Genomic DNA, 72,089 nt, shown 5'->3' on the forward strand with positions numbered 1-72,089 from the left:
ACTTTTAAGTTTAAACTTAAGTGAGCAACACTGTATAAAATATGTGCAATTTTCATTTAAGGTTGTGGGGTTTTTTTTGTAAAACAGCTCCCAGCATGTCCAGTAACGGTGTGTGTAGAAAGATATGAAAGCAGTGAAACCTTTGTGCTACAGCTGGTGGTAATTTTTGAAGAGTGAGAAAAAAAAATCCCTGCCCTCAAAGCAGTACAGCGAGTCTTCCCATCATAGACACAAAGATCTCTATGACTCACTTCCTATCACAAGATTCTTCACCTTACAAAATACCCTATCTTACCATCTCATTTTTTTCCTCTCCATTTGTTAAAATCATGAGATAACAGAGCACACATAGGTTTTGCTGCAAAAAAGAAAACAGAAGTCTCTTTAGATATAAATGTTACTGTTTTAATAAGCAAATACATTGAAAAGGCAAAATTAAGATACAGTGACGTTAAACATACAACTATAATGAAGCAGGCAGGATTAACAGATTCAGTCATAGTTCGTATAAAACATGTTTATATAACTCAAGCGGTGCGTGTAGGCAACAAGGTCTCAAACAGCATCACCCTGAGCACGGGGGCTCCACAAGGCTGTGTGCTCAGTCCTCTGCTCTTCACCCTGTTGACACATGACTGCACACCAACCTACAGCTCCAACCACCTTGTGAAGTTTGCGGACGACACAACGCTGGTAGGGCTCATCACCAAGGGCGATGAGACCCACTACAGGAAAGAGGTTGAGCTCCTGACCACGTGGTGCAGAGACAACAACCTCCTGCTAAATGTCAGTAAGACCAAGGAGATTATTGTCAACTTCCAGAGAGGCCACACCTGTCACCCCCCATTGACCATCGACGGCGCTGCGGTGGAGAGGGTGAGCAGCACCAAGTTCCTGGGGGTGCACATCAGTGAGGACCTCTCTTGGACCACCAACACAGCATCACTGGCCAAGAAAGCACAACAGCGCCTCTACTTCCTGCGCAAACTCAAGCGGGCAAGTGCTCCACCACCCATCCTGACTACATTCTACAGAGAAACTATTGAAAGTATCCTCTCCAGCTGCATCACTGTGTGGGGCGGTAGCTGCACTGACTATAACAGAAAAGCTCTACAACGTATTGTGAGAACAGCTGAGAGGATAGTTGGTGTACCACTCCCCTCCCTGCAAGACATTTACACCACTCGCCTCACCCGCAAAGCCATCACAATTGTCAACGATGCAACCCACCCCGCGCACTGTCTGTTCAGCCTCCTGCCCTCTGGAAAGAGATACAGAAGTCTCCGCTCCCGCACTACCAGGCTCACCAACAGCTTCATCCACCAGGCTGTGAGACTGCTGAACTCTCTTCCCTCCCGGCTCCCAGCCAGCAGAATCACCAGATTGGCAGAAGTATAGTAGACAGATTGGACTCTACCCCCCCACACTCTCCAACAAGGAAACACTCTCTGAACCAAGAACTGAAAACATTCCTGACTTGCATTGCAATTGCACACACCTGCTGCTATATATATATTTTTAGTATTCTTGTAGCACTATTTATATTATTATATTACTATTTATTATCTTATTGTTAGGGCTGTTTTTGTTTTTGTTGTGCATCTGCACCTTATTGTTGTCAATGCCTACGCATTTTTTTGGGACAGTGTGAAACGTAATTTCAATTCCTTTGTATGGCAAGTACATTTGAAGAAATTGACAAATAAAAGTATTCTATTCTAACGTATCTTTAATAAAACAGAAGTACTAGTACTGTACACCAGGTACGGTATGATTTACATTTAAACAAAGGTTTCTCCAGAAACAAGTGCCAACACTAGAGTGGTATTAATGTTTTATAGTTTCATTTCACTGCAATTTTACTGTGATGTTAACATATCTTTAGAAATATATATAAACTGTCAATGTATAATAGATATATATATATATAATATATATATATATATATAATATATATATATATAATATATATATAATATATATATATATATATCTATATATATATATAAATGCACTTTGTTTATAAATAGCATCAAGTCACTCTGCTGTGTGTGTTGATCTCAGACTTAAATGCAAAAAGATCAGTTTCACTCTACTGTTGGAAAGCTACTGGAGAGAACTTTGTATGTATTAAAAAAGTATATAAATTATTTTAATTCATATTTGTAGATAGAAATATTTTTCTTAATGCTATGCATGTTTAACAAAGACATGGTTCAACACAGGGTTAACAAAAAGATTAAAGTTTAAAATCTACACAAAAGGGGTTTTTGTAATGCTATAGGCAGTAGGAAGTGAAAGTTCTCGTGCTTCGTTATGGCACAAACATTTCTGACAGCTTCAACTTTGAAAAGAGACGCTGGTTTTTTGACCGGACCAGGTTAAGCTGCTATGTTGCTGCTGGCTTTTGGTTTGAGGTTTCCACAACCTCAGGACTCCACTCTGAACCAAATAATTACATGACACTGGTGACTGTGAATGTGAATGCAAAGACTGAAACTAATTAAACACTGACTGTGCTTGGTTGGAAGAACAAATTGCTATTGAGATATAACGGAAATCAGACACATGCCTCAGTGTCTGAAAGGACCAAATGCCTGCCACAGGGAGGGATGGATATTGTTCTGATCTTATGAATATCAGAACATACTAAATCCTACAAATACTGTATTTAACCAGATGCTTCATTCTGGATGGCATTAACTTGGCCTCCAGTAACACTGTGAGGAATCTTTTTGACCAAGATGTGTCCTACGGAGCACAAATTAAACATATGTACAGTAGAACTGTTTTCTACCATTTGCATAATATCTCCAAAATTAGAAACAACCTGTGTCAGAGTGATACTGAAAAACCTGTCCATGCATGTACTATTTCCAGGCTGGACTGCTGTAATTCATTATTATCAGGATGTTCTTAAAACTCCCTGAAAAGCCTTCAGTTGATCCAAAACTCTGTGAGTACTGACAGGGAGTAGAAGGAGAGAGCAGATTTCTTATATGTTGGCTTCTCTTCAATCCAGAATCTAATTTTAAAACCCTGCTCCTCACATGGAAATGCTTCAATAATCAGGCCCAATCTTATCTTAATGACCTCATAGTACCGTATCACCCCATTAGAGCACTTCGCTCTCAGACTGCAGGCTTGCTTGTTGTTACTAGAGTATTTAAAAGTAGAATGGGAGGGAGAGCCTTCAGTTTTCAGGCCGCTCTTCTGTGGAACCAGCTCCCAGTTTGGATTTGGGAGACAGAGACGCTCGCTCTACTTTTAGGAGTAGGCAAAAAAAACTTTCCATTTTGATAAAGCTTATAGTTAGGGCTGGATAAGGTGAGCCTGAATCTTCCCAGTAGTGTCACTGCAATAGGTCTAAGCTGCTGGGGGATTCCCAAGATGCACAGGTGTTTCTTCTTTGGTCACCTTTTTTTACTCACTATGTGTTAATACACCTCTCTGCAAATATTAACTATTAATAATCTCTGGCTCCCCTCCACAGCATCTCTTTTGTTCTCTCTTCCTCCCTTCATACCCAACCAGTCACTGGTTGGGTGTTCCCCATTCCCTGATGGCCCCCTCTGTGTATTTAAGCCCTGTGTGTTCCTTTGTCTGTGTCACGATCTACCCTCATTCATGCTGTGTGTTCTGTCTGCCTGCCTGAGTTTATTCTTTGTATTTTGAAGTTTGTTACTTTTGAGTTCAGCATTGAAGCTGTTTTTTGAGTCCACGTTTTGTCTCCAGAGTCTGCACTTTGGGTCCTCCATTTCACTACTCCTGCCTGCACACAGCCTTCACATGACAATGGCTACTTTTGACACATTTACACACTCGCCAGTGATGTTGTAGGCCAAATGCATTACCATTTTGATTTGGATGTTTGTTTTTTAATAAAATAATAATGAATTCACAAGTGTTTAAAAGTGATGCCACTGTTCCGTGTAAAAAATACCTTTTCTAAAAACTAGATTAACACAGTTGCATTTTTAGTTGGGGGGAATCCTCTTATCGTCAGAACTGGGTGGCTACACGTAGGACCGGTTTTTCAGCAAAAGAGGAAGTGCAATGTTTACGTTTTAGCTTCAGGGGTGGACATATGATACCTTAAGTTCTGTCACACAGCGTCTAAACTAATTAAACTGCATATCTTATAATATATATACACAACTGCAGATAACACATGCATCCTCAAATCACAGCAATACACATGATTTTCCTGAAGTGACTGAACTCACAGAAAACATTAGTAATGTGTTAGGTGACATATAAAAGACTAAATAAAAATCGTATTTTCAAACTTTTTCTGCACTAACGGCATGTTTACAGAATTCGGTAGTAGAAATTATGTTATTTTCTCAGATTAACATAACTCCAAGATGAAAGCATATATATATATGGTATGAATGATGAATAGAACCTTTGTAATAGCTGAGTGTGGGGGGAGGGGACAAATGATTTTTCTGTGCTTTCCTGCATTATAGTGCCTCAATGTTATCCTTGATGGGTGGCCTGTTCCTCGTCAGCAAAGCACTGTAACAGAGCAATAACAAATCTTATTCATATATATAAAACATACTAGATGAGTCATAGCATCCAAACTTTCAGCTATTATTTTTTCCAGTGTCCATTTGTAATGATAATTTGTTGTAGCTGGTATGTGGCCATGTGTGACGGGGAGACGCAGAACTGAACTCAAACACGGAGACAAGACTGAGTAAATACAGAACATGCTATGGAGAACACACAGGGAGAAGACCAAGACAACCGAAAAGGGAACTGACTAAATAAAACAAGGAACTAAGAACTGGAAATATAGATAACAAAACTCAGGTACTAGAAAAATTAGACGCGAAACTACCTACTACACATCAATTATAACGGCAAGAAACTGAATCGTGAGTCTTTAACAAAAACTCAAAACACCAGGTCCAAAGCCAGGGATCCTAACAGTGGCACCTTATAGACCACCTGATATCATGTGTGTGCTTGTTACTAATAATTAGAGATAAAATAAATAAATGGCTAAAAAAAATAAGTAAAAAGTTGTTTTTTTAAGTTGTAGCTACTGTACATCATTCTAATACTCTGCAGAGTAGTCACAGATGGTAAAAGATTTTAATTATTCACAAATGTTTTTAATTAACAGGCTATCACGTTCATTAAGATCAATCTGGTTACAGAAGGTAAAAAGTCAAATCGTTTAATGTAGATAGTCTGAAAGAAATCACATTCTAATCCTTAAAGTTGCTGGCGTGGTGCTACACGTGTAAATGTCTGCTGAAGGCATTCACTAAAAGGTTTCAGTATAAAAGATGGACATAGCTAGCGTGACGTCATTTGTTGCTCAAAATCAATGCTTTCACTGTCGCCGTATTGTGACAAGGAGCGGTGGGTCTGATTGTGCCAAAACTTACTCATTACCAAATAGTCTGTGATTGACAGTCGTTAGCCAGTGAACAAGCTCAATATGCCATCCCTAATTTTCCTCTTTGAAACATGGTGTGACTGAGAATTAAAGAATATTTTTATTTGTTATTCAGATCATGAGGTCAGTAGCAAAGTGTTTTTAGTGACCTCGGAAAACACTCGTGAAAACTGCAACTGATCGTGCAGTTTTAAGGCGCTTCCACACTGACTTTTCTGGAAGTATAGGAGGAGCTTTCAGACTTCAATTTGAGATTTGTTAACGCAGCGTGAGGGCAGCACACCAAAGTTTTACAAGTGTGTGTTGTAAAACTTGTGTGTTGTAAAACGTTTGTAAATGTAGGGGTTCCAGAAACGTTTTACAACGTTTCTGGAACCCCTACGTTCCAGAAACGTAGGGGTTGGTAAGCCCTGAGAAGAGCCAAGAGATTGTTCTAATACTACTGTGTACACTAATGAAATACCTGCAAATGAAGCCCAGTAGAACCAGCAGGATGGAGAAACTGGTAATAGTATACCAGTAATGTCGAGGTATCCCTACAAGAGCAAAGAGAGTTTGACAATTAGTCTGCTGAACATTTTACTTTGCCTGAGATCTCCAAAGTACAATTTTTGCATTATTTAAACTGACAGGCAGCTGCGTATCCCTCATGAATTAGACTTCCAGTCAGTTAGAAAATATTCTTGTTGGGTTGTCTGTGACATGACTGATGCCACTTTTGAGTGAATTGAGTGATTTTTCATCCATCCAGGCATTCGTCTATTGGATGACAACAGTCTATTATTCTTCAAGCTGCTGCATGTTAGTAACTGACACAGTTTTGTACAGTTCCCTTTTAGCATCATTATATGTTCATGAACTAGTTCTGGACTAGCTGTGATATGTACTACAAAACTATAATATTTTTGCAACATCAAAACTTCTATTTTCAGACGTCTCAGAAGCAAATCAGTTTTTTTCTTTACACTAACTCACATTTCAACAGTGATTAGCCATAAGGTTCCAAACTTCCTCTCTGTATGAACACCCGACAACACTGCGTGACAATATCAACAATAATTGACTCACTGTGAAATTATATATTATCAATCCACAGATTCATATTGCAGTTTATTTACATAACTGAGCTGATGAGTGACTTGACGTCCCAGATACTAATTTGCACTGAGTGCAGCAGAATTCTATTTAAATTCTTGCACTGGGTCAAGTGTGATTTAACATTTTTAAATATCACACAGTGATTACTTGTTTATGAATGAAAACTGAAAAACCTACTTCCTCAGCAGCTCATTCATCAACAGGAAGTGGAGGCGTGTGACAACAACCCTTTTAGACTTCCTTTACTGCCATTCAGTTTTTATGACTCAGATGCTCATCTCTTTTTTGAGATGAGAATCTCAACTTTCCATACCTGTTTAAAGAGGTCATCCATTTCTAATTTTACATAGAAAATTTATTATTAAGATTTAATTGTCTAATATAATAAAAACTTAACATCAGTATAATTTCCTGCTTTGCTGTTTCCTACCTCCTCCAGGAGCACTGCAGTCAGCTGTAAAAAGAAGAAATCAAAAACATTATCTATAATTACCTCAGTGGAAAAAAACGTATCATCAAATATCCCTTAAAATAAAGCAAGCAGATACTCACTGTCACAACTTGCTCTGCGCTGTATTCCCTAAGATAGGCAGAGGAAATTACATTAATTAAATTAATGTCATTAATTATGTCTCTCTGCTTTAAATTATCATGTGTTACTCGGTGTGCAGTTAAAAGGTGAGGAGTGTAACACCTCAGAGATGCAGTCCCGAGTATAGTTGAGGTGGCTCAAACAGCTGGTAATCATAATACTCCTGTTACTGCTTATCAGTACTAGTTTATCCATTTTACCCTTCTGGTTTGCGAGGACATGACCCTGAAGGCAACAGATGAGAAAATCAGAGCAGTTTTACAAATTCATTCAGTAAGAGGGTTAAAATAGTGGCTCTGGAGCTATCATAACAATCTCATTAATCATATAAAGCCACATGGCCATGTGCCGATCAGACAATCAAACATTAAATTCATTCTTTTTAGCACTTTTTTCTGCTTTATCTGTCATGAGAAACACCTGTATATAATAGATTTATGCTTAAAAAAAAAAAAAAAAAAAAAAACCACACAGAGGCACAGGATACATCAGGAAATAAAACTTCCTTCCCAAACTAAGCAGGTGTTGAACTTACGCTTGCATTATCCCAGTGATAGTCACACGCCTGTGCCTGGAACTCTGGGACACTATAAATGATCCCTTGAGGGCTATGACTGACATTACATGGGACCTCCTGTGGATAGCAAAGATTCACGAACAAAGCTGGGGGGAAAGAGACCAGAAACATGATTTGACATTGTGTGCCAAAATGCAAAGTCGTGTATTGTGTTTAAAAGCAATGTAGCCAGTATTTGTTTAAACATTGATGGGGCAGATAACTTGGAAAAAAAATGTAATGGGATAGTTTGTCAAAAATAACATATTTATAACTTATAACTTTTTGTTTCTTTTTACTGTCAGCAGTGGTCGGATCTGTCATGCTACTGCAAGGTCAAGTTTAATATCTGTCCAGAAAAAGAAGGGAGTGGCACAAACACACGGTACAATGAAGAAGCAAGGAGGAAAGACAACACACTCTGCTCCAGCAGTGGAGTGGGCGGAGGATGGAGATCGAGTGCGCTGAGTGAGAGACTGAGTTTGACAAACTCAGATAGCCAGCAAAGTGCGTGGGGAGGCGGGGGCGCCACGTGCATTTACTGACTTCAAGTCTAACTTGGTGACTGGACAAACCTCCGTTTTAGGGTTGTGATGGTATCCCCCCGTGAAAAGCCAGCCAACAATTTCCACACTTACGCAGGCACAGATGAAACTTTCCAGTATCCCACCACGCCCCCAGTGCTACTGCAGGTGTCCCGAAGACCCATGGGCGTCAAAGAAATGATATAACTTTTAATAAACTCAAATAAACACGCGCTTAAATGTCTTAAGAAATCACCACTCTCCAAACAGAAGCGCAAACCGCGCTTTATTGATAACACCTGCTTTGTGGCGAACAACTAAGACTACAGGAGGCTAAAGTTAGATCATATTGATGCAAATCACCCCTGCAAGCGAATGCAAAAACACTTTAGCTATTTGACTTCAGTTATTCAGTAAAGGCTTAAATAAAGTGCACTTACCCACACTCAGAATGCGCAGAGTTTCCATAATCCTGAGAATTCCGATGAACTCCAGCGTTGGTTATTTTCAGGATTCCGCTTAAAAGGCTTAACGTTTCACAGGCGTCCAGCCCTTTCGTCTCCTGTGCGGTGACTGACACCTAAGCTTTTATCTTTAAAGACGTCTTGCAGCACTGTAATGGGCTACACGCCCTCTTCTCAGCTGCACGCTGACTACGCGCGTGGAGGAGTGACTTCCGTGAGCGGTGTGATCATCTGGCACCAACGCGATTTTGGTACACATACCAACACCCCGCTTTCACTGAGAATGGTTGGTCAGTCATTGGTTGAATATGTGCCCAGACCGGTATTTTGTTCCCTGAACTTGCAGAAACGGGTACATGATTAGTTTTAACCTGTGTGAGCAACATTTTACCGAACAGTTCATAAACACAGAGATGGAAAAAAATAGCCGAAGTTAGTGAGTGGCGAAAATTGATTTAAAGTTTGAGTGGGCGTGATGTCTCAGTCTCCTGGGTAATTGTTTGCGGGTCGTCTCTTTTGTCGCATCGTGGGACGCTCAGAAGTTCCCCGAGTATTTCCTCAGAAATCTTTAGTATCTAACTGGACACACGGTCGTGCTGGGAGACGGAAAGAACAGGAGGGTGTTTACACATTACTGTGAATGAACTGTGTGTTTGGGATCCCCAGCCTCTGCTTCTTTGTTATGTGCAGCATGATTTTCCCAAGATTTTCCCACCGTACTCCTAGTCCAACCCTAGTCGTATAGACTTCTTTCTCATTGCTTCTCCCTTCCCAAAGTGATAAATAAAATGCATTGATTCGGTTGCGCTATTCCAGGAATGTCCCACATGTCGGCTAGTCAGTGTACTTCTTATGCAGTAATCTGCTGGAGCACAAGACAGAAAACTCTTGAGGAAACTGTGGAGCTATGCACCCTGCAGCAGGGCAGAGTTCAGCATGTACACAGTCTCTAATATACAATGTAGTAAAACATAAATAAAACTGTTACTGCTGAAACGATTTTCCGCGTTTGTTGTGTGTTCTGGGAAGCATGGATAATAGACGCTACTGTAAGACTGTTAATCGGCATTGTGGAAGCTTGTTCTGCTAGAATGAAAATTTCTTTCTACATTCTTGCGCTAAGAATGAAAGCACTGTGCCCGTGCAGGTGAAGCTATCATGTGTGTGTGTGGGGGGGTGATCCTGAATCAAAAGCTCCCAGTTTTGATTCAGGATCAGGAGGCAGCGTGGTATTAGACCAGGTTCAAAACTTGCCTTGTTGAGAAAGCTTATAGTTGTGGCTGGATCAGGGGATTTTTGACTCCTGCCTAGTTATACTGCGATAGTGCTAGGCTACTAGAGCTTTCCCATGATGTGCTGCGTGTTTCTTCTTCACTTACCTTTTTCACTGACTGTGTATTAATACACTTTTCATTGAATAATTAGTCATTATTAATCTCTGGCTCTTTTTCACACTGTGTCTTTTGTCCTGTCTCCATCACACCTAACTGGTTACAGCAGATGCAAAAGTTAAGTGGGAGTTTTTCCTTCCCACTGTCACCAGTGTTTGCTTAAAGGAGGACTCAGAGGGGGAATTTGATTGTGGGGTTTTCTCTGTATTACTGTTAACGTCTTTACCTTACAATAAAAAGTGCCTTGATGCGACTGTGGTGGTTCTAAATATATAAACTGAAAAAAATGAAACAACCTGAAACAAACAATAAATTATGACAGAAAACAATCAATGTATTTTTGATTGCAAAATATTCCACAAAAACAGAAACAAAAACAACACATCCTTGCACATGCATTTCTTTAACCGTGTTTTATTGTTTGATCAAGAGCAACTAGAAACCATGTTGACTTGCCTGCATTGTAAAACTAACTCAAAAACAGTGTAGATGTAGCTGCTCCTCGTCTCCCTTTTTGCTGTGAGTTTTAAACACTTTGTCACACACTGAGAACACCTTTGTTACTGAGCAGAAGCTCTGGGCCACCCAGCTGTTGAGACAAGCAGATGTTGCAGCCGCTGGGGTCAGTGATAGGGGTCTCTCTCTCCTTCACCATCTCAATGGACAGCTGTATTTGCTTCTTCATTGGCTTGGAAGAAGGACTTCTTTGGGACCTGCAGGAGTCGAGAGAGGAGTCGGATTGGTGCATATCAAGCTCCAGGTCTGAGCTTTGATCACTTTGGCTCTCATTAGCTTCTCTTTCCATTTTGTAGGAGATTTTAGTGTGGGGATCATGGCTTGTGGTCATGGTGCCCTCTCTGTGTCTGTTGCCATAAATAGATGTGGGCATTGGCTTTGCCTTGAAGTTATGTCGCTCCACTCTCTCACCAAACTTTCCAAGCTCTGCCACAATCCTGGCCTCCTTCTTCCTCCTTTCTCTCTCCAAAAACTGAAAAGGCTGTGGTGAGAGTGCAGTAGAGGTCTGGGTGCTTGTAGCATCCATGTTCCTGTTATTGTTGGTGTTGCTTCTGCTTTGGTTTGACCGTTGACTATTGCGACGGCTGATAATTTCATAGAGAGGCAGGTGTATGTGTGCCGGAGCAGGTGACGCCCGGAACTTTTTCTGGCATTCTCGGAGCTCTTCCAACTCCTGCCTCAGCAGCGTGTTCTCCAGCTCAATCTCTGAACGTGTGCGCACTCTGTGCTTCTTCCTCTCCTCTTCTCTTAGCATCATCTGGAAAGGTTTGGGAACAGTGACTTTGGAGTTGGGCAGAATTCTGGCACCAGTTTGATCGGACACTCTTGCCTGCGGTTTCGGACAGGAGGTATTGGGCTGGAAGCGAAACCGGTTCTGGCTCGTCATCCTCTCTGGGCTCAGCAGCACGTCTCTGAGGGAAAATACAGGAGAATAAAATGTGATAGTGAGATCTGTTCATCGGTAATATTTTGATTGCATGGTGAGGGTATAAGTGAGAACACAAATATCTGCGATCACTCAGATCAGATCAGATAGCACAAACTATCTCTAATGCTTGATTAAGCCCATATGTAAATTTATTATGATTATGACTATTTTAAATTTCCTTGTGCTTTTTTATTGTTTGTGGGTTTTTCTTTCCCTCTTTATTCTTTTATTTGTATGAATATTTTTTAATTAGTGTATAGCATCAACTCAATTAAACCTCTGTGATTTGGTCACATAAGCAGCAGGTTTTATGTGATTTGGCTTTAATGAAATTAACAACAGGTGCACTAGTATCATGGTCTCCGAGTCATTGACCCAGGGTTTTGACTTTTATGTATTCACGGTGTATTCTTTTGGATTTGTGATGGTAATTGTGGTCAAGCCTGTCTATTTTGTGTCCTGTGTATTGTATTATTGGCGCTTCTTCATTTGTCATCTTGCCTTCCAGTTTTTAGTTTCTCTTCAGATGATAATTCCTTTCTGTGTCCGGTCCATCCAAGTCTTGTCTCTGTTTTGTCTTCTGTCTGTGTCTAGCTTGAGTATCTTTGTCTGGGTCTCAGTTTCAATCATGCCTCCATTTTTATCTCCTGTCCCTGTCAGTTCTCATGTCTTAGTCTGTCTCTCTTTGTTTCTTTACCTTTCTGTCTCAAAGTCAAGCCTGTGATTCAGTTCCAGTGTTCTGTTACTTCCTCTTCTATTTTGGTAGCTTAAGGGAAAACTGTTTTGCTTTCCTTGTCTCATTTGTCTGTGATTAGTATCAGTTGTATTCCCACTGGTGGCCAGTTCCCTCATCTCTCTCAAACTGTATGTGCTGTGTCCCATGGTCCCTCGTTAGAGCTTAGTCTGTGATTCCCTGGTAGTGATGGTGAGATGAAGCCCTGTGAATGTGTCGAATCTTTCCACCGCATTCAACAGCTCATTTGGAACAGCCCAGTCATTCCCCACTTGTTATAGACAACAGTGGTCAGCAGCATCAAGTTTGTTGGGTTAGAGATAACTGACAGCCTGGACTGGTCACTTAATACAGCATCACTAGGTAAACGGGCTCAGCAGCGTCTGCACTTCAGATGAGGAGAGCACATCTTCCTGAGGCACAGTTGAGAGCGCGCTGACCAGCTATATCTCCATCTGCTTTGGCAGCTACAGGGCCCCAGTGAAGAAATCGTTGTAGAAGGTGGTGAGGACTGCTGAGAAGATCATTGGGACATTTCTTCCATCTATCCAGGATGTCGTGCACAGACGCTGTCTCAGCAGAACCTGTAACATCATCAAAGACTCCGTCCGCGCCCATCACCCCATCCTTGCTCCCCTCTGGCAAGAGGTTTTGCAGCATCAGGTCTAGGACAGTCAGATTCTGCAACAGGTTCACTCCCAATGCCATCAGACTCTGGAACTCATAGCTACTCCTCTATGCTGTACCCCCACCCTCCTCCAGAATTACACATGATGCTCAAAGTACTCAGAGTTTCCCTGTATCTTTTTCCACTCTCTTCCAGTATCCAATGAAGACTCAGCAGTGCTGTGAATTAATACTTCATTACCAACCTCTCAAAAATTTGCTCCTGGCTGGGAGTCCAGTCCAGCTCCCCAATGCTGTCCTCTCCACAGAGCTCCGACTGGTCCGAGCCACTTGATGACTCCTGGAAGTCCAGCTCCTCCTGGGAATTGATCCTCTGGAGTCTCCTGGCAGGGCCACTAGGTCAGACATTAACATTCTCAGTCAAATTAACAATGAATGTATATGCCAAACACTTGTAAACTGTGAGTGAAGATTTCAGAAGAATGAGAAGTAAAGTGGTGGGTCAGTGGCAGCATTTGGGAAGAGAAATAACGGTGATGGGGTGTAAGAAACAAAAGCAAACAGGTTACAGGTGAGCAAATGCATGGCAGGAAGGCAGTGTTTGGGCATGTGGTCCCACTCCTGAGAATTAAATAAATTCCAATTTTTCACATATTCTCTAAAAAATAAAGCTCTTACATTATTAAATATTTGTAGCACAACACAAAGCACAACTCCCAGTAAGAAAAACAAACAATTTCCTATCCATTAAACATCCTTTAAGGGAATCTTTTTTCTTTTTCTTTTCACTTTAAAGGTCACAGTTCAAAAATGTGTGACTTTTGACATTTAAAGTTTGGAAACAGAGTTCTTGCTACTGCGTCAAAATTCTGTTTGAATTTCCTTTCAAAAGGTTCCTGACTCAACAGGAAACAGGAAAAATGAGAAAACGGATTACGTGTGTGAGTTTCTGATTTAGTCCACTAAGCCTTAATTATTTGAGTAATGTCTGTATCATCCTTCAGAGATATTATTATTGTTGTTGTTTTGTAATAAATGTTGCTTTTGAATAGTTATCGAATTCTTTTGGAAACAACATGTATATGAGAGCACGCTAGGCACTCATCTTTGTTCTTACTGTAGTGGCCCAGGATCCACTACAGTTCGCTTACAAGGGGGATGTTGGGGTGGAGGATGACATCCTGTACTTCCTACACAGAGCCCAATCACACCTGGACAAGGGAAAAGGCACGGTCAGGATCCTGTTTCTTGAATTTTCCAGTGCCTTCAATGCAATCCTGTCTGCTCCTGGAGAAACTAAACAGAATGCAGGTGGACCCCTGCCTGATTGCTTGGATCTCCGACTACCGTACGTCAGGCTGAAGGACATCACGTCTGATACTGTGGTCAGCAGCACAGGAGCACCACAGGGAACTGCGCTGTCCCCTCTTCTCTTCACCCTGTACACCTCTGACTTCTGCTATAACTCTGAATTATGCCATATTCAGAAGTTTGCAGATGACACGGCCATCATGGGGTGTATCTGGGATGACCAGGAAAAGGAGTACAGGAGTCTGGTGAGGAACTTTGTCACATGGAGTTACACAAACCACCTGCAACTCAACACCTCAAAGACCAAGGACTTCGGGAGGTCCAGACATCCTGTCCACTGCCAGTTCAGATAGAGGGAGAGGAGGTGGAGGTGGTCAACACATACAAGTACCTCGGGCTGTGGGTGGACAACAAACTGGACTGATCATGCAACACACAGCACCTGTATAAAAAAGGCCAAAGCGCCACGCCATCAGACTGTTTAACTCCTCACTGGAGGTGAGGGGGAGGGGAAACAGGGGGACAAGGGAGGGCGGGAACAACTGAGCTGTAGTGCTTTTTTACACTGTGCATTATTTGCAATATTTGTTTTTTTCTTACTCACTCAAATGTGCAATCCTGTTTATCCATGTTGTATATTCTGTATTTATACATGTGTATATATGGTGTATTTATGCTTATATCCTTACTCTCATTCCCCTTATTGTATCTGTAACATGCAACTTCTGTCGGTGCTGTGCAACTGGAAACTGAATTTCCCGGAGGAAACCACCCGAGGGATTAATAGTTTCATCTAATCTAATCTAATCTAATCTAATCTTATTTTAGGCAGATTTGATTTAACACCTGATGGCTGTTGACTTTATTAAAAAAAACTCAACCATACAATTATTTAAGCTATAGTTATTGGGGTCTTTATGTTTCCATTTCTCTATTATGTCAAGGTTTAAGTGTGAGTCATAGAGCGTATCCAACCTGAGGAGCTGCCTGGCCTCTTTGTTTCTTCCCAGACATGCGTCATCGCCCCCTCCATGCCTTTCCTTGCCTTGGCTGATGTACATCCTCTCCAACTCAGCCATGTTCCTCAGGTGATTGCTCTTCAGCTCCTCCAGCCTCCTGTAGTACTCCTGGTTGGAGAAGTAAACATGCTGCTCCCTCTGCAGACCAACGATTTCCAGTGACAGAGAGCTGCGAATGCCTCTCCCGTCTTTTCCTTCCTCACTGCACTCCGAGTCCAGGTCACATTCCTGACAGGTTAGAAGTTGCCAAGATTATGAAACATTGCGAATGAATTCAGTGCAATAGATTTACTTTTAGTGCTTTGGGTGAATGCACATTATTTTTTCAACCTTTTCTATATTGGCTTCTATTAAGAGGAACATTACATAAGCCATTAACAAGTCATTGCAGCACCAAAAGCAGGTTTAGTATGCAATGCACGTATACAACCTTCATCTACCTGTGGCTGAACTGCAAAGATCTTGCATTCATGGGGTTAGAGTGTGCATAAAAAATTAACTTCATAAGGGTATTTCCATTTTTCATTTTTAGACACCTTATGTAGTTGTTATCAGAAACAATAGCAACTGTCTGTTGCACTCAGGCTTCTTTCATCTAGCTGTGAAACCGCTGAAGTAGTGTATTTTAAACTAATGTTTTATGCTCTGCATGCAATGCCTCAAATAAAAGATTTTCAGTGCAACATTGAGGAAGGATGTGGGAACTAGTACAGTCAGGGGATTTCCTTCTGTTCACACATAACCATAAGTGCACAACTAAGTGCACAACTTCGTAATTCATAATTCTATCTAACTTTGAATGTACATATACATACACATATTGAAAACAGATTTAAACAGACTTTATTATCTTTAAACCTTTAGCTTCCTTACCTCACTGATACAGTCCTCATCCTTGTCAAAATAATGATCTCTTTCCCCTCCATACAGAGCCACTAATTCTTTGTTTCCCAGAGAGGGTGATCGGTACATAGCTGCCATCCTTTTCCTTATTTTATCCCAAAGTCACAGCCAGAAGCAAACCTTCTGCACGTCCTCTGTCACCTCACTCAGCACACTGACCTCCTAGGAAAATAGTTTTACTTCGAGTAGGAAGATTAACACATTGTTACCGCCTCGTTCTAACAGACGAACACAGACTGAGAGCCTTATCTTCTTACCATCAGGAGGAATCACGGCTTCATGGCCAGATGGTTCAGATGGCCCAGATGGTCCAGTGGCTTTTCACTTGAACACATGATTCATCGAAGTCCGATTGATGTGGACGCTCCCAATCTGATTTACAGATTAGCTTTCTTAAATACAGCGCAAGTGCTCCATCTGTTGTAGTGTGCAACAAGTCTGCAGGAGCAGACTTGTTGAATTGTTGATGATCAGCTGTATATATATATATATTATTATATTATTATATTATTATATATATTTACTGGTGACTGGGTTTGGGATATACCTACAGTGTCACACAGTAAATACTGTTGTGATAATTACAAAAACATTTAGGTTTATTTTTGGAGTAGATATATTTCTTTCTATTTTCTCCACTAATCTATAAATCAGCTTTGTTTGTTGCCTGTTTATCGCATTTACGTCACAACTTTGGTAAAAACGTTGCTCTTGTTTGTCAGAAGCACTTTCTTTCCCCAAACTAGTGGCTGTGGAGTAAAATGAGCATAAAGTTTGGAGAGAAGCTTAGACAAATATGTGATCCTAAAATTCATATTGCATCATAACAATGAATATTATTTTTAATATTTTAAATACAGAATAGGTTTGATGCTCTTTGTGAATGTACACAGCTGATTTCAACAACATGCAAGCAGATGTTTCATGAGTTGTCCTGGCTGATTATCGTCCGTGACAGGATACTGCCTAGACTGTCTTTATACTACAGATTATACAGTTGGTCTGAAGGTGGAATTCAGTGAATGAATCTAAGCATTGATGTAACCCAGCTCTGACCATGAGCACCAGAGTCACTGTGCACTAGTCCAACACGATGTTCCTGACTGTAAATCTGTCACAGTACAGCAACATGTTTACCCCGGACTAAACAACAAAAACGTTACTCCCTTTGTGCCTTTTCCTCTTATTTTCAACCAACCTTTAAATAATACAGTCATTATCTGGCTAAATAAACATTTGATTTTATCTATCTCAGTAGCATTCTACTCAAAATTAGTGCTTCGTGTTTATTGAGGACAAAGAATCGGTTTTTTTTGAGTGTATCAGGTGGATCAACTTACCCCTCACATGAGGCGTGAAGGCTAAGGTTGAGTATCACATTTCTTTAGCTACAGTTCATCTCACGTTAAATATAAAGCATCTCACCCCTACAGGAAAAACCAGTTCCTTGCTGTTAACTGTTGCTTATCTACAGTGCAGCAAAGCATAGACTATTATTCAGAGATACAAAAGTTAACACAGCTTGAAATGTGACTAATGCTCCATAATGATTCAAAGGGTGTAAACTATGAACTCCTTTATTATCCTGTGGCAGCTTGTGGATGAGACCATGGAGAGGTCTAGCACAGAAAATGTGGAATTAATCTTGGTTAGTGAATCTGAGAAAAATTATTTTCACCTCAAATACCACATACAAAAACTCAGAGTCTAATATCTACTAGTTTGGGACAAGTAAGGTGAAGGTTGACTTTGATTCGGTTCAGACTTTCAGGATTTGACAGGTGAAGCTGGAGGGGAAGGACACCTACCGCAGCCAACTGTGGTAATCCGTTTACTCAGGTTTCTCAGCGCTGTCGTTACAAGACTTCACCTCGTGCTACAAAAACTCTCCCCATCTGTCGCCTGTCTCTTTCCATTTCTTCCTCTGTTTGTTTACCTAACAACCACAGACAGAGCAGAGATGTGATGAAAACCACATGATGATAGTCGTGTCGTGAAAGTCTATATTTAATAGACAGTTTAGGGCAATCGTTTCCAACCTGTTTTTTTTCTTATCATGTCTTAAAATCAGCAAACTCTCCTTCCTCGCCCTACACACACTCTCTTTAGAGAAACAGTTTGCAGTGTTTTAACAAAGAAAAACATAATTTCTTTCTTTCCATAACATTTGTTGCCTTTGACTTTCAGTGCAGTTTTTGTGTAATCTGGCATACAAATCAACTCCATATGCCACATCACATGAGGCTTTCTTTTGATTCTCTTTCTTAAGAACACCCACTTCTTCTTTTGCCAACTAAAGAAATGTGAACAAATTGTGGGTGTTTTTTGCAACAGGCTGCTTGTGACAAAAGTGCATGAAGACTCAGTTTAGATCTGGTTCTTTGCTAAGCTGAGTTTAAAGTAAAACTTTGGGGTTATGAGTTTGGCAATTAGTTTTTGTGTTTTTTAAACGAATCTCTCATTTTGTCATGGAAAATATTAGATTCACTATTTGGTGGGGATTATTATGAAACTGGGCACTATGATGTTGCATTTCTTGCATTTCACTGGCCACTTAATTAAGTTTTAACCTTGGTGGTACCAAGTTGGATCCTTTTACATTTAGAACTTCCTCAATTCTTCATGGCATAGATTTAAGAAGGTGCTGGAAGCAGTCATCTGAGATTCTGGTCCATAATGACATCACACAGTTCCTGCAGACCTATCAGCTGCACATCCATCCTAAATGTGCTCTATGTTGGAGTGAGATCCAGTGACTATAGCAGCTATTTGGATCCCTCACTGAAGTGCTTCGTAAGGATTTTACATTTTTCAGCTCCTGTTGCTGTTGGGACATGATAGCGTCATGTGCTAATGGGTGAGCACAGAGTATCAAATGTAATATAAGAAAATATCTCTTCTTTTTTAACAGCAGATTACTAAAGTACTTACTGAAGATTACTAAAGGTGAACAAATTTACTACTCTCTCTCACTCGTTTTTCTGAACAACAGCATTCACAGCTTCAAGCTAAGCTACCAGAAAGTGAAGAGTTTGTGGAAATGCACAAAGCTCCAGATTCTTAGTCATCTATCTTACTCCCTCCATCGTGACTCAATCTCAGTCATCCAAGACAGCTCTTCAATAATATGGTGGGATAAAACATAGGTGCCAGCCAAATTACAAAGGTCCTATCTGCTCATAATTTCTTAGATAACTTTCCAGAAGCACTTTACCAAAAAAAATATTTTTAATTTTTAATTTTTTTTTTTTAAACCCTGCGTTTGTTTGTTTAAAATCACTATCCTTTCAGCCTGTTCATGGCCAAAAGTGTCCACCAACAGATTAGGTCTGTAATTTTTATTGTTTTGAAGTTTTCTTTCTATTTTTTCTGTATGATGTTTTTAACTAACATCAGTTCTTTTCTTAAATGTAAAATAGTCATAAATTTTTTTATATTTTTAAGCATTAAAACACCAGTTTGTTTGTACAGTGTACTTGTTGGAAGACAACAAGAAGACAACAAGAATAGAAGATTCCCACTCCTGTGAAGTGGTTTCCACAGGGCAAAGGCATTTAAACGGTTTCAATTGGCCAAAAGTGGCCAAGAGGAACAACTGGATGTATAGAGTATATTACTGATATATTTAAGGAGCTGAGGTTAAAAAATTTAAAAATCTGAAAACAAATTGAGACCCTTGGGAAGTTTCATTCCATATGCATTAACACAGCAAAAATGATCAAAGAAAAGAAAGTGAAGTGACCACAAATGGCCAGCATAGAGCCCAGAGAGTTATTAAATGTCAAATGATTGTTCGGGTCGTGTACTGTTGGCTCTTTCTGCTGCTTTTGACACCATTGATCATGGTATCTTGGGTGGGCATCGCTGGATCAGCTTTGGATTGTTTGGGTCTGGATCTGAGAGTTTGGTTCCCACGCTAATTGAGCATCTTCATCTTCAGTTCTCCCAAATGTGAAAAATCAGGCTGTAACTTTTGAGCAGGCATTCAGTTTTGATAAGCAGTCTTTTTTTTTAATCATCTGTGGAACTTTTCCCATCTTAAATATATACTGCCTCTGATAAGTACACATGCTTTTATTTCATCACACACTGAATATTGTATTTCATTATTCCGTTGCCCCCAAAAGGTTGATTCTGTTCATCTGGACGCAGTGGGAGGACGTTTTCAGTGGGAGATAGGTTTCGTCACTCATCCAACTGCCTGTTTCCCCACCCTTATAAAGGTTTATAAGGTTGAGGGAACCTGCAGCCAGCTCGTGCAATCAGACTTGTGATCTGAATGCGCTGTTGCACCTGCTTTTCCAGGATTACCTCTAAAATCTATAGTCTCCTCTTTATCAGAGTTTATGTCATGGCCCAGAGTCTAGTGGCTCCGTGTTTTGTTTTGTTTTTTTTATTATTAATATGCTTCATTTTAGTTAGTTAATGGTTATATACAGTGATTTGTAGTTCTTAGGTTTTGTTCCTGTGCCTCCCATGTTTAGTGTGTCATGTCTCCAGTGTAGGTTTCATTCTGTCTTCATGTTTATTCATCTGTTTCTGCTCCCTCTGTTCCTCATATCAGTGTCAAGTCTGTATCTTTGTGAATGACTCTTGGTTCCTGTTTTACTTCGACAGTCTGTTTTACTTTACTGTTTTGAGTTTTGATTCCCCTTTGTTTCGTCATGTCATATTAGGTTCAGCTGTGTCTCAGTCACCCTTGCCTTTTGTTTTGTAGTATTTTGTGCAGCCAAGAATAAAGGCTCGCTTTTTGTTAAACTTTTACCTCCATCTCTCAGTTGTCTGCATTTGGGCCCACCTCATTCTTTCCATGCGTTGTGCATATTGTGACAGTTTATCTGTTCATTTGTTCATATAAATTTGTGTTATTTGTGTTATTATATTACAAATGGTGAGTATATGTATATAGAAATGCACAGTGTATTTCCAAAGCCTGTAAGAAATCAAACATACAGCACCTGAAACACAAAATTTCAAAAATGCAAAGGTACATAAATCAACAATCTTCTTGTCTTGTTGTGTGTGTGTGTGTGTGTGTGTGTGTGTGTGTGTGTGTGTGTGTGTGTGTGTGTGTGTGTGTGTGTCAGTGAGAGAGAGATAGAAAAATGTACTTGAAATCGAGGGTGGGAAGCTGCAATAACGCTCCCCAGGATGGATCCAGGAGAACTGGGCCATGTTGTTTATTCCAAATTCTGATCCTACCATCTAGATATTGTGGCAGAAATAAAGACTCATCCGGTAACAATTTTCCAATATTCTGTTTTTCAATTTTGGTGAGACTGTGCGAACTGCAGCCTCAGTTTCCTGTTTGTAGCTGACAGGAGTGGCAGCTGGTGTGGTCTGTTGCTGTAGATATTCTGCTTCAAGGATTGTACATTCAGAGATGCATTTCAGCATTCATTGGTCATAACAAGTGGTTATTTGCATTACTGTTGCCTTCCTATCGAAACAATGTAGCCAACAATCTGACCTCTGACATCTACAAGCCATTTTCTGCTGCTCACTGGGTATGTTCTATTTTTCAGATTATTCTCACTACTTCAAAGTCTCTTAAATCCCCTTTCCTCACCATTAGGGGGAGTTTCCGCCATGTGTCTCATTAGAAATGAGTTGAACGAACGTACCTAACAAAGTGGACTGAGTGTAAATATTTTAGAAGCAAAGGAAACCTTACATCACGAGTGCCAAACTCCAGGCCTCGAGGGCCGGTGTCCGGCAAGTTTTAGATATCACCCTGGGTCAACACACCTGAATCAAATGATTAGTTCATTACCAGCCTCTGGAGAACTTCAAGACATGTTGAGGAGGTAATTTGGCCTTTTAAATCAGCTGTGTTGGATCAAGGACACACCTAAAACCTGCAGGACACCGGCCCTCGACGCCTAGTGCCTTACATCAAAGTCTGTGAGAGACAAAGACAAAGAAGCTGCACTGATGTCATTTGTCCACGAGGTGGCGGTGTTGCACTTTTTACTTTTGTTTCCATAGTCGTACACGTGACATGAAATGACGTTTTATAACTGAGCCGTTTTTACTAAAACAAAAACATGTTTTTGAACTGAAATACAGAACATATTTTTGGTGATTTGATATTTTTACTGCCACTTTTTCATTTTCTTTTTTTTACATTATTTTTATTATTATTTTACCCTCACATTGTGCTTACTAGTCTTACATTTTGTTTTTTGTTCCCTCCCGGAGTTCTTGGAAAAGTTTGCCCTCAAAGGTGTTTTCCACGAGTTTTCCTGTGAATGCTCTCAAGGTACAAACTGTCCTTTGTGTGAGAGAGGAAGGTGAGTCAAGACTGTTTATTTGTGTACCAGATTTTGGCATGACAAACACTGACCGGTGTGCTGCACAACGTCAGACACAAGTTACAGCATTAAAAAAGAAAAAGAATAAAGAGCGCTGAAGATTAATAGGTGTGATTAATATCATCCAGGAAAGATGGGCTTTAAATTGGAGATAACCTGAAATCTCCAATGAGATTCCAGCGCCAAAAGCTGCTGCTCACCTGACCTAAGCAGATGTGTAAGAGCGAAGTTAGTCCATTAAAGCATTCAGAACTAACAAAAAACCATATTACGCCTTATTACTTAAATAAGTTTCTGTTTTTCCTGTAACAAAGTTGTGAAAATTCACAGATTTCTCACATAATGGAGCATTTTTGTACGCCTGCTGTATATGTGTGTATATGTATGTGTGTGTCTGATTTTTCCAGTGCTGGCATGGGATGAATAGTGGCAGTGTTCACTCAGAGTGGGGCTGAGTAAACAGTCATCACAAGCTCTCTCCTCCGTCACACAGAGCAGAGTGGCTGTGCCACAATCCTACTCTGCATGGTTTACTGAAACACCTGACATCAGGCAGTTCTCCCAGGATTACATTTTGTAGCACTTCTGAAATGATGCAAAGGTTTAACCACATTATGACTTCTTTGAAAAAAGATTCTTTGTCATAATTTCACAAATTTGTCTGCAAGAACACACTGAAGAATAAATGTTAGTAAAATGAATATAACTAGTGTAAGGTTTTAGCAAATGTTGGATTATTTTTTTGTCAACACCAGCATTTTTTTTAAATCTTATAACCCTCCACCCCCATTTGTACCCATGTTTTTACACAGTTAATGCTTTCTTTTCTTTGTGACTGAACTCATAAAGAAGAGAAGACATAAGAGAGGTGAGTTAAGTGACTTTGATCAAAACATGACTGTTGGTGTCAGGTGGGCTGGTCTGGGTGGTCTGTTTATTACAACCAAAATATGTAGAAGAGCATCTCTGAATGCTCAACACTTCAAATTTTGAAGCAGAATATCACTCCAAGTGCCGTTCCTGACAACTAAGAACAGGAAACTGAGGCTACAGTCCACCAAAACTGGACAATAGAATATTGGTAAAACATCCCTGCATCTAGCAGCCAGCAAATCTGCAGCAGCTGCATGATGCTATCGTGTCAATATGGATCAAAAAAGACGCCCAAACTGCTACTAGCAAAGTGTATCTAATAAAGTGACCAGACTTTATATGATACGTGTTGTGGTTCATACAGCTGAAGTCTGAAGCTTTGTCAGGACTCAAAATGGGGATTTGAGGGTCATAAATCAAAACATAAAGTTAGAAAAAACAAGGGAAGAAAGCCTCTTACTCTTCATTTCTTCTTCTTCTTCTTCTTCTTCTTCTTGTTCGCTTTAGGGCTCACTACGGTAGATCATCTGTCTCCATCTCAGCCTATAACTAGCATCCTCTTCTGTCACACCTCCTCGTCTCCATATTCAGCGTCCTTTGTCCAATATGTCCATCAAGCCTCCTCTGCACATGTCCAAACCATTGCAGCCTCGACCCTTGCTCAAGTTGAGCTATCCCTCTGATGTACTCATTTTTGACCTTGTTCATCCTGGTCACTCTCACTCTCGATTAATATATGGACATCTTGAGCTCGTCCTCCTGCCTTTTTATCAGTGCCACTGGCTCTGAAGCCATTCATCACTACCTCTTACAAAGTTTCACTTTCACTTCTGGTGCAGTCTGTAGTCTGTCACAAATTAAGCATTTGATAAACAAAACTCTGGTGAATGAAACATAAATTCATTAAAACAAATCATTCTAATGCTTGTCATTTTCTTCTGGATCTGAATAAACCTCTTAGCTGTTCAAAATTCCTCTGTGCAGGAAAAAGTAAACCTTGTATGTGTGGGTTTACCAGTCTTTTTCAACGTTTTCTGAATTATCTAGATGTTCTTTTCATTTTCCTTTTTCAAACAGCTGCCATAGTTACAGCACCTATCATGCCTCTGACGATACTGAAGCTTAAAAATAAGGCCCTACTTGTTTGTTTTATAAATCTTGAGTCCCAAATACAGAACAAATTATGATCACACTAGCCATTTTCATTCAAAAATACTTTCTGAACCATTTCCAAATCCAAAACAAGGCCTCTTGGGAGTTTCCCTTTTCTTTTTTTCTGTGCACACATTTACGGTAAAGACCACCAGCCGAAGCTTTCATAGAGAAGCAGCACAACCGCAACCTATCTCACTGAGGTTTGTGTTTCCGAAGAAATCCACGCCCTCGCCTGAAATATGTCCCCCAACCCCCCACAGCTGGAGCAAAAATTTACATGTGATTACAGAGGTGCAAACACTCACTCGTGATGCCAGTACACCGTAAATCCTCATGAGTACAGACAGAACTATTTAAGTCCTCTACGGGAACAAAACTCACGTGGAGCGACACTCAGGACTGGAGTGTTTCTCTTGTCTGCTATGCTAACCTCCCACTTCCCTCTCCCCTGCAGCACTTTACGGCTTGTTTGTGTTTGAGAGGAACACTCCACCCTCTCAACAACAAGCCCTGCTCATTAACTTCCTTAAACAACTCACTGTGCTATGAAGCCCATGCATGCAGTGGGAGCCTGATTGCAGTCTAAATGGGAGATTCAGAAATAAATGGCTACAATGTTTAAAATAAGGTGAAAAGTCACAAAGTCTTTTTTCCTCTTGAAATCTTATGTGAACAAACAAGGGATGTATAATATTTTTTCAAGTTGAGATTTAAAAAAAATAGATAAAAATTCCTTTTCCCATGTGGTACGCAGTAGTGTGTGGGTGTAATGTTTGAAGTTCTACATAATTTTGCCTGCTTATTATACAACTATGTAGCATAATTGATGCCTATCTATCCATAACCACTTGTGTGGCTATAGTCTATCATAGCTAACATTTGGCTGGAGGTGAGGTATAGTGTCGTTACATATTATGCAAATGAGACACTTGAAGAACCAGAAAACCAGCTGGGAAGAATTTTTGAGTATACAGATGCTCTGTTGGGAGTTATGGGCTAGGGTTAGCAATATAATGAGCAACAAGACAATACAAAATATCAGAGAGAAGGTCTGACCTCTTCAAGGCCTTATCCCTCTGGCTTTCAGGGTCCTGAAATATTAATTCCAAATTTCCTCACAAATCTTGTAAAAACTGCACGACAGATCTCAAACAACAACCATAGCAAACTATGACCGGTTAATCCACATGTTTTAGCAAAGCTTTTCTGGCAGTTGTCTCAAAACTGTGGGACTAGTTCAGCACTAAAAATACAGACTTTTTTTCCTTTTGTCAGTGTGATTAAATTTGCAAATCTGCCTATTGTTCAAAGCTTCCACTATACAACAGCAGATACAAAACAGATTCATTAAGCTATGAGTCAGCCACCAAGAGGTACTTTATTTTTATTCATCTGGGATAAAACTTCTAAACACAGTACACCAAATACAGTAAGGAGTACAGAACACAATGACTGGGGATAAAAAATTTCTGGTATCTGTTTTCTTGTTGATTTTATTGATATTGACAGGCTCAGCTCAAAACTGGAGAAGCAAAAGAGAATGGATGACTGAGGGATGCTGGATCAAAAAAAGAGGGGGGGGGATAACATTTTTTCAAAAATCACAAGGGCAGTTAAGTGGACTTTGTTTTTCCTGTCACTTAGGTTACACTCAGTTAAGGTCATTATGATTCAAGAGGCTAAAAGTTAATCCAACATGAAAGCGCAAAAAACTGCAGTTCCTGTGGATGCCACTTAAGGCTCACTCCAAAAGCCAGTAAATCTCCACATTCGCCAGTATTAAAATTAGAGAGGGACCGATCCGATATTACGTATCGGTATCGGTCCGATACTGACCTAAATTACTGGATCGGATATCGGAGAGAAATAAAAAATGTAATCCGATCCATTAAATATCACGAAAGCAACTCACAAAACTTGCGACATGGCGTAACTCAGCTCATAACCTTAGCACGTCGGAGCAGTAGCCTATGCTTGCCTTGCGCTGTGGCAAGCAAGACCTGTAGGCAGTCTGGTTGAGCATTTGGAGCCTCACTACCAAACCGGCATTTCATCTCTGAGAAAGTTATTCCAGAGAGAAGTAAAGCAAGTGTGTAAGTTCATCTCTGAATGTTTGTAAAGCATTCCCACGTTAATCTTAACAACCCATATATGTAGCGACTGCTTCTTCTCTCTCCCTCCCTCTCCTGCTGCTACTTCAATCATGAAACTGATCAATGATCAGCTGATCGGCTTTTCTGTCGCGACTCCCGTCTCTCTTGTTAGTTTATCGCCCACTTTGCACCAGAAAGAGGAAACCAGCGGCTGAACAACAGCAGCACGTTTAAGCTTGATAAGCTGTTGTTAGAATGTATTTAATATTACTTTCTACACCAGGATCCTTTTCTACTTAGCTGACAGCTGGTAACTGTGCAGGGGCGGATCTAGCAAAGTTATAGCAAGGGGGGCCGATAGGGCATTAACAGGGAAAAGGGGGGATACAAAGAAATACTTTTCCTTCTTATTCTCATTTAAAATGTGTAGCTTTTATTAAATAATTATCTGAATCTTACACCCAAAGTTTTAATCTGATGTAAAATGTATATAAGTCCATTACTGTATATAGTAACTATTACGTCTAATGTACCCTAGTAAGCTATAGTACTTTTTCCTTTGGGGAAGGTACCATCTGTGCTGTCTGCAATTCTGTTGAAGAAAGATGTTGAATCTATTTAATTATTGTGGAAAAATAATTGATTTCTGTGCATTTTTTTTTTTACACGTGCATTAAATTAAAGTTGATTATGGTGATTAAGCATCACGAGGCAGAGGGTGGGGGGTGGTTATCTATTTTTTTCTGCTGGTAGTTGACAACCCTATTAGTTAGGTTGCTTAATATTTCCGCTAAGTACTCTTTAAAACACCAGAATAGGGAGGATGGTGTGGGTTTAAGTTTATTAGATTGATCAGTGTTGCTGAACTATGAAATATTTTGGGTGCAGTGTATTTTTTCGTATACAAATATAACAGAATAGCTTTAGTGTTTTGTTTTGTTTTTAAACTTTAGTATGAACTTATACAAAATGCAGCAAGATATTAAAAAAAGTTTTACTGATTAAAAAATACACTATATCGGATTCATATTGGTATCGATAGATATCCAAATTTATGATATCGGTATTGGGCATAAAAAAGTGGTATCGTGCTAGCTCTAATTAAAATAGCCCAAAAACGCACATTTGCATACTATTACCAAAACAAAACAAAAAAGAACTAGCTTTGGCCTTGGCCTCTGAGGATAGTTTTTCTTTTCATACCAACTCTACAACACAGCCAGTGTCAGTGGATGTCATCCGGTCTGATCTGAGTCACTGATCTGGAACTCTTTACTGTGTCTGTACTCTTTGTTGGAATACTCTTGTATAATGTCTACGTTTAACACACATGCAAAGTCTTTGTGAGGCTGGAGGTGTGGTAACGATGGCACACTTCCAAGGTCATTACCCAGGACATCTGGTTTACTTCCTGTTGGCATCTTAGTGTTTTGCACTTGGATTCTTTTTACTCTCTTGGTGTTTCTTTCGCTTCTACTTGCTTGTTAGGCTCAGTTCATAAAAACATGTGTAGATTTAGTACCTAACAACCAACTTAGTTAATATGTGAGTTATGTACTCAGACTAACCATCACTCTATTTTATGCTATCAAGCAGTGCATCACAGCACGCACACCAAAAAGCCACATTTTGCATAAATTAGCTAGCAGCTTTGAGAAAGTGGATCCGTTTGATGCATCCAGTGTTGCCAGCTGTGGCTGAGACAGCTTTCTGCTTCAGCAAGTCAGTTTTCTGGTGCGCAAAGTCAATCCCATCAGTCCATTTTTCTTTTAGTCTGGTGTGGAATCTGACCCGAGCATAATTGCCTAAATGTCTTTGAAGCAGCAACCCAAAAGGCATCTCCGATTATCATATTGTGTTCAGTTGTTAAGATGTGTTTATGTTTTAGCTCATACACATACACTCAGTGCTTTCATGGTTTTCAGTGTAGACACAGGGTCTCATGATATATCATGTTCGCCACAAATTTCCCACATGATTTGATGAAAGCGCCATCTGCGTTTTCTCTGCAGGCCAGATTCCAATCTTAATACTAATGCACAGACAGTAAGCGAAGCTGCACAGATGTCACGTGATGTAAATGCTGTTGTGAAAGTCTGTCCACCGAGATGAATACACGGATACAGGATCTGCATAACCTTTACAAGCCTAGTATCTCTTGTCTCGTCTCAGTGGAGTTTTTAGAGGTTGTAGAGAGTCACTAAAATTCAGTTTAGTACAATTGAGAGCGACCATTCACATGAAGTCACCCTGTCTGAGAGCAGCATAAAGAAACCCAGCCTCGTTGGTGTTTAAAGGGATTACAGAGTACATCCATTCTGTTTGCATGTTATCTGTTTTTTTCTCTGCAGGCACGGCTGTTTCCCACATTTTTCAGAATGCTGTTGAACAGACCTCAGAGAACAAATATGATCTCTCTTGAAACAGTGGTTGGTGGTTTCACATGAGAAACAGACAACAGTTAGTTTTAGGGGGTTTTAAAGCAAAAAGCAAAGTTTTGGTTGGCAGCACTTACAGAAAATGCTGCAAATTTAGTCTTCTTTACTCATCTCTACAATTTATTAATGTTGCACAGTTACTGCTAGGTTACCCTTAAAGATGTCGTGTAAAAAGTTGAAAAGAAGAAACAAAAATGACTTAAGACCACAGAGCAGAGACCATTAAAACCACAAAGCATACAAGACAGCAGATGCAGAAAGGCAAAATGACAACTGATATGGTAAAAGACTAAATGCAAGTGAAGAGAATCAGGAAGCCTTCTCACCCCTCTCATTTTTGTTTTTTCCTCTCTTCTGTATCGGTCACATTTAAATCGATTGCATTACATCATGCTTAAAGATTTCTCAATTCTTAAAATGCATCTGCAGGATGGAGAAGAGGGTTGTCTGATGGAGCTATAAATCAAGCATCCAAAACGGGAGAAAACAACTCATCTTTTGATTTCCCACGATGTTTCACTTATTATATTTGATCACCTATCCTATCCTATCCTATCCTATCAAACTAAGGGTCTGACAAATAAAGTCATCCCCGAAGTGGCCAAAACTTTACAGCAAATATGCAAAAACTGTTTTGACCTCTAATGAATAGTTTCCTCCCTTATAACAACCCTTAGTAGGTTGAAAGTTTGTAATTTATACATCTGGATCCGTAGTTAAGGGCGTGGCTGCTTTGGTGTCGCTACACAATCAGCTCGATCCAAACAGCATCGGCTCGAGTCACTCTGTGTGTGCTGTTGGAGCTTTTGGAGCATTTTAATTGATTGTCTGATAATGTTATGGCTTGCTGTTTCCAATAAAAACCGTGGTGGCAATCGAAACCCATGGGTGACTACAGTCTATGCTACTGGCTCCAAGGCAAGGATGTCTCAATTTATTAAAAGCTTCTTTCCTCCACTCCTCTTCGTCGCCTCCCCTGCTCGCATCCCTAGTGGGAGGAGGATGTGCAGACTGAGCGGGGTGGGGAGTGGGATTATGGACAACTAACTAATTTAATAACTGAAACCAAAACAAATCCACTGTAACATTACAGAAACAGAGAAGGGAATCACACCAAAGAGCATAAATGCCAAACATAAAAGACTAGAAAATAGGCTGAGGCATATTCCTCCCACTGCTATAAAACAGGCGGCCACAGAGTTGCGTGTGTGACTCAGAGTAGTAGCTTCTGACTGTAACTGAAACTGAAAAGTTTGGATGCACACAGTGACATTTTATGTTAGGACATACAAAAAATTGCTGGAGTGGCAGGGTGTACGTGTCCCACATGTTCACGAGCTAAAATAATTTCAGGACAGTGCTTTGTGTTAACCTACACTATATCACAATGTACTTCCTCTCTCTATAGAAAGTCACACAGGTTTTTTTATTTAGTTTTTTCTAATTTGTATGTTCAATTATTCAGACATTTCTATTTATATGCCACAGCTAGAAGGCCCAGAATGAGAAGAAAGAAAATAAAATCAAAACTTGTGACCAACACTCCTGAGAAGATGGAGCTGGAGAAGGTACAACAAGAAAAAGAAGATAGGCTGAAAAGAAATTGACAAGGAATGAAAAGCAGAAGAAAGAATCAAATCAAACTAAACTCGTGAAGTAAATGGTCATGTACAGTAGCTCAGAAGAAACCAGCATGGGCATACTACTTGATGACACCACTGACAATGATGAAGCAGAAGATGACCTGAAAAGGGATGAAAAGGAGAAAAGGAATGAAAACAAGAATAGAGGGGCTCTGATAGGATGCAAACCAATAAAGACAACCAAGCTACTGGTTGTCACCAGTCTACAACCATTTGGTATTCATGGATCATGAGGAAACATATGTTTCTGGTTGCGAGTTGTTGCTAAAGGTTAAAGGCAGTCACTGGGAAAATACATGCCCTTAAAACCACCTGTTGCTGGGGAAAAAATATGTATTCCCCCATCATTTGACAAAACCTTACGATGCTTTGTTCTCTGGCAGATTGCTATGGATGCAAACTGAATCAAAGCAACAGACATATCTGCAAACAGTGTCTCCTCTCAGAGCTGTAATGAAACTGTAAAAAGTGTGACACAAACTGAAAATAGAAACCTTTTGCCTTCAAAGCAACAGTAGCACTTTTGGTGGGGGGGGGTTAAAGGGTTGCCGTCAGTGCCCATGCACAACTATTACTTTAAAGAAGACAAGCCTTCAAGTTTTACTACTGCTTGGCTAGTAGTTACCAAATATTTGCAGACAACCATAAAAAATTACAGGCAAGCCTGGCAGTCTGCTAGAAACCAAAAAATTACCAGGAGGGTTTTGACGCAGCACCTCTATTGCAACCAATTTCATCTACTGACAACAAACAGCCTTCAGTTTGTTGGGAAATATGCATTCTTCCTTAGCAACCAGTAGTTATGTCAGATGCAACATGCTTGACTCTTGACCCTTTTACATCACATGAGAAACCTCAATAGGGTACTCACGGAAATACTTGGAAAATGCAAACTGAAGTTAGTGATGTTCCCATTTATGGGATTAGAAACCATGCTGTTACTGTCTGTGACATATGCTGATCTTCACCTATTGGCTGGGTGAAATCCATGTGGTTAAAGGAAAGGAAGATCCACAAACGTTTCCAAATATGGTTTTGTCGCCCACAAAGAGCAAAACAAAAGCAACAACCAGGTGTCGGTGCATGAAAGTGTGCACAGTAGTATGAGATGAGCTTGTACAGATCTCATGCTACTGTACAAACAGGCCCTGCAAAGCCGACCATGACTAAATGATGTACGAAAATGAGGTCAGCAGCACTTCAGTGCTACAACAACCGCTGGTATATGATATGTATATGCATTTTATTAGTGTCAATTCTTTTTGACTTGCTGATTTTAGCATGCGCTTGATTAGACAAATGTCTAAATGTGGCTTTTGGATAGCTTGAGTCTTGTCTGTGGTCACAGCATATGTGCAAACAGCATGAGAAAGTTTGTAAAGCTTATTTCAGGTTTATTTATCAATCGACCAAAAACAGCAGATCAAGAATAGCATCACATGACAACAGCCGCAATACACAAGACACTTAAACTCATCATGTGTATTGCAACTGTTGTCACTTGATGATATTCTTGACCTGGGTCCTTCAGCTAACTGCCAAGACAGCAGAGAAGATAAGGTTTATTGAGCTAGAAAGCGTACATGGACAATATGATGAAAGGTTTCATCAGAGTGATGAAACCTGAAGTAAGATCAATTTTTTAAGCTCTGCTACCACACGTCAGTGCACATCTGCTTATTATTAACTATTAGTGGATGATGTGATGTCCTTGCTATGTCAGTGGTCATACAAGATTGTGGTTTGTGTACGCTTGTTGTCAGACTAATGATTAGTAATGACTAATAATGATCTCTTCCTGTGAAGTCTGACATGCAAAGGGTACCACATCACCTATTGCTGCTGCTGGGACAGCAAGAATGCTTAGTAAGGGCCATGATAAGAGCCAGAGATCATCAGCCTGGTCACTCTAATATCAACTGTTTTGTCCTTTATTTATTAGTTTAACCAGCAACAAAAAAAAGACTTTTCAGGTTTCCTTTTTCTTCTGAAAGAGCGCCTTAATAGGCAACTGCAACTCAATCACACATTTCACACATAGGACAATAAAAGGATCAAAATAGAAACACCAAAACTTAAGGAACATAAAACTTTAAAAATGTGCGATGGATTCAGATGATTCAACAAACGTTTTTTCAACCAACAAAGATAATAACAGGCATAAGATCTGATGACAAAAACAGGAAATTGCAAAGTAAGTCATTTTTTGTGTGTGTGAACTGAACTCAGCAGCAGTGTGATGCATGCATTGCAGTGTGAATCTTCTGTTTGTGGGTTAGCAGATTCTTTAACCTACATTTAGAGGTTTACACCTTTAACAGAACAACTGCAGCTCATGCAGATGCAGAGTAGAAATGAATGAATATTGACCTGTATGTTGCTGTCCTAGATCTAAATAAAACATGTAGCAGCTTACTCAGATTTCTCAAACCTTGAGCTTCTGTGAGGGGACCTTCCACACTGTACTTGACTGTACTTTTTTTTTTTTGTCCCGGACAAGAAGAGACATGCAATGCAAAGGCATTTGCATGCTACTGCAAATGAAACTGAATGACGAATAATAATGCAAAAAGGGGAAAAGTATCCCAAGCAAAAACTTTCAGTGTGTTGAAAGAGGCTCTTAGTGTGAGTGGGTTTTTTGTTTTTTTTTATTGCTGGGGTTTGATATGGAAGTAATGACACATTAACACTTTTAGCTAGTGTTAAACCTGAGGTCATAGCTTTGCTTCTTGCAAGAGTTACCGCATATGTGCCGGAGGCAGTGAAGCAGGACAAGGACTCACAAAACACATAGAAAGGTTTACTCAGCTCTCTTGAAGTTACATGGCACACATTTTATTAAGGTGAGACAATTCAGCCAAAAGTGTGCTTACTTTGTCCTTTAATTAAAGGACAACTATGAGTCAAGTTCGACAGAGCCAGGCTTTCTTTGCATCTTTCTTTGTTTTCTTTGCTGGCTTTGACAAACCCCCAAACCCCAGTCATAGATGACTGATATTACAAAGGAGGCTCTCAACGTTCTCTGTTAACTCAGACTACCTGCTTCAGGCTCACATTAGAGCACGTGTCGAACTCCAGGCCTCGAGGGCCGGAGTCCTGCACGTTTTAGATGTGTCCTTGATCCAACACAGCTGATTTAAATGGCTAAATTACCTCCTCAACATGTCTTGAAGTTGTCCAGAAGCTTGGCAATGAGCTAATCATTTTATTCAGGTGTGTTGACCCAGAGTGAGATCTAAAACCTGCAGGACACCAGCCCTCGAGGCCTGGAGTTCGACACCCCTGCATTAGAGGGAGCATTTGACTCATCTTCTGTACTAGAGATGGACCGATCCGATATTACGTATCGGTATCGGTCTGATACTGACCTAAATTACTGGATCGGATATCGGAGAGAAATAAAAAATGTAATCCGATCCGAAGTATCACAAAATCAATAAATAAATAGAGCGGCTGTTGTCTGCGAGACCTGTCGGCGGTCTGTTGGAGCGTTTGGAGCCTCGCTACATGCTTCCTAACCGCGGCATTTCATCTCGGCGAAAACTATCCCAGAGAAGTAAAGCAAGTGTGTAAGTTCATCCCTGAATGTTTGCATAGCATTGCCACGTTAAGCAACAACTGATATATTGAGCCACAGCTGGACTGGCCATCGGAGTTCCATATTGAGGTGAAAAGGAAGTACTTCAGCTAGAATTAAAAAGTAGACACAAAGCTGGAGTCTTTGCTGCGCAGTTGCATCTACTTCTCTCATTCACTCCCTCTCCTGTTATTACCTCAAACATGAAACTGATCAATGATCAGCTGATCGCCCAGCAGCACGTTTAAACTTGATCAGCTGTTGTTAGAATTTATTTAATATTACTTTCTAGTATCAGCTGATGTTTGCTGGAGCCACAGCTGTTAAAGCAATTCTGTTAAAGAAAGATGTTGAATCTATTTAAATATTGTAGAAAAATAATTGATTTCTGTGCATTTGTTTTACAATTGCATTAAATTAAAGTTGATTACATCGATTAAGGGCGGGGGGTTGGTTCCCTAATAAAGTACTCTTTAAAATACCAGAATAGGGAGGATGGTGTAGGTTTAAATTTATTAGATTGATCAGTGTTGCTGAACTATGAAATGTTTTGGGTGGAGTGTATTTTTTGCATACAGGTATAACAGAATAGCTTCAGCCTCTTGTTTTTTAAAACTTGAGTATGAACTTATACAAAATACAGCAAGATATTTATAAAAAAAAAACTGTTTTATTGATTACAAAATACGCTATATCGGATTCATATCGGTATCGGCAGATATCCAAATTTATGATATCGGAATCGGTATAGGACATTAAAAAGTGGTATCATGCCATCTCTATTCTGTACAAAATCTTCTCAAATCAGAGAAACATGTGATCGAAATCTCCAAAAGTTTATAAAAATAGAGATTAAAAAACCTTTGGTTCTGCAAGTTTCATTTTACAGCTCAGACAGAACACTCCCCAGTTTCACATACCGCAACCTGTCGGTCAGGTACTCCGTAAGACATGACATTTCCAGGAACCTCTTCCTCAGTAGAGCAGTAAGCTCTCTGCAGCATTTAGATGACTGCATCATCCATGCCCAGATTTGGTCTGTATGCAAACTGCAGATGGTCAACACACATTTCCATCTGTGGTCTAGTCTTTACAGAACTTTTATTACATTTAATGATAAGGCATTGTTGTGTGAATACAGACCCGCTATGCGTCACATCGGTTTCATTTCATCAACATCTTCGCCACACAACTTCCTTTTCTGGCCCACATCTAACTCAGCCAACACAGCAGAGGCTGGCACAATGAGAGCCAACTGCTGAGGTAGATTAAATGGTAAAAATGGTAAATGGCCTGCATTTGTATAGCGCTTTTCTAGTCCCTAAGGACCCCAAAGCGCTTCACACTACATTCAGTCATTCACCCATTCACACACAGGCGATGGCAAGCTACATTGTAGCCACAGCTGCCCTGGGGCGCACTGACAGAGGCGAGGCTGCCGGACACTGGCGCCACCGGGCCCTCTGGCCACCACCAGTAGGCAAACATGGGGTTAGTATCTTGCCCAAGGATATTTGGCCAGGAGGCAGCCTGGGATCAAACCGACGACCTTCTGATTAGTGGCTGACCTGCTCTGCCACCTGAGCTACAGCCACCCCACCCAAGATTAAGGAAACTACCGCATTTGTTTTAAAGCTGAAACAATTAAAAATGTAAATAATAATGTATAAACAGATAGAGCAGGTAGTTACATATGTCATAGTTAGGGCTGGATCAGATGACCCAGAATCCTCTCTTAGTTACGCTGGAATAGGTCTAGGCTGCTGAGGGCTTCCCATGATATACTTATAGTAGTGTTTCTTCTTCACTCACTATGTGTTTATATACTTCTTTGCATTTAATCATTAGTTATTCTTAATCTCCGGCTCTCTTCCACAGCGTGTCTTGCTCCCTCCCCTCTCCCCAATGGATCAAGGCAGGAGGTCGCCCCTTCTGAGACTGGTTCTGTCATTTGCATAGTTGCACAAAATACTTTTATTACCAGAAAGTTTGTAAACCTTTAAAACCTGATCGTCCTAAAGTAAATTTTCATTATTCAACAAAATAGCTTTTAAACCTCTGTTCAGCAGTGAGAGAGAGAGAGACAAAGGCCTCCCTGTAGCTGAAGGAGAGCAAGAGAGTAACAGGCAGAGTGGAATAAAGAGCCTCTTCCATCACGCTGGTTACAGAGCAGGAAACGAGGGATTTGTTTTCCCTTTTTTGGCCATCGCAGTAGCTCCTCCGAACGAGTGGGGTCAGATACAAACATTTAATCTTCTCAGTTTGCTCATGCTTTCTCCTCTCCGTGTTTCATATAAACTTTTGCTCTGAGCTGCTTTTGTTTACATTTTTTGAATTTATTTTCATCCATGAACAGCTCTCACAAGCCTCTAAAGTTTAGAGGTTGACAGCGCTCAGTCTTTTTTCTTCTTTCTTATTAACAAAGTTCTCTCTCTGTTGATGAAGCTCAAATGTTGTTTCATCAAATGTTTAAAGATTATATGATATACTGTTCCCCTGGGAGAAAAGAAAAGATAAAGTCCAGCCATTAATTGATCCAGTTTTTTATGGTTTTGACTTATGCAGAGCATATATACATATATTCATATACTGATTCTTGTTGAGGAGCCAAAAAAGACAGTTGCTCTAGTATATTTGACTTTTGGCTTCCCATTGTCTGCATGACCATAAAGTTCATAAGAATTAGCCCTGCCTCCAGCATCCTGCATTTGAGTCTGCTTCCTGAGGAAACTACGACACTGCTATTTCAGTGCTGGGAGGAGTCGCTGGGAGAGATTCAAGACACGGCTGTAAAGATCACATCTTTCAGGTGGAGTATGAACACCTTAGTGTTCCCCCAGAAGTGCTGGAGGAAAAAGTGAAGTCAATGCTTAGGCTACGTCCACACTAGCCCGGATAGATTTGAAAACGGCGTTTTCGTCCAAAAACGCTCCGTGTCCACACTAGCGTTTTCGGTCGTTTTTACACAGTTGCGCATCCACATTGAAATGGCCGAAAACGCTTACGTTTCAGTACTGCTCCTGCGTGAAACGCAAGAAGATTCGATCTGCCGCATTTCTGTCTGCCGCCTATTTACTTTCCTATTTACTAACCTGACCATTTTTATGATATCGTTGCCTTTTGGTGCAGTTTAATGTGATTATCTGATAAACAAAAGGGTTATTGTGCAGTTAAAAAATCCACCCAGGAAGTTTTGTGTGTCATATGAGAAATTTGTTTGGACTCAAAGTACAGACTCAGCACACCACCAGCAGTTCTAACATGGTTATTGAACAGGGAAATTGATTGGCCTGTGAACAGATGACTTGAAACCATGTTTGTGACACAGAGCAGGCAACTAGGAACCAGACAGAAAAACTGAATAAATAAGTACAAGATACAAGAACACAAGCTTAAGATGTTTACCACATTGGTTGGTGTAGCGCTCTGAGAGGAATCCACAGCATTATCCAGCCACTAAATAGGCAAGCTTAATGAGAAAACTAGACAAAGGCATGCAAGGATATGCACGTGTGAAATGGTTCCACCCATAGGCGCTTAAACAAAACCAGCCCACAGTTCCACCTTAAGTCAGCATTTAAGGTTATTAACTCAAAATTTAAACTTAATAATTCAAAGTTTCCAATTGTTTCCGATTTATCAACATAATTCATTTTGAGATAATAACCTAAAACATTTACTTACACAAGGCAAAGGATGGAAACATGCTTCCATAGCTTGGTTTCTTGATCTCTATCTAAAAAAAAAAAACTATAACTTTTATCATGATGCAGATTGATTGTGTCCACTGTTGTACAGTCTCTAAGAATCACATTAGAAAGAGGTTATATTCAATGTGTTTGAGGTTTCAATAGCGCCACCTTCTCAGAAACATGAATTTTCTGGGATCATCATTTGCAGCTGCTTGTTGCCTTCTCTGGACTTTCTGTGAAAACTGATACTGTGAACTTGGAAGTTTGAGGATGACACTTTTAGACACACCCAGAAAAAACTCTGATAAGAGAGAGAGAGGAAGTTGTCCATTAGAGGCCAGCTTCTGATTCATCATCCTTTGTGCACAAATGTGCTTCTGAGTACAGATGTATGTATCTGCACAGAGAATCTGAATGTGTGCGTGCTTAGTTTTTGCCTGCAGCTCTGTTGTATTTGCAGCTCGTGACAACGGAAACCTTGATGTTGCTCAAGCAGTGTTTCCTGCTGTGGTCCAGCCATACTGCTCTTCTCATCTCTTTCTCTAATCTCTAAATCTGACTCTTCTGTTCCTGCTCCGAGTAGACCGCCTGGCTTCTTGTTGTGCATCGCTGGCGGAGCCACAAAGTCTGGTCTGATGCAAACTGGACGTTTATTAGCCAGCTACATACAGTACGTCTATGGTGCCTGGTTTATGTCATCATCTATTCAGTGACCATTAGAAAGGCTATTATTAGATTAATAGATGAGCTGTTATTCCCTGTATTTTTAAACTGAGTTGACCTTCATCTTTTAAGTCACATTTAGTGACAAAAAATTCTATTTCCTGTTCTAACTAGCACAGGCTAAGTTTGAATGTTCTATGCTTAAGTTAAAGATCCAGGTTTCAATGCTGCCTCATTCTCTGAAGGTTAATGTGATCTTACTTTGAGCTGAAGATCTGCATGTACATAACACAAATGAGTGCATTAGCAACAGAGTACTCAAAAGAAAACCACAAAAGATAACTTTGAAAGGAACACTCAAAACACTCTTTCATTTTCAGCCCAATGTGTAGGATGCTGGCAGTTACCGTCCGGTGTGACGGTAAGTACAGAGCTCCCGCAAGCCAACTGGATAAACTCCGCTAAAACACGAATTAAAGTGTGAGACAAAACGACTTTGGAAGATGAGCGGAGGGACAACAAAAGCAAAGAATAAAAAAACTACGGACACCCAAAGTAAAGACATAAAACACCCGAATAACAAGGACAAGCTAACTTTTCAGCACCCGAAGCTAATATGGCCACGTTCCAAAACGGACTGGATTGTATTAGCAAGAAAATTCAATCCCTCCAAAAAGAATTGAAATCAGACTTCAAGACATTCAAAGAAGAAATTACCGGCCAAATGAAACACGAACTTTCCAAATTCAAAGAAGACATCGACCAGAAGTTTAAGAACATAACTGCAGAACTTAAAGAACAAGAAGGGAAATTAGAAGCTGCGCTGACCCGCACGGAAGAAATAGAGAAGTGGAGCTATGAGGCCAATCAAACCCTGACAGAACTAATGAGAGAACAAAAATCGATGATGACCAAATTGGATGACTTGGAACTACGATCGAGACGTAACAATCTGCAGATCTACGGAATACAAGAGGGAGCCGAATCTAAAGCAGAATCGCTGGCCCAGTTTCTGGAAGTCTGGCTCAGAGAGGAGCTCAATGTTAATATCAACCTCCAGATTCAATGCGCGCACCGAGCGTTAACCTCGAAACCGGCAGCGGGTCTCCCCCCGAGGTCAGTCGTTGTCAATTTCCAACAATTCACAACCAAAGAGATGATACTTAAAAAGGCATGGGAGAAGAAAATAGTCACTCTGGACCGAAGCAGGGTTTATTTTGACCATGACTACTCGTCGAGAATGGTGCAAGAACGCAAAGCATACGTGAACATCAAAAAGATATTAAAGAAAGAAGGCATCCGTTTTCAGACTCCTCTCAGCAAGATGCAAATCTACTGGCCAAACGGAGTGAAAACCTACGGCAACACAGAGCAGGCTGCTAGTGACCTGCAAGAGAGAGGATACAATGTGGAAAAAGGGATAAACAGCCGGGAGAGAGAGAGCACCTGAAGGACGCCCGTCAACCGGGGCAGCAACATGGACACCAGTGCTGGGGTGGCTAGCAGGGGAGCTCGAGAGAGACTTCAAGAATTTCAGCATAGCGATAACAATGCATGAGAGGCGTATATGGAGACGTATGACGACAAGATGGATTCAAGGTGTGTCTGGTAGGATTATGTGGAAACACAAAGTTGGCTATGGATGGACTGTACATAATAACAAGGACTAGTATGAGTGTGACAATCTTTCATGAGTCATATCTCATTACTGGAGGGGGGCCCTTTCAATACGGGATATATACCCCCCAAAAACAAAAAGAGGAACAACAGGTGGGGAAGGTGGTTGGTACCTCTTTATTGAAGTCCTCTTATTTGTACATAAAACTTCATTTAGTTTGAGTCCAAGTACTTGCTGTACTGAGCCATGTACTGACTAGAAAAGTGGCCTCACTGGCTTTTTACTGGAACTTGGACCTTGGACTATAAAAACTCAATCGCAAAATCTTGTGACATTACCAATAAGTTTGATGTGTCACATGGCCCTCTTCCTATTGAAAAAACAAAAGTTGTATCCAAGATGGCCGACTTCTAAATGGCCACCATGGTCACCACCCATCTTGAGGAGTTTGCCCCCTCACATATACTAATGCGCCACAAACAGGACTTTAATATCACCAACCATTCCCATGTTATTACGGTGTATCCATATAAATGGCCCACCCTGTAGAATAAATGAAAATCAGCATTGTCAAAAAAGAGCCTGATTAAACAAAGATGATTTAACTGCAGAGTTAGCTGAAAAAAATCTGGAAAAAAAAGACTGAAAATCAAATAAATTAAGCAAAATGAATAAATATATTAATTTCATTCATGAAAATCAGACCACAGCTTCTGTTGTGGGTAATTCAAGCTTCCCTTGTGCTTACAGGAAGACCAAAGCCAACAAAAGGAAGTGAGCACAGGAGTGCAGCACTGTCGAAACACATTTGCACATTTACTGTAATTTCAATTTCGTTTCTTAGCAAAGGTGAAATTTAAAGAAAACTGAAACAAACCTCTAGACTAAAGGTTTCTCACATCACTGCTTCTCGGGGTGAGTCCCTTTTTCGTTTAAAAGTTTGGCAGCTCACCTGAAAACTATTTTCTCTGGCATGCTGGTGTTTTCCCTTTTCCTGAGAAAAATGCCAGAAATGTTTCACTAAAGCCTTTGAAGGTTATTGTTCTTTCAGCGTGTACACCAGAGAGCCCAGGTCAAATCTTTTTAACACAAAACTTCATTTAGTTTGAGTCCAAGTACTTGCTGTACTGAGCCATGTACTGACTAGAAAAGTGGCTTCACTGGCTTTTTACTGGAACTTGGACCTTGGACTATGCTGGACTTGTAGAAGGTCATTCTGGAGGGTAGAAATGGTACCTTATGGCCAAATCTAATTCAGAATTAATCAAGCAGCTCATTGGGACCCACAGTTAAAATGATGATGTATATATACTGTATACCCATACATACCCCCATGATCCAGAGATTCGGGCATGGTGTCTGGCCAGAGCTCATCTATGTAATATGTGGATGTCCTCCAAACTAAATAGGAAAGAGACCACCCACCTTGTTATCAGCACTCAGCTCAAAAACCTGCATCTTTGATAGTACGGAAGTGCATTGGTGCTTATGGAATTGATAGCTTGCACATCTAGACAAATGCAGAAATGTATAAATAGCTTTTAGAGCAACATCCTCCCCCATCCAGACAATGTTTTTTCTTAGGGAAATTGGATTATTGGATTATTCAGGAAAACTATGCTAAACCACAGCGCAGCTATTAAAAAAAGTATGGCTTCTAAGTAGAAGAGAAGCAGGAATGGGATAATATTGCTGGGTTCCCGGACGTTTACAACTATGATCACATGCGTACCGAACTGTGGAGTGGAATCAGTTCAGATTTTGGATCAACCATGATCCGTTGCACCACTAGTTTTTACTAACTTGTGTTTAACACCAACCTACCAGAGGGTCTGCAGATGAAAATTAGCCCAAGGCTAATCTGGCATATTTACATTTGTTAAAATGTTCATTAATATGTATTGCCCCTCTTTCTAAATAAAATAAAATAAATAAATAAAAGTAAAAGAATCTACACTTTTTTTTTCTAAAAGTCTGGCAAAGACCTGTTGAAATGCTTTTAAAGGCAGTCTCCAGTTACAATGACAGAAGTAAAAATTGATGACTGGAGCAGCTGATCACGTGGGTTTGTGGGTTTCTGCACGGCATCCTAAAACTAACTTCTTTAAACTTCTTCCTCCTTCTATTTGTATGACATGTAAAGTGAAATATCTTAAGCCATGTATCAGTTCTGGCATATAGCTCATGAGAATTGGCTCTTCAGTAAATTAGAAATAATGCATGCTTGTGCTAAACTATTGTTTGGTCTTTAGTACTCTTGGCAAAATGATACTAGGAGATGGTAGATGTTGACATGCTGACAATGGGTCACTCTAGCAGATTGCTAGGTGGTTGCTAGGCCAGGCAATGTGATATCTGATAAGAGCCACAAGGGGCCTAAGATGTACCTCCTGTATCAGGCATAGGCAGCCTTCAACATTAAAAGCCATTTTTGTCTCGTCGTGTTTAATTAGGTTCAGCTGTTTTCCCCTCTGGTGTGTCATTCCCTCATTACTCTGTGTGTATTTATAGTGTGCGTCTGCCATTGTTCCTCGTCATGTCGTCTGTGTAACCTGGTGTGGATCCTTTTTCTCACCACACCACATGACTGCTGCCCCAGCCGTGACATTACTGGCAGTTGAACACCACAGATTCAGCAGTGTTATCGAAGGTGACAAGAAACGGATTGAGACGAGTTAAGGAGCTCATCTTCTATAACTGACCACTGAAAATAGGCGATGTAATCCACCATCTATCAGCCACCTGAAGTGTTGAGGTTCCCTTCCCAGACATTTCAACCCCCACTTACGGCTTCTTTCATGTGATCTCATCAGCTCACATGATATTCGAGTGGGACAATTTCATACAGAAGCTTTGACCCCAAGGGTAAAGACATGCCTACTTTTTTATATATTTTTTTTCACACCTTGGCTCATGTGATGACTCACTTTCCCTTAATGGGTCAATGAACCCATGCATCACCTCTGAGAACCCACTGGGGTTAAATACCTGAGGGAATTTCCATCAGTAGTTTCAGAACTGAAGAAGCCTGTTAAATGAAAGGTGAAATGAACCAAAAGTCCAGCTGCCTTTTTCAAGTATTCAAGACAATCTCTGTAAGACTCTACTAAAAGAGATTCTAGTAATTTGATACAGGATTTCTGACTTTCATCAGCTACAAACCATATTCATCATAAATGAACTAAAAGGCTTGAAATAGTCTCCTTTACAGGCGATAAGTATCTTAAACATTGAGACCTGAGTCTCATACTAAAAGCCTTTAAAGTTGCTTAAATTTTGCATTTTAACCATATTTGAAGCTCCCTTGAAGTTGCCAGTTTGAACCAGTTGTGGAGAAACTGCACTTTTTCTGCAGTCAAAACATCTGCTTACTAGTTTCCCCATGTAGGCCATGTTTAGGCATACCTACTCGGGCCCTGTGTGGTATAAATATGGATTTGCCGTTCACCCACACCTACCCAGCTGGGGCCCTTCAGGTTTTTGCTGGCATATTTATAGAAGGGAAATGCGACTACTGTGGAGAAGGTGAAACCACTGAACATGTTGTTGCACTGTCATGTGAGGTTGAGAGAAGGTGACTGATTCAAATCTCAATTAAAAGTGAAATGCAATTTTATTGATGTACTGCAAAATAAATTCCAGAAGTAAGAGCTGTGGTGCCATTTTCCAATTTCCATTCTCTTCAACTTATCCTTTTCAGGGTCGCGGCTGGGGCTGGAGCCTATCCCAACTATCTTAGGGCGTGAGGCAGGTTGCATCCTGGACAGGTCACAGGGGCTAACACAGAGAGACAATTAACCTAACCCGACTAACTGCATGTCTTTGGACTGCTAATTTGTCTAATCATAATTTATGTACATGGTCACTATGCCCCCCACCCCCCCCCCCCCACTGTAGTCTGCCCCACTGGGGCCCAGTTGGAACCTTTCGGCTCTAAACTCCAGCGGACCATCTGTCTGTGGTCTCCAGTGCTCCCACAGACCCCAAGGAGGCCGATTTGCTGTGTAACCGTTCAAGCCTTTCCACTGCATGTTTGACTAACTTCTTTAGCCCTTTAGAAATGAAACCAGAGTTTTATTGTAAGACACGATTGTGTTCTGAGTGGCAACTGAAGAGTAAGGTTTCATTTTCCCCTCCCACAGATTCTCTTGTTCATATTTTTAGGGAAAGTGAAACTCTAGTGACACAGATGTGATCTAGTGTGCCGTGTCAGCCACGTCTAACTGTTCAGATGTCTCACGAGAAAAGGGTGTAACCGGTTTGCTTTATTGGGTTACTCCCTTGTGAGCCCGTATCACAGGCAACAGCAGCAGACTGCAGTACAGTACACACATGAAGACACTCGGCTCAGTCTGTTTAATTTGGTAAATAAAGGGTTTTGTTTGCATAAAATGTGGCTTTGTCAAAATCCTGACTTAAATGGGATACAGAAAATAAGCTTATGGATGTGCTAACTGGCCACTTTATCATGGCTACTTTACCAGTGCCTGGTTGCACATCCTTTTGCCTTCAGAGCTGCCTTAATTTCTTGTGGCATAGATTTAACAAGGTGCCAGATATGTTTCTCAGATTTTGGTCCATCCTGATGTGAAAGTATCACATGGCTGCTGCAGATTTGCCAACTGGCATCAGTGATGTGAATCTCTTGTTCCACCACATCCTAAAGGTGCTCTATTGGAATGATATCCGGTGACTATGGAGGCCATGAGTATGTTAATAATAATAATGGATTGCATTTATATAGCACTTTTCTAGACCCTCAAAGCGCTTTACAATTCCACTATTCACTCTGTCACGGACCTGGGTCTAAAGGACCCACGGTCTTTGAATAAGTATGGACATGTGTATTTTTGGTGCTGCTGTCCTCGGTTTCCTTATGTTTGTGTATAGGTGGGTGTGTGGGTGTGGCAGAGCACCTGTTCTTCACCCCTGGTGGGCGTGGCAGACAGGAGCCTGGCCACACCTGAGGAGGCGAAGCGCACGCACCTGAAGTTGATCAAGCCTCGTCGGGGAGCTATTTAACAGTTTGGCTGAGCGCTCCTCAGTGCTGGATTGTTGCGTAGGACTCCGCGTCAGTGTCTTGACTTAGGTTTAAATCAGTGTGTGCATACCTGCAAGAGCATGTTTCTTGACAGCTGCCTCTGGTATTCTTTCCCCCAGGAGGAGCGTGGAAACAGGAGGGCAGCAAGCACGGGGATTGCGAAAACACGGGAGCGGAGAGCACAAAGACACGGATTTTGGGAGAAGACTGCACGGGAGTCAAGGGAGCACACGGGGATTTATTGTTATTTTCCTGCACTGTAAATAAATACACCATTGCAGTGAAGAGTCCTATTTTCCCCACACGGTCTGCATGCCGTGACACATTCACTCTCACACACTGGTGGAGGCACAGCTGTGGGGCAGACTGACAGAAGCGAGGCTGCCATATCGCACCATCGGCCCCTCTGGCCAACACCAATAGGCGGCAGGTGAAGTGTCTTGCCCAACGACACAACGACCGAGACTGTCCAAGCCGGGGCTCGAACCGGCAACCTTCCGATTACAAGACGAACTGCCAACTCCTGAGCCACGATCGCCCTGTTGAATGTTGAATGCATTATGTTAAAAAAAACAGTTTTAGGTGATTTGAGCTTTGTGATATGGCACATTGTCCTGCTGGAGGCTTCCATCAGAACTCATGCTCCAGTTAGTCCCCAGTGTTTATATAGTTGCGTCTTTTCTGCTCTCTCGGCCCATGTATTCCCCATGCATGCCCTGCCTCAATTGTTTGTTTTTTTTGTTGTTGTTGTTGTTTTTTGTGGGGGGGTGTTCACTTTGTCCTTGTCCTACATTTAGAGTATCTTCTACACCACCGCATAGAAGCAGCACTGGGGCATTCACATGAAGTTTTTTAATAAAAGAATAAAATCTAGAGAATTCAAACTAAAGGCAAATGTCCCTTGCAGGAAGCTGCATCCTCTTTTCTCTACCCACTGAATTGCTCTCTGCTGTTTTCCTCTATTACCCAATTACATAATCATGCAATCCTGTGGCTGCTGTCCATGCTTAGCAACTAATTTCCAGGCAACGCATGGAAATGAAACAGAGCAATAAACTCCAATTTCATGCAGTATAATTTCATAATACCAAATTATGATCAATAACGGAGCACTGAAATGGCTTGGTGCACAGTAAAAAAAAAAAAAAAAAGGTAATCTTTTCCTCCATGTTGTTACAATAACAACGTGTGCATTTTCTTTCTTCAAATTACTTTACCTCCTGCTCTGTCACTAGCATGGATAATCTGATAATACTTAATTTTAAAATGGTTCATTGTTACCTAGCAGACAACACAACCTTTAAATACACATGTCCGAAAGCTGCTCTGGTTTTTAATGTATCCATTTCCCCAGTCTTGGTTTCTCAAGTGCATTCCAAAAACATACATGATGACTCTAGTGGAGAGATAATTGCAGAGGTTCAGGAGAGTGGGGAGACCACAGATACAAACAGTGATGTTCAGCACGGTTGTTTGGTAGGTGGTGTCTCAGGAATTTCCTCCATGTGGAGGAATTGTAATAACAGCAAAGGTTAAGATTTACATGCTTATTTACTTGTTTTCCTTAAAGACACAGTCCGCTCTAAAGAAAATGTCACTAACTACTGCAACATTAGGCAATCACTTCCTGGTGACAGGTTCTATAAGTTTGTTTTAAAACAGCATTTCCCTCTTGTTACATGCTTATAATTTAAACTGCTCTTTTATAGCATCATTCAGATCCTTAGAGTATATAAAATAAGCACCAGAGCATGGCGTGATCTGAAGCTGAAGTGGTTTTAAAAAGATACTCATCTGTTATATCTTAGCAGGATTAGTCAAAGGTTTTGGAACGTCCCAGTCAAGGAAATGTAAACATGGGAAGAGCAGCAGTAAGACCCACCCACACCCACCGGATATGACATTAAGCCATATACAGGATGTAAATTGATATGGTGTTGCAAAGTGGCTTGCAGATACCACTGTAGGCAGGGTAAGTTGCTTTATTTGTGCATCCTATATTTATTTGCCATCAGCTGTTGTGGACTGGTGTAGTGATCAATTAATCATAACTTCTTTTCCTTTGCAAGCTAATGCTATGCTCAGTTTTTGATCAATAACTTGGAAGTGATATCCACATAGACATCCATAATGGAGCTCTGACATCGACTTTGCATTTTCAAAAAGGGGAACCTTAATTATCAGGGGATCTGCTCTCTCACCAAGGGGGGCACAGTCGCAGTTTGGATGTAGAAGAAAAGCAGAATATCAAAACAAGCACAGACCACAAACAATAGTAACCTATAAATTCTTTTGATTTCAACGCATGAAATTTCTTCTTTTTCGTGAGAGCATGTGAGAATGCTGAATGTTTTTAAATAATAGCAGTAAGTGATCGTATTAATGATTATATTGATGGGTTGTACTGATCAGTTTCTTGTTTTGAAAACGGCTCCAATTCAATTTTGTTACATGTATTGTTCTGTAGCACAACTAAGTAACAAGATAACAGTTTTCCACTAGAGGCTGACACAGTAGCCTCTGTTTAACCCTTCAGAAACTACATTTCTATCCAAATGGAAAGCAGTACAAACATGCAAGCTTTCAAAAAGCACTCGGAAAATGCTCACAAACACACATTTCCCTATCCAAATGGGGCTATTTGTGACCTCTAGCATTACAGATGCACTGCACAGAGCGAAAACGCAAGATTTGCATCTTCTCTGCTCTGCAGAACACACCTGCTTAAAATAGCTTTTTAAGCCTTTATTTGGTTTTGCAAATAAGAGTTTGAATTTTGAGAGTAATTAAGCGCATCAGCAAAAGATGCACAACTCACTGAAGGTCACAACACAACACTTCGGTGAGGTTGAGGTTTGGACTTTGGGCCACTGCGACACCTTGATTCTTGTCTTTTCTGGCCAAGCTTCAGGTGTGAGACGGATGGCATGCATGCCAAAGTATTCTTTGGTATGCAGAGGAGTTCATGGTCAACTGAATGAGGGTACTACAAAGAGGATTTCATCTTATCCAGGTAACATCAGGCTGAACCCTGAGTTCTACAAAGCTGGTTCACTGTTACTGGGGTATATCACCACTGTAGTTTATGCACAAACCTTAACCTGCGCCAGAGCAGTTTGTTCTACAGTGGAAATTATCACCTACTGACTGATCAATTTTCTCAGGAAAATACCTTGGAGAGTAAGAAGATATGTTGTTCAATAGCATCTATTTTCTCTGGATTTCCCTGACAGTCAGTAAGAAAGCACCCCCCGCACCCCGCCCCTTTGTCTATAGCAGCTGTGTAGCTTTCAGTCATTATGTGTTTAGCCTTCATCTTTCTTTGTTGCACTGGCAGCTAAATGTACAATCAATCTCACTTAATCAGTCAGCTACTGTCAATACCATGCCCACACAGGGGAAAACTCTGGGTTAACTTAATGTTGATTAGCTTTGTGACCACTTAGCCAAACATCGGCAATCAGTAAAAGTTCACTTTAATTCAATCCGATTTCATTTGTATAGCACCAATTTGCCTGAATGCGGTTTATATTGTAGGTTAGAGTTGAGAAAGAAACTTTTAAAAGAAAGACCTCTGGCAGAACCAGGCTCCAGGAGGGGCAGCCGTCTGCTGTGACCAGTTGGGGGTGAGGGGAAAACACATTGTGAGAGAGGCAAAATTTTATAATTACAAAGGATTAAAAGCAACAGTCATGTATGGCAATGAGGAAGGAGAAAAGACATGACTGGAAAATACTCCCTGGAAGCCCCCAGCAAATTGAGACTAGCAATGTGACTTAGTTGAGGGTTAGGGTCACTTAACTAGAAAGCCTAGAAACTATGACGTTTTGAGGCTAATCCTGAAAGTAGAGGGGGTGTCTGTTTCCCAAATCCAAATTAGGAGCTGGGTACACCGGAGTGGTGCCTGAAAGCTGAAAGCTCTGCTCTCATTCTACTTTTGGAAATGTGAAAATCACAAGTAGTCCTGCAGTCTGAAACCAAAGTGCTCTATTGGGATAATATGGTGCTATGAGGTCTTTAAGATGCAATAGGTCCTCACTTTTCAAGACCTTGATTTTTAAATTAAATTCTAAACTTGACAGCTAGCCAGTAAAGAGATGCTGAAATGAAGAAATGAGTGAATCCAGATTATGGAAAGCTACCGTGGGTATGTTGAACCCACTTCGTAGCACAGCACCTCAGCTGATGACTTGGAGATTGCAAAACAAGCTCCAATTATCAGCCCTCCACCATCAAGCCTAACCAGTGTTTCTGCTGACATGCTCTGCTTGGTTTTCACCATGCATGCAGGTTTGTTTATTACAGCCAAACAGCTCCACTTTGGTCTTATCTGTCCTGACATGCAAATTTGCAAAGGTAAGCTGTGCTGCCATGTTCTTTTTAAAGACAGGAGACTTCTTTCTTATTATTATTTTACCTTGAATATTATATTTCCTTTGTGCCCTGTGTTAATTATACTTCAACTGATTCCTCGATTGTTTTTACCTGTGGTCATTATATTTAGCTGTCCCTCAATCCCCATCTGTGTCCTGTTATGTAATCAGGCTACCGTGTTTATATAAATCGTCTTTTCTTCAAGGTTAAATTGTTTTTCTGTGTGCTGCCTTCTTTTGTGCTCTGACCCCTGTGCTTGCCGGTCCATTTTTTCTTTTTCTTTTTTTTAAATGTTAATTCTGGTGTTTGGATTTGTTATTCAAAATCCAGCCTGCAGTGCGTTTGGGTCTTATCCTTCTCGTCCCTTTGAGTGTATTGTTTTTTGTTTTTCTATTGTCTCTGCAGGTTAAAACCAGCTATAAAAATATGATTCACTGGTGCTCAGTGAGGTGTTTTCTTTCCAAATCTCACCATCTTTTCCCAGCACCGTAATATGAGAGCAGGTGTCAATTTTGGCATCAAATTCACTAACAGGTCTAATTTCAGTGCTGGGATTAAGTTGGGTCTCAGCGGGGAGTCCCTATTACGAAGGTTAAAGTTGGTGTTTTTATATAGTTTAAGCTTCATGGAAGTGAGAATGATGACCGCAACATTACATGAATTTCCCACCATCAATTATTTATTAGCACTGACCAAAGTCTACCATCAAAAGGTGCATTACACAGACTGTAAGACAATCCCACACACAAACAGTGGGAGCATTGACATCTCTGTTAAACTGATCCGAACTTCTTTTTTTTCTTTTTTTTAAATCTCATCACTGCTGATCAAGTACAACTAGGAAGTATGCTCCTGTGGGGGGTATTTTGTGTTTGTTTTATTTTTATTTTGTTTTTTGTTTTTTCCAGCTGTCACAATTTTGTGCATCATGAAATAAATGGGAAATTATCCCAGAAGGTCAGATTTTTTAAAACCAGGGACACTGGAAGTGTTCCTGAGATGAACAATGAGAGAAATGTGGTGTTGTTAATGGCACTGCTGACAAAGTAAAAGAGGAAGGCCACAGAGAAGATCCATGAATCTACTAAAGGAGGACGAGCAAAGCGTTGGTGCGAAAGAAGAGTAACAAATAGTGTGAAATCAAGGGGTCAGCCTGGAGTTCTGCTTTAACAGGAGCAGTTGGAGGAAGAAACAAAAACATTGCTTTCAGTTCTGCCAGTACTTAACCAGCCTCAAGCTCAGGCTGCAGAGTTCTGGCAAATTAATTTCTCTCTGGTCACAAACCACATCTTTGTAATTTCCTTCAAGCCACATCACTTGTATTAGCTTTTAATTGTGTGATTTGTGTTATTTGTGCAGATTCTGCTGAAAGAATGGACTGAAATTGCTCACAATCTGCATGTTATGTGGTGTTCACATGATTCCCATAAAAATAAAAGCTTTCCTGTGATTTCTCTGTGCTGTATGCTGCCGGCTCCATGCTTTTTAGCAGGAGAAACAAATAATTCCCACAATAATGTGGGGAAGTAAAGCCACAGCAACATTTCAAAACTAAAGTCATGTGAAGTTCTCACATCAGATCATCTGATCGCATCTTGTGACCCTTTGGGTCAGGCGTTAAAAATAAAATGAGCAGATTTCTTTTATTCCACAGTAAATTTGAAAGTGAAATCACAAAATTAAATGGAAACAAAGCTCAGTTCTTTGCTAATTTATGGTTTAAAACATTCTGCTAAAAATGTATTTTAAATATGTTGTGTCACCAGTGAGAGAGGAAACCTCACCGTTAAGTTTAACAATTAAAAATGGCTGCATTCTTCCTTCTTTTCTTTTTTTCTAACCAGCATGTAAAACAGTGTCTTAAGACCCACAGTGCTGTACAGTGACTCCTGGGACAGCTAATGATTAAACATTTAGTCACCTCCAGGAAACAGTTTCTGCATGTAAGCATTGGGTAATGATTTCAGCATGTACAGTCCTGCTGAGCAGTGTTTATTACAACATGCCCACTGATACTAAACTTTCTTTTGATTAAATCACTCTAAAGATGTCATCCAAATGCTTAATTTCTTTATTATGTCACAGTTATCCTAACATGATTAATATCACTGAGGTAAGAGATGACATTAGAGATTTGGTCATGTTTTTATTTGGTCATGTAGAATATATTCTTTTTTTGTGTGTGTGTCAGCAAGACCAGACTTGATCACATCAACTTATCTCCTAATACAGAGGTGGGAAACTCCAAGCCTCAAAGGCCGGTGTCCTGCAGGTTTTAGATATCCCACTGGGTTAACACACCTAAATCAAATAAATATCTTATTAACAGGCCTCTGGAAAACTTCAAGACATGTTGAGGAGGTCATTTAGCCATGTAAATCAGCTGTGATGGATCAAGGACACATCTAAAACCCGCAGTACACCGGCCCTTGAGGCCTGGTGTTCCTCACCCCTGTTTAAGATATATTTCTAAATTAAATCAGTTGCTTGGTTGGTTCATCTAAAAAGATTTTCTAACAATATAAGTGAACAATCACCACCAGGTTTCGTTTTTCAAAAGGTTTTCCAAAGTCAGTTGGTATTACAATAAATCCTTACAACACAATACATTACATCAGCTCTTGTTTTAACCAATCACTTCTTGGATTCTACTCAGATTTAGACAAAGAGCTTTTTAAGGATTTGCTAGAATATAATGTTGTTGTTCATTTCCAACTTATCTGCTCTTACTGGAACACTGAAAGCTTTCCACACCCAGTACACAGCACTTTGCCTGATTAAATCTAACAGCGTAGATATTTAACTGAGTCAATGACTTATTCCTTGCCTCTGGCACAATCTATACATTAAATAAAACATTTTTTTAAACCAATGTGCTAGTGATTTCACTAGATTTTATTTATATATATATATATATTTAAAAAATATAGATAGATAGATAGATAGATAGATAGATAGATAGATAGATAGATAGATAGATAGATAGATAGATAGATAGATAGATAGATAGATAGATAGATAGATAGATAGACTATAAAATAAAATATATTGCCTGACAGCCATATATCTGTAAAGTGATGGTTTTAATTGTGAATAAGTCAGCAAATCCAGTTCAAGTTTATATTTACTGTCTAGTCGATGTGTTTTATTGGCTTTCTGTGGTCACACATTCTTCTGATCTTCTCGCATCAGTCTGAGAAAGCGAGCACTTGGATTAGGCAAGCAGAATGAACAGACGGGCAAAGTCACAGGACCCAAGGACATCGCTGCCAGGGTCTGACCAAAGAGCTACAAGGGTGCTATTGTTGCTGTAAGAGGAAGCTTGAACAGGCCAATGACAAAGAATTTCAACCCCTTCTTCCCCTTACAGCACATACTGTTTTTTAAAATGAGGAAAGTTTTCACTTTCCTCATTTTAAAAGAAAGTTTTCACTGTGATTTTCTTATATAATTTTCTTTTTAAGATTATAAATTAAATCTTAATCCTGATTTTTGCATGTGGTTTTTATCTGCAGCACGTCAGGCTTCACATGCATGCAGTACCAGCGACTCTAGGTATTTGGTTTAGAAACAACATAATTCTGACTGACCAATTTATTGTAATGAAGTTTATATTTTGGTGAAATTAGTGTTGATGCTAAGGTTTCAAAATGACCTGTCCTGCCTCAAGAGGATTATTAATGGGTAACGATAAAAAAATCTAAAATGCATATTATTTATACTGATCAATAGCTTAAACAAAATAGTAGTTGATCCTCAATATATGAATATACTTCTAGAATGTAAAATGTGATGAGATCAGTCTGTTTAATCTGTTTTATGTGTTGTGAAACAATGTAAAAGCTTCAATCAGTCACATTCCTAAGACACAGACGGTGACCTTGGGGCCCTGATTGTATATTGGATTGTATATTGTGATATACATGCCTTCTGCTTGTGCCGTAAAATATTTAGGTCGGTGTTGTCTATGTGTGACATATCATATCAAATGTGACGTCAAATCATAAGTACCCGGGCAGTGCACCTTGCATGTCTGCAGGGTGGATCGAATGGAGGGGTTTTTTCTCCAGACTCTGTGTGTGTGTGTGTGTGTGTGTGTGTGTGTGTGTGTGTGTGTGTGTGTGTGTGTGTGTGTGTGTGTGTGTGTGTGTGTGTGGTGGGGTGGGGTGGAATGAATAAAACCTCAGTGTTGGTGTTTTGGCAGCATTGCAGAGGAAGTTTCAGCCACAACCTTACTTTACATTAAAGCAGGCAGATGTGTTTTTCTGAGAAAAACTGCCAGTTGTCTGCAGGAAACTACATATCTGCAGTAAAAGCACACAGTTGTATTTTTTCTTTTTTTTTCTTTTTACTCCTTAAATTTTTTAAACAAGTATGTAGTTTCTACTCCTTTTCAAGACAGGCTCATTACTTTGATTTTAGGCATTTGAGGGGAGTTATTTTTTTCATGTCACTGCAAGCCTTCAAATTGATTTGAGTCTCCATAAGTTGTTTTTGCCGTACTTCACTTAAAAGAGGAGTAAGAGGAGCATAACAGGAAAAACAGTTTAAGTGGCAGGTAATTTCAAATGCAATGTTTCTATCAGCTCAACAAACATCATGTATTCACATCTACTAATATTACTATATTATTATTAAGCTTTGTAGACGTGATCAAAGCGACTTGCTGAAGTTCAAACTGAGCATCAGCATCAGAAGAAATAGGATTTGACGCAGTAAAACCTTTTGTTAATATTTTTTTGTTTTTTTAACTAATTAAACTTCTATTGCCATATATGACTTTTAAATTTGTATCATTTTTGCAAAGTCTGGTATTTTTGATCAATTTATCCAGTTTTTTGGGGTGGTTTGTTTTGTTTTTTTTTTGAAAAAAGGAGAAAAAAAATCACATTAATAATCTAGAGGCCTCGAAAACTCATATTTCAAATATGATACACTTACAGGGTTGAGTGACTTTTAATGTGGCATGTTTGTTGGTGCATGGTGAGCTAGTTTGAGTATTTCAGACACTACTGGTCTACTGAGACTTTCCCACACAAACTAGGGTTTACAGAGAATTGTATAAAAAGACAAAATATCCAATAATTCAGTGGGCAGACAGCTTCAAGCTGATATGAAGGCAACAGTAACTCTAGTAATGACTTGTTTCAACAAAGGTATACAGAAGAACATCTGAATGCACTGACTATTCTACTTAAGAGTGCTACTCCTGTTAGCAAAAAAACTGAAATTTAGACTACAATTCACAAGTGTTCACTAAAATTGGATAATAGAAGACGGAAAAAATGTTGCCTGTCTGATGAGTTTTGATTACTGCTGTGACAGTTGGGTGGTAGGATAATAATTTGGTGTAAACAACATGAAAACAGGGATCCATCCTGCCTTGTATGATGATGTAGGAGATATTTTCCCTCGACTTATTTGTTATTATATATGCAAGTATAACCAAATATCATTATATAAACGCCTCTTCTGCCCTCATACTGTGTTTGATAGTGTGTCTTTATGGTCTATAACTTGGCTTTGTTTCTTTCTCGCCAAATGTTACTGGGTCTTTTATAGTTTGTGAGATAAAAAAGTTGAATATTTTAAATGTTTTTTATATTGTATATTTTCATATATGCTGCAACGCATAGACGTTGCTCTTCTGTTTGCTGTCAGTCATCTTCTCTGTGTCACTTAAGTTCAACGCACCATTTACAAAGGCGTACAAAAATTCTTAGCATCCATCCCTGTTATCTAGAATAGCTCCTTTTTATTCTTCTAAGAGTATTGTTTCTTAGTAAGTGCACCTACAGTAGGAAGGAAGTGAACACACACTATCAAAGGTGGCTACCGACTGTCTGCAGTCAGCAGCTGGAAGCTATGAAAAGACTCTGCTGTCTTTTGTTTGGTGTTTGCGCTGAAAAATTTCTTTGAGTTTTAACATTTTACATTGTTATCACATGTTGTCACAATAACTGTTTTATTTTGTAAACAAAAGGTCTCTGCTGTCAGCGCCCACACACACACACGCACACACGCAATATACTCGGAGGAGAGCAGTGGCATACCTTTACTGTGACTGAGCACTCTAAATTTGGAGCATTGCCTAATCTATTTGGCAATCTTTGTGATGAGTAAATTATGCATCAGCAATCGATCTCAGGTTCAAGGTAATGTCCAGAATAAAAATACTGTTCAAGTTTTACCCTTCAGTTGATATGGAAGTTATTTTTATGACACACAACAGTGGTTATTGCTGCTTTTTCCTTTTTTTGAAAAGGTTGTAGTGTGTGTGTGTGTGTGTGTGTGTGTGTGTGTGTGCTTCTATCTGACAGTTTCACCCGTTAAATCCTTTAACTTCCTCATTTCTACTGTTTTCTACTGTGTGTGTGTGTGTGTGCGCGCGCACGTGTACGCGTATGTGTGGGTGCGCAGACCTTGCTGTTACTCAGACTAAGTTGCGTTGGTGGCTGTTAATCACTCACACCACACACAAGACAACAGGACTGCACTCATTAAATATACAGACAAATGCTGCTTTGACCCAAAAACCAAAGGACCCCTGGAGTAGGCTGCAAAAACCTTTCAAAAATGTCAAAACACAAAATGTATGAAAAATACTCCCACTGACAGCTAGAACAAAAGTAATGTGTATTACATTTAAACATAAAGCCAAGTGAATTCATTTTTAAAGAATTGTGTTTGCATTCTTACCGTGAGTCATTTTTATACTTTCCTCCCAGTTACATTCTTTGAGGTATTTGGTATCATTTAAGTCTGTCTGTCAGTCAGTGTTCCGCACAAGCATGAAGTGAATAAATCCCAAAAACTGATTAAGCGGGTGTTTAATCTCTCCAAATCTTTCTTGCACATGTTGTGTTTCATGAACCTTATTAGCAGTACCACACGTTAGTCCTGCTTTGATTAAACCTGATAAACGAGCAGCTGGGCAGCAGCGGTGGCTACAAGAGCCACATTGTGCTTAACGGACACCCTTGGGTGATCATACACAGCAAACAGCGCCTCTGTGACCACCTGAGACTCTGAGGCAGGCAGGAAAGACACCTGAGTCCTGGCTGCCTGTAGCCTGCTTCACACCCGCTACCTCCACGGTCATCCTATCGCCGTTAACCTCATTAGTCCAGATAAAGCAGCCTGCACGGTCCTCTGAAGATACAGTGATTGATGGAAGATTTCTAATACATATGGAGCAAGTAATCTTAACTCACAGCAGGGTGTGAACCATATCTGTGCCAATTAATTGCAATCTATCGGGAAAAATAGAAACACTTCCTCTTGCATGAGTATTGAGATCTTAAAATATTAGCAGAGATGTAATACTGATTCTTTGTGCCATCATACAGCAGAACAAAAGGTCCAAATACATTCATCTTTTTCTATAGATTGTGATGTTTTAAATGTATCTTCAATCTATTAAAACCTTTCTATTTTAATTTGGTTTGGAACCATTTTCATCGCACACGTGGGACTGACTGAAAGAAAATAGTTTGTGTTTGTGGTACTGACAGTTCACCCAACGCACCATAATCCATCCACTTTTTTATATACTAACTAACTCCATAACCCATTCCAGGACAGCTGATATATGCTACTGTGCAAAAGTCTGTCAACCCTTCATTACTTTATATATTACACTGCTGTGTGTCTCCACTTCCTGTTGATCACGCTCACTGCGGAAGTCTTCGCCCCACTTTTATTCAGAAAAAACTGCCAAGTATTAAAAAAGATTAAACAGATCTGCCACGGTGAAAAAAAATGTAATTTAAAATCTCCTGAAGCATTACATAGCATGCACTGTGTCTTGGTGAGCAGGAACTCTTAACACTATAATAACTAACACTAATAATTTTAATTTATTGTACCCATACCTTGGACATTAATAGATTCCTTGCCTGATAATCTCAGTTATAAATCTGTATAGAAACTGTAATCTATAGATTTATGTGTATAGTTTCATAGTGAGTTTGCTTGCTTTCCAAGGCATTACCACTATTCTTAACCTGCGATATAAGTCAGAGGTAAAATGAAAGTTGCCCCTGAGGGGTGTGACTTTAGGTGAAGATATGTCAGGGCATGTTGAAGTGTTCTGAGGTTTCAGAAATTTTAGAGCCTGGGCTATGATTATATAAAGATGACAAATAGGAAGGACAGTAGAAAAGCGCGAACGCGCGTGTGTGTGTGTGTGTGTGTGTGTGTGTGTGTGTGTGTGTGTGTGTGTGTGTGTGTGTGTGTGTGTGTGTTTCAATTTATTTATTTACCCTGTTCATCTCAGCACTGCTATCTCTTGCAGTACTGTGCAAAACTTTTGAGCCATCACTAGTTTCTTTATATTTTGCTAGGAAAATAGGTGCAAAGATAGTGCTGTGGTTTGGAATTCTACTCTGCAAACGTGGAATTACAATATTTAAGGCAAAAACAGAATTTGGACAATTTGTTTGGACAATTTAAAAAATCATGAAATACAATATTTGGTATGGCCTTTTGTTCTGTTCTCTGTTAAGATGATTCCTTCACTTCGTCAGTAATGTTGAGGGTTCTGGGGAGGCCAATCTATGGCTGATAGTGTTCCATTGTGTGTTTTTCGTTGCAGGTATGGATTTACTGCATTTGGCAGTGTGTTTGGGATCATTGTCAGGTTTGAAAATAAGGATGCTTACAATCAAACACTTTACAGATTTGTTTGCGTGGTGGAATAAGAGCTGATAATACTTTTCTGCATACAGAATTCTGCCACTTTTGACAAGATCTCTAACACCACTCGCTGAAATTCAGCACCAAACCATGACAGAGTCTGTACCATGCTTCACAGATGGCTGTAGACACTCGTTGCTTTGCCTCTCTCCTGTTTCCTTCCTTAAGAATGGCTTCGGCGAACAGTAGATGGGTCAGATAAAGGGCAAGATGCATCTTTCAGGTCCTGAGCCAGGTTTTGCTGGATTTTTTGCCCCCTATTTCCTGGAGTTTTACTGTCATGTCAATATATGCAAGATTTCTACCTACTTTCTATCTGAGAATCATCTTGTTGGAACAAAACTACAGTTTTATGCTTGTCAGAGCATGTTATCTTCTTTCTTTCTTTGTAGATTCAACTTAAAAAGTACCTCAAGACACAATTTAAAACTGCTTATTTGCCAAGTTGTCATTAATAGACACAATGCTGGTTCATCCCTTAGGTGCCATTTTAAGCTTTTTTTAAATTATTTGAATGACTCAGAGGTCACACGTCCACACTATCGTTTCCAGTGGTTTTCACAGAGTTGCACGTCCACATTGAAACGGACGAAAACGCTTACGTTCCAGTACTGCGCATGCGTGAAACGCAAGAAGATTCGACCTGCCTCATTTCTGTCTGCCGCTTATTTACTTTCCGGCTCTTCGAAAGTTTTTTTAAATGGACCAACAATGAGGTGGAGTTATTGCTGCGAGTAACACAAAAGTACAAAGTTGGAAAAGCGAGTAATCGTTAAAGAATTTGAAGAAAAGCTATCTGGAGCATGTACAGACTGATAGACTTGTCGTCAAGACCGCCTAAGCCAAGACCAAGACAATACCAAGACCAGAGGGTATCGAGACCAAGACCAGACCCTAAGCAAGACCAAGACAATACCAAGACCAGAGGGTATCGAGACCAAGACCAAGACCAAGGCAGACTGAGTCAAGACCAAGGCAAAGTCGAGACGAGACGAGACCAAGACCAAGACCGAGACAAAAAGTATTTAAACTGCAGCCAGATGCTGCTTTGTTTACGGGTGTCAGGCATATTTATGTATTTTTGCGATGCACTCGCACAGCCCTCCTCACCACTGTCTACTGTCTCACTCACTGAGAGGACAGACGCAGGCTCCACTTTACTGTCGCGTCTCTCACTCTCTTTGTTTTTCACATAATAATATTATCCAATATCCTCGCATGTGATTGGCCACAATATGGAGGGATTGGAGCATAGCTGAGCCACTGTGTGAGAGCTGAGCAGCAAAAGGAAATTAAGTGAAGAGCTGGCTCTTGTTCAATGGGAGTCGATTCTTCTGATTCACTACAAAGCACTCTCTAAGCACGGCTCTTAGAGCTGATGCTTTTGTGCATGACACATTATCAAACGTTACGTTGTACGTCATGGATACTGTTGACTCCAAATCTCCCGACGACTATGTCGATCAAGACCAAGACCAAAGTCCGTCGAGACCAAGACAAGACCAAGACCACGTAAAAGTGGTCTCGAGACCAAGACCGGACTCGAGACATCCAACTCTACAGACTGACATTAATCTTTATTAGGGCTGTCAAAATCGAGAGCAAATAAAACAACTGCTGTATAATGCCTTAGTTTAATTGGTCACATGACTGCATCATATCACTAACATGCGTCATCGTTTTAGAAAGTCTCCATTTTTGCCATCCACACTGCGACGTTAAAGTACCATTTTCAAATGCATAAGTTTTCGAGAGCGTTTTCAAAACGCTGCGTTTTCTATCAGAGAAAACGCCGTCCAGTGTGGACGGGACACCAAAATGGAGAGAAAACAATGCGTTTTCAAACGAAAACACATTAGTGTGGACTTAGCCTTAGAACTGCCAGTTAATCTAATATGCAAGTACATCCTCCATGCAACTACGCATGGCTGTCAAAACACACTGCACATGTATAAATGCTGGCAGCCACACTGACCACTTCTTGTTCTGGCTACTCCCTTTAGTGGACACCACAGCTGATCATCTGCCTCCATCTCACCCTATCCTTTGCATCCTCTTCGGTCACACCAAACATAGATTCACCTCAGAACAATTTAAGTTGGCTTTATGATATATTTTATGAACGTCAATAAGGTTTAGCATTCAGATGTACTTTCATCTGTATAAACTTCTGTGTGTCCTCTGGTTAATTATTTATGACCACAGTCTGGATGTCCATTCTTTTCATAGGAGTACCAGCTGTGGCTCTGTTACCCCTCCTAGTCCACCACACAGCAGAGCTCCATTGTCCTGGTCCCAGTCATTAAGAGTAGACAGAATGGCTACTGACCCCCTGCTGTTTGGAGGACACACACCCATCACACAAGATGAAGCTGCTCCGCCACTACCACACTCTCCAGAGGAGCAAAGGCTTTGACACTGGCACAGCTGATGAGAGTTTAAGCTTTAATGTGGAAGTCAAATACAGTATGTATTTGTGTTTTTGTAAAGTTTGCATATAACGTTTGCGGACCATATGACAATATATAACCAAGGCACACCTGTATTCATGAAAGAGCCTCCATATTATCTGTAATGGCATTATTAACTGAGGTTAGTTTCCAAAGTGAATTTTCTTTTTTCGGTTAAGAGTTTTACTTTAGGTTTTATTCATTTCAGTGTTAAATGTGGTAGTATTGTGTGGATGCCAGAGGCAAGACTCACAGTACTGTAAATATCAAAAGTCTCAATAAACACATTATTATTATTATCATTATTATTATTATTATTATTATTATTATTATTATTCCAAAAGTCTAGTTTTTATTTTTATTTTAGTTAACTAGAATGTTTAACTGATGATAATACACACAAAGAGATCACAACACTGGTTCATACCAGTTGGCTGCCTTTTTATGCTTGAATAATTCATAAGTTAGTGTTAACAAATAATAAAAACATTCCTCTTTAAATGATCAGGGCACCAAAAAGGTTGAAAAAGCAGCCAGAGACCTTCAGAAAACCTCGGGAACTATTGCTCAACAGTACTTCAAAACATTACAGGAAAGTCTGGTTCCCTGGAATTAAAGCTCGAAGAATTACTGTCGCCTAACCGGTTTCTACTCGTCAAGGTCTCTTTATGATGAGGCCTTGACAATTTCAGCCTTTTAATAATGGAATAGCCTTTATAAATCGCGCGCTAGGTGACGTCACTGTACAGGGCGTGGTCTGGGGAGGTGCAGCGACCGCGAGTGCAGTCACAATTGAGACGGTTAAAAAATAGACCAGTCGCGATAAGCAGCAGATCTCGGCTGTTAGCGGAGGGAAAACACGGGGGGTCCTCGGTAAACAGACGACGATTAGCCACCGGGAACGGCACGTGATGGATTTATTTCACTATTTCGCCGCTGTCGGAGTGTCTCTAGGCTGACTGCCAAGCAAGTGAGTTCAACCGAGTTTATTTTTCCCCACCTGTCCGGAGTAACAGTCATATCGAGTAGCTGAACTAGATCCTCATAGTAAGTTAACCGACCCAGTAAGTTTCCAGGAAAGTCCGAGTTACTCGGGGAACAGGACTGTACATGAAAAGTACTTGTTCCTTTTCAGGAAAACTCAAGAAAGAAACCAGAAACGCAGTAGGAAGAACAGACTTTGACAAGACGTAGTGCCGTGGCATTTGTAAAGCAGTACTATCTTTAAAAATACAGCATTATTCTGCTTTAGGGCTAAATGACTAACCTTAATGAATTAATGGACTTACCCGTTTCGGGGTTAAATGCAGTACATATTTAAGCGGCCTATCAAATATAAAGATGTGTTTATGATTAACAATAACTTGAGCGAGACTGAAAGCACTTCGGGCACTTGGAAGTGACTGAATCAGAAACTAAAGTAAGACATTTTTGTAGCTATTCTCAATCAAAAAGTATCACATCGAATGCAGGGGTGTCAAAACATGTGGCCGGGGGGCACTACCCAGTTAAGTCTCGACCACTAAATAGGGTTAAAATCCAAAATGCATTTTCATTCTTGGTGAGCTGTGCCAGCAATCTCTGGGAGTGAAAATGTCTGGGAAGTTAAAAAAAAAATATTTACAGATTCCAGCAAGATTCCAAGTTTAAACCTTAAAGATGGAAATGTTTGTCAATATTTATTTTATTAGCCATATATAGCCAAGTTTGAGCAGTAAAATCACTGCATAATAATCAACATAGAAAAAGTTCAATAATCTTTCTTGCTGACCAACCTAAGATGCCCTGAAAATAAGTCGCATATCACTGTAAACACATTCTTCCCTTATTATAACTTCAAAATAGGAATGAATAAAAAATTCAAAAATGTGTTTAATTGTACTGCAATGCATTTCATTTAGGAACTGGAGTAAATAGGACCTAATTTGAGCCTTTAAGCCTATGAGTGTGAAAATACGGAGATACACTGTTGAAATTTCACAAACATGTAGGTTATCATTAAGTGATTAAACAAGTGATCCACTTATGATCAACTAGGGCTGTATGTACCCTTGAGTTAAAATGAGCTTGACCTCCCTGCTTTGGACAATCTGTAAAAGTAGCACAGAGCAAAGTTAGTTTTAAACTTGGTGTTAATGTTAAACCTGGACAAACAAGTTCCCAATATAACTGTCTGTTCTTCCTTCGCTGTTTGTTCTCTGCCTTTTTTTGCTGTGTATGCACTTCATGATCAAATTTCTGAATCACACGAGCAACATTTTCCAAGGGTTTTTCTGCACAGATGTGTGTGCGTCAGCCCTGTACCAGTGCTATGTTTAGACAGAAACATCCAAACCACACTTAGGATGAGCATTCTTTATCAGTCATGGTGAAGTTTCTGACTGGTCTGTTACGGAATTACGAATACGTACAAAAGTGGATGAAATGAATGTAAAGGCGCCAAAATTAACAGTATTAGTTTTAACATGTTGTTAAAATTACATCTGTCCAGTCTATGATATTTATTTGAAATTGCTGTACTATAGATCAGGGGTGTAGCCCATACTGATTTGGATACAGTAAGAAAAATAAAAAGGGACTCAAAAGGTCAACAGAAACATGGTGCAGAAACCTGTCTAATCAAGTCATTTTGGTAGAGCTGATATTTTCTCTTAGAAAATGTACATTTTTCTACGACAGTGTGCTGTACAATTCATCTAAATTCTGTATCAGCATTAAAGTATACATGAAATGTAATCATTCACAGACATAAATGTGACAAGTGAAAAGCCAGCCAAAGAAAAATACAGAGAATCCCAGGTGTGTACAAAAACAGCCAAACTTTCCAATGTTATCAGTGTTTGTTATCTTGGCTTCATTGTCTGAAAATATATCTCTAAAAACATAGTCTGACAATTTCAGTTTATTATACAGTCATTCATCTTTAAGCTCCAAATAGACAGCACCCTGTTTTTGACCACACACCTGAGGGAGCAACCTGGCCAGTCAACCAGCAAATTTTACCCCCGTAGTGTCCCTTAGTGACTTTTCCAACTTTTGGCCTGTGACGATAATGCTGTGCGAATTGTGATTGATTAATGGTTTCGCGTAAACCTAGTTTAATCATTCACGAATGAGATACTATCGTAGCTAGCTGCACTGAGTAGGAGATGCTCTGTATCTCATTGAACAAGTGTATAGTGACAGTAAAAGGCGTTCTATACAAGTGACTGTTTATTAATTATTTACTAAATCACAATAATTCCAAAAATGGACACAGTGTGACATCTTAAAGTTAAAAAGTTAATTAAAAAAAGGTCAATCAAATGGCCCAATGGCCGTGATGATCCGCTTGGTAAAGTAAATCCGTTGGGTATCTTTGTTGGCCTTCAGACAGCAATTCTGACAGCTAAAGAACCAAACGCAGGGCTCGCAAAATCGCTAGCCCGACGTCCCGGAGCTAGCAATATCTCCGGTCGGGCGACCAAAATCCCGAAAAGCCCGAAAAAAAGTTCATGAAGGTAAACAGGAAAAAAAAAATATTTAAATATATTTTTTGTACCTTTTCTAACCTAGTTTTTGCCTGCTGCAGAACATAATATGAATAACCGCAAAGACACATTCATTAATACGAATGACCTTTGTATCTGAGTGAGACTGTTTTTTGTTTGTGTTGCTAAGTCGGTCTTTAATACCATCACAGTACAGACCTGCATCACTGAGGGAAGAAAAGCTCTGCTAATATTTACTATTTATTAACACATTTTTGTACAGCAGTGTTTCTCACACAGGCTTTATTTTGGAGGCCACTGAAGTGTATCTTAAAATTTATTTTAATTATTTCATTTGTTTCAGTGGAGAAAATTGCATTCAGTTGTACTGTGTGGAAGTCCTCATTCTCCCCATTCAAACAGCACCTCATCTTCTTTATGTTTTCCTACTTGTAGGCTGATCAGGTTGATATTTTGGCAGCCCCCGGGCCTTCATCCAGTAGTTTAAAAAGGTCCTACTCCACCATTTTGGTAGAATATCGATTGCAGGCTTCTGTAACACTAAGGAGTTCTATACAGTGGAGCTGGAGACCATCCACGGGTTAAGAAGCTTAATAGACAGATAGCTAACTACTTAAGAAAGTGTGAGGGTACCTCCTTTAGTATATGTGTCCTCCGCAAGTAACAGCTTTCATTGTTTCTCTGTGGAGGGTGAGGAACTGTTACGGTTTCCTTTTAGGTGTTTGGGCGTCATCCCATGTGCACTATAGATAGCCACACATGACTATTGTTTGCAGTTTTTTTGCACTCTTGTGAAATATAACAGAAGGTTGTTTTGAGTTTATTATAGTTTCTTCCAGTGGCTATTTGCATAAATGGCCAATTAAAAGGATACTTCTTTTCATGTCTACTCCGGAGCAGGAAGTGAACAAACTCAAGTGTCCTTTTAATTGAAGGCTTGTGACCTTGACCCTAGATTGTGTCGCCTCATCTAATCCATACCACCCAAATTCTTCATTAATATTCCAGACATCATGGGTAGTAAGCAAATTAGTGGCTCAAGGAACATGGAAAGGAGTGAGGGTTATTTACTTTAGGCTTGATGTTACTTAAGGGTTTCTTCCTCATATACTACAGTGGAGAGAGTTCACACAAGTACAGAAGTACATTTGCTGCATATGCTGCTTTTTTTTGCTCTGAGTTGAATCCATACATTTGGCTTTTCAGCCGTCTTCCTCTTGTTTCAAGGTCATTAATTTAAGCACATCCTGAAACTGGAGATCTGGCAATACCCAGGGGTGGTGCTAATTATGGTGGCATCCCAATAGATCTGTACTATAACCACATTATCGTTAACACAGAAATCTGCAAGGCCCCATTTAGACAGCCAGTCACACAGCCTGATAAATATATCTTTGCACGATTTTGGGGTGATTCTTGGCGTGATTGTGCGTTAACTGCCTCCATGAAAGGCTTGTATTGTAAAATATATTTTGAAACTACTCTTAATATCGTGATAATTAAACGGACTAATGAAGAAACCAGACACTGAAGCTAAACGGAAATGGGCAAATTCAAGTGAACTGAAAACAAAAACAAATCAAGGGAAATCAAAAGTCTTATGCAAAACTGTGCTTTTTGAGCCGGGGAAAAACCTTGAACATCTTTTGCCAGGAAAAAGAGTTCTAAATTACAATTAACATTGTTCACATGTGGCAAAGTATAAGGAGCCGAACAGGTAAAACAGTACCTTTATAACATTTGTCTGGAATTTCATTCCTTTTTTTCTATTTATATATTGGACCCACAACAGGGATCAACTCACGGTGGAGTGAGCTATAAAGTCAGTCATACAGTGGCAGAGCAGCTCAGATCTCTCTGCGCATCCAGGCTCAACTTGTCTGACTTTTTGTATTCTGCACAAGACTGTCAAAATCAAACACACAAGCCTCTTCTCCTTTTCCTTACATCAGCCTCAAAACGGAACCTTTCAATGTTAGCCCCGTTAAACCGCAAAGGTTGAGACATACTGCTCAAACAGAGATTCCGGAATGGCTGCTTGTTCAAATTTTTTGTCACATGAAACTGAGTCGTTTCACAATACCAGGGTTTCTTAATCACTAATATGAAGAGATGTGTATTTGCACACAAGTTAGCACCAGCTATAAATTGCTTTGCTGCCGCTGTTTCCCAAGATCCATTAAAAACAGCTTACTGAGTAGACAGAATTAATCCATAATGTTACAGTCCGTGGTCGCTCCAGAATATGGCAAATACATCAGTGGGCTTAAAAAGACATTAATGATAATGGGAGGAAAACTAAAGTGATGCCAGTATAATAGCCAGGACACTCACAGAACTGCCTAATGTAAGTGATGACTTGCAGGATGATGGCACACTGAGGAAACTAAAGACAGCATTTCTGACTGCATTTATGGCGGTAGTTCTGTTCCAGCACACTCTGAGGTTAAATTCTAGAATCTAGCTCCATTCAGTCAGTGGATATGTCTACAGCCTAAGCCAACTGAGTTGTACTACTTTGTCTTTATCTGGGTCCTACGTTTATGCTGTCAATAGTACTCTAAAAGAAGCCGAGCCATTTTACGAAGTTAAAGTTTAGACTGCTTTGTATCCTTGGCTTTATTTGTATATGAAAACCACCTGGAGAAAGTTTGAAGGTGCGTTTTCATTTCATGTCATTTCATTTATTTATTTATTTCACACTTGGTTCAACAGTTTTAACAGTTTTGTCCTTTCATACACACAAACCATGCTTTTTCTCGGTATAACACTTTAACAATGCGTGAAAAGGAGCAGGAAGAAGAAAATATTCTTATTAAACCCTGCCCCTATCTGCAATCCAACTAATATTACAAGTGGGCACCATAAACCAAGGAACACACTAACATTTATCTCCAGATCCTAACGCACACCAAACATCAAATTTACAATCAGCAATATACCACTTACCACATATAATAACAAGGAGAAAAAATAAGTAAATAGAATAAAATAAGGCGAGAGAAAGCGTGAGAGAGGGGAAAAAAAAAAAAAAAACCTTCTTCAATTAACTCCAATTTGGTTCATATTCTTCATATTGAATTATCGTTTTAGACATGTAAGACTTTTTAAAACAATGTAAATTTGTACAGTTCTTTAGATTATAATGAAGAGAGTTCCACAGTCGTATACCCCTAACTGTTGGACTCATTAATCTTTGTGTAGTCCTAGTTAGTTGATGCTTAAAATGAAATTTCCTTCTGCTGTCTTCACCCCCCGAACACATTGAAAAGAAACTTTGTAACGTGAAAGGCAAAGTATTATTTTTAGCCTTAAACATAATTAATAGTGTCTGTAGTTTCACTAAATCTCCTAATTTTAAAACTTACTGTTGAACTGTTGAAGTTAATGGTTCACGACATGGTTCTTGTTGATGGTTTATAGTTGTCCGCTTTTAAAAGTAAAGATTTTGATGCCCACTTTTTTAGCAAAAGAAATTCACCGATTTTTAAGTTGTTGTTTTTTGTAAGTAGGGTTTAATTTACTGAAGGTTAGAGTAATACTTTATTAAACTGATAAAAGATCATTGGAAAATGTATCATCTTCTCCACTTACGCATGTAAGTTCATATTATAAGCTGTTACTTTCAATGGAAATGTGAATTGTTGCATCCTTAATGAGTCATCTTGTTACTGTTGTATTCCCCTGTTCCATTAAGTCTTTGTCATGAGGTAGCTTTTAGCGGTCTGGTAACAGGAACACTGGAGTTGGGCAACATATGAGTGGTCAACAACTCACACAAACTCAAAATAAAAAAGATAATGGAAACTAAATTGTCAGTGGCTATTTTGTCACCCAATTAATTTACAAGCATTGTTTCTTGGTGAATCTTATGGAAAATCTAAACTATTATTTAAAAATGCTCAATAATAAAACACTTAGAAATGTGAAAACATCAGTTCCCTTTTGACAACAGTCATTGTGTGAACCATTGTCTTTGTGCTTCCTGTCTTCGCCACATAACCACTTCCTGGCCTCAGTTCCTAAGAATCTGTATCCATTTAGCCATTCATAGTAACTATGTAGATGCAATACCAGCTATAGGAGTTCGCTAATGCACAAGAACCAGACAGATATTTTCAAGTTGAGACGACATGGCTTGTCATTTGTATTGTTTCTAGGTGGATTTAAGGTCTTCCATATATTTCAAAGTAGGTTCGATATCACAGGTCATTCAAGGATTCCAGCCTAATGATGTCTGAGTTATGGACTTTCTCCCTTATTTAATTATACATGGAAAACTATAATCTTGTTATCATAATGTGATTCTGATCTCGTCTGACATAAAGAAAAGTTGTGCATGCACAATGCAATAGCTTCAAAAAGATTTTTTAGCAAAAAAGCATGCAGCTCACCATGTCATGTTAGGAGCCTGAGAAGTATACATGGCGAGGTGGGTGTGGCTGTGCTGGCACGCACATAATAACATGGGTTAAATAGTGACTTTAATAAAACTATCAGGGGATGAAAAGAAGGGTAGATTTATAAGAAAACCTTGAGATATTGGTGGTGTTTAATTATGTGTAATGTAGAGTTAAAACTAAAGCTTAGCAGTCATCTGAATCCATACACGCTTTCTTCACAATTTAAATGTGCAGGTGCAAAATTACTCGTTTTTATCGTCTTCCTCGGGAGATGTGATAACATTGTCACTTGATCAGCTTAAAGAGTCCATTTCCTTTCTTGCTGCATTAGCATCAGATGCATAATTTCTGTAAACAAAGCTACCATTTAGTTTTTTTTTTTCTTACTGGCAAACACTTTCTAGGATGTCTCACTTCATTTTTACAAGCTTTATAATGTTTAAGATGTACACTATAATCCCTTGAGACAGAGATCTTCGGTTAATCTCTTTGTTTTTCTCAAGGAGTTCCTGTCATTATTTGCAATTAGCCTTGCAGTGGAAACATGGCTATCTGTCATAGTTGCAGGGAGGGTCTTGTCAATGCATTTCTCTAAAGACTGGAAGTTCATGATTCGTTTTGCAGAGTGCACTTCATCTTTGCTCATCAGGTCACACTGGAGTGACACTACCTAAGTTCAGTGTGTGCTGAGTGTGAGCAAATGACTAGCAGGTGGCCTAAGTGTAGCCAGGGTCACAAGTATTTGTTGATAATGAGAAATTCCAGTCTATTTTAAGTTCCAGTGCTTTTGTGAGGCAGTGAATGTCTCTCATTTCCCCATCACTATACTGTAGCTTAGAAATGGTCACTTTAGCATTACTAGGAGGAAAAAAAAGAACATTTCCTCAGGTTGTTTTGAGAATAAATGTGCAGAGCTTGAGAGCTGTTCTTCGCCCCGTAGAACCCACCCCATAGCCATATTTGGATAAGGAAATTAGTGTTCCTGATATTAGTTCAGTTTTTGGGCTTTTGTTATTTTAGGATTGTTGTTGTTGGGTCTCATGTACAAAACCAGGAACTTAATCCCACCCTGTGTACTTCAAGGACCTCTTGCTTGTCTCGGTGCATGCTCAATCATCGAGGTAAGTAAAACCCTAAAGGTTGATTCTGTTTGTCTGGACGTAGCGTTTTCAGTGGGAGAAACGTTTTGTCACTCATCCAATTAACTTGGATGATGAACGGAATCAATTTTTTGGGACCTCTAGGTTGAAATATTTAGGTTGTTATTGTGGTTTTATAGTAATTCCGATGAGGATGAATGGGAGATTTTTCACAGAATGTCCTCTAAGGCTAGTTATGCATGTGTTGCATTTTAATAAAACCAACACAGCGATCAGAACCAACAAATAAAATTAGGAGACTGTCTCACATCAATGGAAAATTCTGAGAAGGAGCCATGACATTTGGTGGATATATTCCAGCTCAGACAGTCCCTCTTTAAGTTGCAGCCTTCAGGCTATTTATGGCCCTCCTCTCTTTGCACCGTGTCCCCATTAGGCCCACATTTTTCGTACAGTAATATCTTAGTCTTGTATGAAGTATTACTCCCCAAAAAATTATCTTTGGTAGTTTCAACCTACAAAGGTGAAGAGAGTCTGCTCAACGATTTACAATCCATGGATAAGGATGATTCATATACAAAGGTAATTCAAAGTGCTTTTATAATGCATTAGGCATATACAATGTCAGAGAGATAAAAGGAAATGATGAACTTCTAGATGCATACTGTCAAAATGTACTTGAGATGATCCTGACTGGGGACAGGCAGTAATCCTCTTGTTGAGTATCATCAGTAATTATCATGCTTTATTTATATAACCCAAGATTCATTTTGTATAGCTTCATGGGACATTTGTTTAAACAAAAATCTGTGACAGTGTTCCAGTCAGATCCATTTTTAGCTTGGTATGGGTGGCTGTTGCGTTCCTTTCCTTGACTTTTATTGTTGTTGAATTTATTAAGCAGACCACAGAGAGGTACATCAAGAACAGTGGCTCTGTCACCTCAAATCATTAGCAGGTTTTCTGCTCAGTTTCTTTATGTGGTGGAAAAACTGTTTTTGATCCAGAGGATGCTGAAAACTCCACTCGCTCTAGAAGGAAAAACTTAAAACTGGGACCTGCCCATTGCTTTGCCAGATCTTGATGGCCAAATGGTTAGACTCTTTATCTTTAATTTTTTTTTTTTTAGCCTTTATCAATTGAAGGTTGAACTTTGTCCACAGACCTGACGTGGCCTGTGGAGGAGACTTATCTGTTATCACTCGCACACAGCAGTTAGCAGCCTGAGCCTTTTTGGCCTTTCTGCCCTGCTGACCTGTTTCACACAACTTTGGGAGGGTTGCAACCGTGAGTGTGTAGGACATGTGTGCTAACCAGACCTGCTGCAAAACAAGCCCACAAATATCAACCAGCTAGTGAAGAGGATGTCCTAGATACATTTTCTGTTTTTGAGTTCCTAAAATTGATGAAGTTTTACGTTGAGAAGGGCGTGGCTGATCAGTGGAGCTTCATTAGTTGTGCATTCATCTGAATAGTAATGGCTGTTAACGTTGCTTTAACCTCACTGTTAAAAATGTAATTAGTGTTTTCATCTGCAGTTAGTACGAAAAGCCTAGTGGCAGTAAAATGAGACAGAAGTGATTGGAGATGTCAGCTTCAGGGTCAGACAGGTCCTTAAAGTAAAAAGAGGTGTGTTGATTTTTCAGCATTTTAGAGACTCGTGAAATTTCCAGAGCTGCAAAAATATGTTTTATGTCCATTTTAGATGCCCTCCAAGACTCACAATCTAAACCCAAAAATGTGTTTGTTTGTTTTTCACTAGAGGTTTCTGTAATTAATTTTTAGCATTAACATCGTGGTCTATATAAAGTTTTAAATAGGAAAACTGCACCGTTTTCTTTTGCATTGTTCACTTGCATTGTAGTTTTGTTTTGGGAGGTTTTTTTTGTTTTTTGCCAAACAAACTGTTGTTACTTAGTCTTAAATAACTTATGTACAGGAGCATATACAGGAAAGAAAAGAGAAAAGTTTCTCAGCATGGTCAAACAAACACAATGGAAAGCATGAGAAGCAACGGAAATGGAACAAAGCCAGGCGTTCCTTTCGATTATTAACTCCATTTTACTTGTTTGGCCATCCTCCGGTGGCTTTTTCAGTTTGTCTCGTTAAGAGGTTGCCTATGCTTGTTATCTGCTGTCCTCTTATATCTAACCAGCACACACAGGCAGTTTAATGATTAACAAAACCCAGTCATGTTTGTATAAAACGAGCTTTCTACATCAGTCTTTGGCAAAAGCATTAGATTATTATTGCGTGTGTGTGTTTGTGTTTCACTTTTCTCTTTATATTTATATCTTTCTTTCTTTCTGTTTGTGAGAGATTTATCTAACAAAAACAAACTGTACAAGTTTATTTAAGATCCTGCTAGTTGCTCCCATACACAATTTAA

At 39.8% G+C, this 72,089-nt stretch overlaps 2 protein-coding genes and 1 long non-coding RNA gene across 10 annotated transcripts in view; 2 read left to right on the forward strand and 1 right to left on the reverse strand.

Moving 5' to 3' along the window:
• Positions 1 to 10,439: 10,439 nt before the first annotated feature.
• On the reverse strand, positions 10,440 to 24,880 carry LOC120714345 (protein FAM161A-like). 8 transcript variants are annotated; one of them, XM_040000516.1, is made up of 6 exons: positions 23,726 to 24,880; positions 17,887 to 18,014; positions 16,049 to 16,240; positions 15,132 to 15,403; positions 13,091 to 13,240; positions 10,440 to 11,468 (listed from the first exon to the last, which is right to left on the reverse strand). In XM_040000516.1, exons 3-6 carry the CDS (start codon positions 16,154 to 16,156, stop codon positions 10,580 to 10,582), a joined length of 1,419 nt encoding a protein of 472 aa, XP_039856450.1. In that variant the 5' UTR covers positions 16,157 to 16,240; positions 17,887 to 18,014; positions 23,726 to 24,880; the 3' UTR covers positions 10,440 to 10,579. The 8 variants fall into 8 exon arrangements, with proteins under 8 accessions (XP_039856450.1, XP_039856447.1, XP_039856448.1 ...); XM_040000513.1 differs by having other exon boundaries at positions 16,336 to 18,014; XM_040000514.1 differs by having other exon boundaries at positions 16,049 to 16,257; positions 16,336 to 18,014.
• A 15,736-nt stretch (positions 24,881 to 40,616) lies between these two features.
• Positions 40,617 to 45,582, forward strand: LOC120747447. The gene is made up of 3 exons (XR_005699124.1): positions 40,617 to 43,009; positions 43,845 to 45,215; positions 45,305 to 45,582. It is a non-coding gene; the product is annotated as an uncharacterized LOC120747447 (long non-coding RNA).
• A 15,880-nt stretch (positions 45,583 to 61,462) lies between these two features.
• The window catches only part of b3gnt2b (UDP-GlcNAc:betaGal beta-1,3-N-acetylglucosaminyltransferase 2b), a 21,887-nt gene continuing 11,260 nt past the window's right edge, over positions 61,463 to 72,089 (forward strand). Inside the window, exon 1 of the mRNA XM_040000058.1 lies at positions 61,463 to 61,676. The gene's annotated coding sequence lies outside the window, so the exon portion shown is untranslated. The remainder of the gene's footprint in view (positions 61,677 to 72,089) is intronic.

Source organism: Simochromis diagramma, unplaced genomic scaffold (genome assembly GCF_900408965.1).
Source record: "Simochromis diagramma unplaced genomic scaffold, fSimDia1.1 OVJJ01000596.1, whole genome shotgun sequence".
Classification (NCBI taxonomy): Eukaryota; Metazoa; Chordata; class Actinopteri; order Cichliformes; family Cichlidae; genus Simochromis; species Simochromis diagramma.

Bases quoted from the DNA above. Each gene is read 5' to 3' on its own strand.
- LOC120714345 (XM_040000516.1), bottom strand. From the start codon at position 16,156: ATGGCAGCTATGTACCGATCACCCTCTCTGGGAAACAAAGAATTAGTG. The intron at 15,404-16,048 runs GTAAGGAAGCTA...CTAACCTGTCAG, and splicing joins ATGAGGACTGTATCAGTGAG to GAATGTGACCTGGACTCGGA. The intron at 13,241-15,131 runs GTTGGATACGCT...TGTCTGACCTAG, and splicing joins GAGGCCAGGCAGCTCCTCAG to TGGCCCTGCCAGGAGACTCC.